At 40.0% G+C, this 72,089-nt stretch overlaps 2 protein-coding genes across 2 annotated transcripts in view; both read left to right on the forward strand.

Annotated features, from left to right (window-relative positions):
• The window catches only part of FLG2 (filaggrin 2), a 15,002-nt gene extending 10,942 nt beyond the window's left edge, over positions 1–4,060 (forward strand). Inside the window, exons 5-6 of the mRNA XM_077987341.1 lie at positions 1–444; positions 895–4,060. The exon at positions 1–444 is cut by the window's left edge and continues 107 nt beyond it. Of these exons, the coding sequence (XP_077843467.1) occupies positions 1–444; positions 895–1,339 (889 nt within the window). The 3' untranslated portion in view covers positions 1,340–4,060. The remainder of the gene's footprint in view (positions 445–894) is intronic.
• Positions 4,061–28,008: 23,948 nt separating this feature from the next.
• FLG (filaggrin) lies at positions 28,009–51,066 on the forward strand. Its single transcript, XM_015152382.3, has 3 exons — positions 28,009–28,053; positions 37,787–37,945; positions 38,521–51,066. Exons 2-3 carry the CDS (start codon positions 37,808–37,810, stop codon positions 50,926–50,928), a joined length of 12,546 nt encoding a protein of 4,181 aa, XP_015007868.3. The 5' UTR covers positions 28,009–28,053; positions 37,787–37,807; the 3' UTR covers positions 50,929–51,066.
• The last annotated feature ends 21,023 nt before the right edge of the window (positions 51,067–72,089 follow it).

Consider the following 72,089-nt stretch of genomic DNA (forward strand, 5'->3'; position numbering starts at 1 on the left):
GACAGCTGGAAGAAGGGGATCTGGCCACAGTGAGTACAGTGACAGTGAAGGGCACTCAGGGGGCTCCCACACACATTCAGGACACACTCATGGCCAAGCCGGATCCCAACATGGAGAGTCAGGATCTGCCGTTCATGGGAGACAGGGAACTATACATGGACAGACAGGCGATACCACTAGACATGGCCAGTCTGGTCATGGACAATCCACACAGAGAGGGTCCAGGACAACTGGAAGAAGGGGATCTGGCCACAGTGAGTACAGTGACAGTGAAGGGCACTCAGGGATCTCACACACACATTCAGGACACACTCACGGCCAAGCTGGATCTCAACATGGAGAGTCAGGATCCTCAGGTCATGGGAGACAGGGAACTACTCATGGACAGACAGGAGATACCACTAGACATGCCCACTATGGTCATGGACAATCCACACAGAGAGGGTCCAGGACAGCTGGAAGAAGGGGATCTGGCCACAGTGAGTACAGTGACAGTGAAGGGCACTCAGGGGTCTCACACACACATTCAGGACACACTCATGGCCAAGCCGGATCTCAACATGGAGAGTCAGAATCCACAGTTCACGAGAGACAACAAACTACTCATGGACAGACAGGAGATATCACTGAACATGGCCACTCTAGTCATGGACAAACCACACAGACAGGGTCCAGGACAATTGGAAGAAGGGGATCTGGCCACAGTGAGTACAGTGACAGTGAAGGGCACTCAGGGGGCTCCCACACACATTCAGGACACACTCATGGCCAAGCCGGATTCCAACATGGAGAGTCAGGATCTGCCGTTCATGGGAGACAAGGAACCATACATGGACAGACAGGAGATACCACTAGACATGGCCAGTCTAGTCATGGAGAGTCCATACAGACAAGTTCCAGGACAGCTGGAAGAAGGGAATCTGGCCACAGTGAGTACAGTGACAGTGAAGGGCACTCAGTGGGCTCACACACACATTCAGGACACACTCATGGCCAAGCCGGATCCCAACATGGAGAGTCAGGATCTGTCATTCATGGGAGACTGGAAACTACTCATGGACAGACAGGAGATACCACTAGACATGGCCATTCTGGTTATGGACAATCCACAGAGACAGGTTCCAGATCTACTAGAACAAGTCATTTTCAGTCACATAGTAGTGAAAGGCAAAGGCATGGATCAAGTCACGTTTGGAAACATGGCAGTTATGGACCTGCGGAATATGACTATGGACACACTGGGTATGGGCCTTCTGGTGGCCGCAGAAAAAGCATCTGTAATTCTCACCTTTCGTGGTCAATAGATAGCGCCACAAACGAGCAACTGTCTAGACATTGACAATCATTTTCTAGTTCTGACCTGATAGTATCCAAAGCAACTAAAGGAACAGGAAGACACGGTTTAAATCATGAACAGTCAATGATAAGTTATGAACATTCAATTGATTTTCAGTATCAGTCTAGACCCATTATAAGAAGTCAGGAATCTAGTCATGGACATTCTGTAGTAACTCATAAACAGTCAAACAACACCTATGTTCAACCTGGATATAACACAGCCAGAAGGGAGGGATGCACCTATAGCCAGTCAAATGACCATCTTGGATCTGACCAAGGACAATCCATATCAGTTTATGTCCATTCAAAATCTAGTTCAATCAGAAAACAGCAATCCCATACTGATAATAAAAGGCATTCGGAAGATTGGGAGAAAGACACTCATGAGCAATTAGGATCTAGGCATGGGAAGTTAGAGTTCAATACAATAGTTTTACACGGATCTAGCCAGCAACATTTGGGAGACACAACTTTTCATGGGCAGGTAAGATCCAGCACAGGTTTTGCCAGATAGGTATCGAGTCATGGGCCATCAAGAGATGTCCAGGGTCAATCTGGATTCAGTACCAATGAAAGACAAGTATATAGCAATGGCCAATCAAATGACAGTTATAAGCAGTCAAATGACAGCAAAAGTCAAAGATACATTTTCAGTCACTTTCTTGACAGCCTACAGGAATTGAAGAGTATAGGTATAGATATTCATCAAGCAGTACAACCACATGCAGTGGGGGAGACAAAGGCAAGAATCAGAATCAAGTCTGTCAGGAGGTATCAGAATATACAGTGAGGATGTGAGCAATAAACAGACAAGAGGCTCTGAGGCCAGTGGTTACCACAGAAAGGAAAGAACAGGCTCTGGTTCCTTCTGTGTAGATAGCAACACCCCACTTTATGAGTATGTCCAAGAACAAAGGAGTTATTACTTTGAATAAGAAGCCAACACAAACTAGCCCAAGATAAGAACTAACCCAGAGAAGAAATGAGACACATACATGAAATTAAGGTATTTAACATGATCTCTTGTTTTGGTAGTTGGGGTATATGTCTGTTCTTTCATTTTAACTATAGTTCTGTACTATATTACTTTTGTTTGGTGCCAGGTGTTTTTGTAAGGCTCCACATTCATTGAACTCCTTGGTTAAAAAACAGTGAATGGGGCCAGGCGCAGTGGCTCACGCCTGTAATCCCAGCACTTTGGGAGGCCGAGAAGGGTGGATCATGGGGTCAGGAGTTCGAGACCAGCCTGGCCAACATGGTGAAACCCTGTCTCTACTAAAAATAGAAAAATCAACCAGGTACAGTGGCAGGTGCCTGTAATCCTAGCTACTCAGGAGACTGAGGCAGGAGAATTGCTTGAATCCAGGAGGCAGAGGTTGCCGAAATCGCACCACTGCACTCCAGCCTGGGTGACTGAGCAAGACTCCACCTCAGAAAAAAAAAAAAAAAAAAAGAAAGAAAGAAAGAAAGAAAAAAGTGAATGGAAGAAAAAAATAAACATCATTTGGGGCTACTTTCAGAACTATATAATAAAGTGAGATTTGTGTGGTTGGGAATAAAATTAGGGTTTAAAAAAATTTCAGAGTTTCAAAATTTGGATTTTCCAGATTTTGTTTTAATTAATTATTGACAAACCTATCCAAGGAGCTAAATGACATGGTTTAGGAGCCAAAATGTCTCTAGAAACATTATAACACATCCCATCCTGAACAAAGAATATGTAGTAGTTTCCCACATGAATATTCAGAATATTTGCATCTTTTTGTGTCACTACTAGAACTCTGTACAACTATGTTTAAATTTATTGTCATGGCCTTCTGGATATAGGATCCAGAAAACTGTACTTCATAAAAATTGGCAATAAACGTTTCATCAAGTTATAGTTTCTCTCCTCTTCCATCTCCACAAACACAAACAGTTTCCTGCCGTGGGATCAGATGCAGTTTTCTTCTACCTCCACACAACTAGATGGCAGTGAAGCACTCGGGTACTAATAATAAGGACCCCAAAGAAGACAAAACTCAACTGTATCTGATATTTTCCTCAATCTAATTGCTGCCCAATGCTTCTGTAAAGCATTTACAGAAAGGCTTTATACTGATGAGTTGACCTCAGGTGTTCTAGTTTATCATGATCATCACAGCAATTGTTATCAAACATAATCCCAAGTAGCTACTTTCTAAGACAACCCAAGCTCTGGAAATAAGAGTTATACACCATGGGTTTTCTCTGTCAAAGATATTAATGGAAGAATCACTCTCAATAGAAGCTGATTGTCCTGAAGTTTCCAGTAGAAGAAAAACAATTTAAAATACATTATTCCTGCCTAAAAGGAGAAAATACATGAATTTATTATGAACAGTGAGGGAAGTAATGATTAGTAGAAGAATTATGTACAAAATATACTATCCTCAGTAGAAAGTTTACCACTATAAAACCCAAATAAGGCCGGGCGCGGTGGCTCAAGCCTGTAATCCCAGCACTTTGGGAGGCCGAGACGGGCGAATCACGAGGTCAGGAGATCGAGACCATCCTGGCTAACACGGTGAAACCCCGTCTCTACTAAAAAATACAAAAACTAGCCGGGCGAGGTGGCGGGCGCCTGTAGTCCCAGCTACTCGGGAGGCTGAGGCAGGAGAATGGCGTAAACCCGGGAGGCGGAGCTTGCAGTGAGCTGAGATCCGGCCACTGTACTCCAGCCTGGACGACAGAGCCAGACTCCGTCTCAAAAAAAAAAAAAAAAAAAAAAAAAAAACCCAAATAAAATGTCCAGAATGTCAGAACTAGTAAGAACTTTAAAGATTACTTCCTTAATTTGCAAGTAAAAATAAAAAAGCCAAGCACACCATACTTAATTAAAAGAGTGATAATTCTCTCCATTAAATTGGTGCTATCCAAATTTATCCTCTTTTCACTCAAAAATCAAGCTACTTTTCCTCCACCTTCACTTTTGGAATTCAAACTAAACTGAAATTCATCAGTGAGTGTTCAAAATCACAAGCCCCTATTGGAAGCAGAAGTTTTTTGAAACAACAACAACAACAAAAAAAAAACAGGCTCATTCTTCTGATTAGACTCATAATATATCTATCTAATCTGGGTTTTAAATTTTAATATTAAGAAGGACTTGTACTTTCTGAACTTTAAATCATGCTATGTAATCAACAAAATACTAGTCTGTTAGTTTACTAGTGAAAAAGCTACAGTTATACTATTAATGATAGCAAAATTACTGTGTATATAGAAGTTAACCCTAAATAGTAACCAATTCATACCAATCTATCAATCACCATTTATTCACTGAATAAATACTAATAAAGAACAATTAGAAATTTAAATTTGATATTTAATCTCTTTCTATTATAAAGTAAGTCTATACCTATAATAAAAAGAGAAATCCATAGATTTTCATTCTACCTCTGCACAGCTAGATGACAGTAAAGTAAATCTATGGATTTACTTTATTTACAATAGAAGAGATTAACTTGCTAATTAGAAGTGCTGCTATGACCAAGGTATAGGTTTCTGATTCTCAAGCCAAAGCTCGCTCTGTGTCAGGGCATCTGCACTCATTCCATACATCTGTAATTCCACATTCCACCGCTAGAAGGCAGTGAAGCACTCAGAGACTAATAATGAGTCCAAAGAAGGTAAAACTCAACATCTAATCTTTCCCTCGATCGAATCACTGTCCAAAGCGTTTACAAAAAAGAAAGCCTTTATTCTCTAAGAATATATTTACAAATGTCTAAAGTTTCACTGGTATCTTGAATAAACATTAATGTGCCTTTATTGTATGTGTGTGTAAATATGTATGTGTGTATATATAAATATATAGGTTATGTACATAAATGACCCCCATAATCCCTTGACCACACTCATTTGAAATTTAAATATAATATATTCCACACTGCTAAAACTCTCAATAATATGTTTTAATCAAACAGGGGGCAATTGTTCCTTATGAATTACACCAGAAGTATTAAATAACTCAAAGAGAGTTACACATCTCCTTTCTAAGATAAAAGATAAAAATGAAACATCAGGTATGGTCTACAAAGAAAAAGTTAAAAACTGTGGTGCCCCCCTGTGAAACCTCTGTGAACAGTTGAATTTCTTAGATGCTAGAAAGAAAGAAGTGTCATAGGTACACACACTTAGAGATTTCCCCTCTACTACTATCTGTGTGCTAGCAATCTATAGGTAAAGCATTTCTGTGCCAAGAAATACCCAGTGATGTCAAACTATGGCTGAGACTGTCATGGAGAGTACATGGCACTGAAGAGGAACTCTGGGTGGCCAAAATGGGAGGAACGAAAGATAAAATCCCTCTTCTTGCAAACTTTCTAGATAAAGATGACCTTTGAATGAGGGAAATTGAAGGTCAGTTTGTACCAGACACACTGCATGCACTGGCTGTTCTGTTGCAGTGTAATACACAGTCCCTGTGTTCCAAGAGTCCTTGATAACCAGAGAAGACTTTCTAATACTACATGCTGAGTGCAACCTTTGTGGAGCACTCTAACACAATCAAAGGTGAGTATGTAAACTGTAGGGAAATGAGCAAGAGAGTAGAAAATTTTTAAAAAGTAAAGATTGAGGCAATTCTGGATTTGGTTGGAAATTAATCAAGCCAGGAAACAGAGGGAAGCTTCCTCTCTAATAATGATTTGACACAATTAAAAGGCCACTAACTCAGATTTTGAAACTGGTTTTAAGCAACATATTACTGAATCTTTGCAAAACATGGTAAGTGGAAGTGAGTGAAGCTCTCCTTAGAAGTGCATAGAATTACCAGTAGAAGCTCACAAGTGTATTTTTTGCATTATAAAGTCATCCAACCCAAAGAAGTATGAAATTTGCAAGGAAAAATGTGTTCATTTTCTAAAGATTATTTAGATATGTTAAGTTGTCTCATTTTTTTTTCATTTCCCCACAGTGTACATTAATAAAAATCTTACATCCTCTTACTCTCTACAAATAAAGTGCAGTAATTAGGAAAAGGATGAAATGGAAGAACACCCTCTGGTTCCAAATCACTTAGATGTGTTTCTGGCTTTACCACTTTCTCTAGAATTAAAGTTTTAAGAATTGGCAGGTTATCCGTTCTTAATTAGAAGACAGAAATGAAGGGTGGGAGAGGCATTTTCGCATACTGAGGGTATTAGAGAAGAGGAAATATAGAAAGACCCTGAAATTCACAAATAGGATGATCTGTTTTGGCTACAAGAACAAGATCTAAGGAGCTCACGAACTTATGTACAATTACAGACAGATTATCCCTAGCTTAAAGTCATTACTTCAAGATTCCTCTGAGGCTGATTAAACAACAACAACAACAAACAAACAGAAAAACCTGTTTCCATCTACTGGTTGTTGTTTTCTAAAACTTGATACAAAATATTCAATATTTGTGTTATGTATTCCACTCTGGATTAAAGGAAGAAAATTAAAATTTACTGAATGCCCACTCATTCTGCTTCAGACACTTGCTCTAAAACAACCTTGCGAGTAAAAAATTAATTATACCTTACTGACAAATTGAAAGTCATGGAGGTTAAAAAAAAAAATCCTAACACTCAGAGAATACATATCAAATGTTGCTTTCCCTCACTTTCTTTCCTTTAAAAATCACTTTATGATTCCTCTTTTAGAACCAATAGACTAGGTAGGTAGATCAATGATAGGTGATAGAGATAGATAGATGGCAGATAGACTAATAGATAGATAATAGATTTTAAATCTATTTTAAAATTTTTTAAATGTTAAAATGTTTCCATACCTCACTCAGTAGTATCATTCTTTATCTTTTGTCAAGAGAGTTTTAATAGGACAGTAGTTCAACCCTCTGCTTCTTCCTTAAATTCTCAAGATGACATTTTGACAGCTCTGATGTTGTTTGTTGCCTTGCTAGGCTAGTTAAATGCCTTAAAAACCAATCAACCAGTAAACAAATAAAATCATGTCTCATCCAAACTAATTTTTTTCAAATAGCATTAAAAAAATGTATTAAAGCCTGCAATTGTTTCCATTTGGTGCAATTTCAGAGGCTGGACAAGGGTGATGTTGTCTCCCAAAGTGTACCACATAGGCTCTAGATTTGAATATTTGCAGATTAGGGGAATACTCAATAGGCTTCATTTTCCAGCAACATTACTAGTTCCTGCTGCTAGTTCCTAGTGCTCTTTTCTTTACAATAATTGCCCCATTCTTCCTAATATCTTTCCTGACTAGTTTTGTCAGGCCTGAAAGAATAGATGGTTGAGCTCCACCTATGTGTGACCAAACATTCATATTTCTACAGCTCTCCTGCAACATATAATCCAAGAATGTGGGCTAGGCTGATTAGCAATCTCTCTATGATTATTTTAATGACAGAATCCAGATGATCCAGATAATATGGGTGTTGTCAATGCAACATCAGGGTCACTCGTTCACTCATCTATTCATTGGAGGGAAGTTAATAACAACTTAAATGACAGATAATGTGCTTGATACTGAAATTAGAAATATAAGAAGACACTGTCCCTGTTCCTTTCTTTATATGTTCATCAAGGAGACCAACACATGAGAAAACAACCGATATGAATACTGTGGCAAGTGCTATAATAGACATGATCAAATAAGACATAATCAAGAAACTATTATTGATCATGTCAATTATAGCACTTGCCACAGTATGATCAGTATGCAAAACTGCCTCTCTCCCCCTTCATTTCTATGTTCTACTTAAGAACTGACAATCTGCCAATAATTAAAGCTTTAATTCTAGAAAAAGTTGGTAAAGCCAGAAACACATCTAAGTAATTTGGAACCACAGGATGATCCTCCATTTTCAGTAAAGTGATCAACTAACCCTGATTAAAAGTGAAGGAAGGATTCAGATAAATCTTAAGGAAAGAGGAGAATTTGCAGTGGGTCTCCAGAGATGGTCAGCAGTTATTCAGGTTTATCTGAGGAGCCTAACTACTCCAGGCATTTGTTAAGTGTACATAAAGTCTTAAAGTAAGAAAGACCATAGTGAGTTCAGGGAACCTAAAAATAATCCAGCATAGCTAAGACATAGGTTGTATGTGGAAGCATAGCAAGAAATGATGTTGGAGTAATAGGCATGGGAAGATTGTAAAATGAAAATAAAGATAAGTTTCTTTGGAATCTTTTATAGCATGTTAAATATGAATAAAAATTAAGATACTATGGAAAATTGTTAACTTTTTATTTAACATTGCATAAATGGTATGATTCCATTGTGTTAAATAAATTTTGTCTAACTCTCCATCCAGCTGCATACAAAGAAATCTGAAATAATGTTTTCCAGAAGTTGACACTGATTATTTCTATATGATGGAATTCGTGATGATTTGTTGCTATCTTCTATTACAATTTTCTATATCGCTAGACTATTTTATAATTAAGGAGCATTCATTCTTCCAAATTTAAAAAGTCACTAAAATAAAATATAAACCAACTCATATGTTTACACTCACACAGAGTATAGACAGAGAGACTTTGGAGCAAAAGAACATGATCCAGATAGACGAAGAATAACTCCTGCTCCAGGGAACTGGGAAAGCAAGGTCACTCAGGCAAACAAAGAGAGGTCATATCAAGAAGAAATGTGTCATCAAAGTCATACAATAGAGCGAGACTTAAGCTTAAGTTATTCTGCTGGAAGGAGGCAAAGTGTTAACATGATCAGAGAGTACAGAAAAAGAAAATCTAACTTGGGTGGTGATCCAAGCATTTTTATGAAAAACTCCCAAATGGAATTATTTTGTGTGGCATATCTCCAAGCTTTGGTCAGCATTTCTGGTGTACAGGATCAGTTTTCTATTATGAATTTGGCTCTTGTCAGCCTTCTAGCTAAAAAATGTGATTGCAAAAAGTCCATTTCACTTACAGAAAAAAGTTAAAAGTTATTCACAAAAACAAGAAATTGAGCATGATGACTATGTCCAGGATGAAGGTAAACCATAGTTTTCTCCAAATTTTTTATCCATTTAATGAACAATTATTTCTACAGAGAAGTAATTCTCAGTAGAATCAGCAGAAGTGATTCTTGAGGATTTCTGCCTCAAGTCCCCTTTTTGCTCTTAAAAAGTACTGAGAAACATGAAGAGCTTTTGTTTATGGGGATTATATCTATCAATATTTTCCATATTAGAAACTAAAACTGAGAAATTTTTAAAATATTTATTCATTTAACAAGTCCATTACATATTAACAGACCATATTTTTATTAAAATGTAATTATTTTTAGAAAACAAATAATTAATGAGAAGAGTGGCATTGTTTTACCCTTTTGAAAATCTCATTGATGCCTAGCTTAATAAAAGACAACTAGATTATAGTACCAAGTTCTGCTTTCAAGCTATTGTGACATCACACATCTAGAAAACTCTACTGGATACTTGTGAGAGATTGAAAATTAAAAAGACAAATAACATCTTAGTATTATAATGAAAGTAGTTTTGACTTCACATGTACCCCAAGACTACATATTGAGAACCACGGCTATAGAAAATTCTAGTAAGAACTTTAAAAAGTGTAACTCTATTATTTTTTGCAAGGTCTTTAATAAGCATTCTAGGTCTTCGACCCTCTAGGTGAGAAAAAAGATAAAAAGTGAGGAATATGAGGCCAAATTTTAGAAGAAACTAACATTAATTGAATGCCTATCATTTTCCAGGTTTTGGACAAAGCTAAAACTCTCAATTAATTGAGTTTCTACTGGTTTTCTCAGAACTCAAAGAATTTTCCAGCCTTAATCATTGACTATTTCAAAGTTTATCACCTTCCTCCGATGAGCTAAAAAAATCACAGGCCTAGCCTACTGGCTTAGGGATTTAAAATTGTTGTTGTAACACCAAAAATTCCACTACAGTTCTTTTTTTAAAAAATTATCTGTTGTTTGTTTACTATGTGCCAGACAGTGGTAAAGGGCTTTACATGAATTATTCCATTTAATAATCATATTAACTTTGGTAATCAAATATATATTTTATAGTTAATGAAACGTGATAACTGTTTTTGGTTTTGTGTTTAGGAGTTTGATAAATGGAAAGAGAAACAGATAGGACAGGGTGAAAAAAGAGCCTCAAGCCTCAAGGATTACTTTTAACAGAATTTCACAGCTGAAAGGTCACTGAAGATCATCTAGGTCAATGGCTCTTAACCTTTTGTTGTTTTCTTGTTTCAGAACTATTTGAGCATCTCTCTCCCAAATGCCCTTCCCCTCAAAAAAAAAAAAAATGCGGATACTCACTTACAAATGTTTCCTTATAATTTTGGGGACTTCACAGACTCTTCAAAGTACACTCATAGATATTGCCAGGTTAGGAACCCCATGATATTCCCATTATATTTCATTTGAAAAAAAGTGAATTCCAATGTCACACAACCAATAGATGTCAACTGTTTAATCAGAAAAACACTGCATACCATATCCCAGTCTAGGGCTTTTCCTACCATCTCATGTTGTCTTTTGGAAATAGAACCAAAGGGAAATGGGTTAGTGTAGGTATAGCTGAAGTTAAAGGAGGACTTAATATGATAGCCCATCTTTTTAAGTGTTATCAATGTTTTTTCTTATTTTTTAATATAGACGCATTACATAAACATGCACCAGGTATGGCGGCTCGGAGGCCATGGCAGCAAGATTGCTTGAGGGCAGGAGTTTGAGACCAGTCTGGGCAATGAAGTGAGAACCTATCTATACACACACAAAAAAAAAAATCAAAAAATTATCTGGGTTTGGTGTACTGCACCTGTTGTCCCAGCTACTTGGGAGGCTGAGGTGGGAGAATCACTGGAGCCCAGAAGTTGAAGGCTGCAGAGAGTTATGACTGTGCCACTGCACGCCAGCTTGGGCAACAGAGAAGCAGTCTCTAAATACAAAAAAACAGACATGGAAGCCTGCTAGTAAAATAAGCCAATATATTACTGTAAATAAATAAAATTGACATCAAAACTGTTCTCCTATTAATTATATGCATAAAAATTACTGAACACATCATTATTAGCTCATACCATGCATTCTTTCAACAAAAACATACAGCAAATTAAAAACATTTTAAAAATTGATTTTAATTATGAAATGATACAGAAATACATTCTTCCTTTGAAAAATTAGAATATTTGTAGATATATGCTACAGCCTCCTCTAACCTTCATCCCAAATCCAATAACTTATTTTCCCTACCCAGGAATAATCACTGAGGAATAGGGTTTGATTCTTTCCAGACAACTTAAAGATATTTTATAGACACGTATGTACACACAGAAAACACCTAACTTTTAGTGTACATTTTTAAGTGGTATGTCTAAGTGGGAATGCAGATATCTCTTCAATACCAATTTTAATTCCTTTGGCTATGCACCCAGATGTGAAGTTGATGGATCATATTGTAATTCCATTTTTTTTAAGACCCCCATAGTATTTTCCAAACTGGCTCAGACAACTGCTCATCTTAACATGCTGTATTTCACAATTTATTCAGATTTTCTTTTATATCCTTTTATACGTTTTCTTTTTCCTGTAAAGGTATTTCACTTTTTCATTAGGTTTATTTGGGGGTTTATTTTTGTTGTTAATAAAAATAGAATTTTTCTATCATATTTTTGAATTGGTGATTTCTATTGTATAGGAAGTTATGAACTTATTCATTCTGATTGTATATTTGACTATCTTGCTGCACTCTTATTATCTTCGAATGTTTGTCAATTAATTTTGGGGGGTCAATTTTGTCTGAAACTGATGAGCAAATTATCTTTCTTTCAACATTGATTCCACATTTCTTAATTATTTATTGCAGTAAGACACATATAAAATTTATCATTTTAATCATTTTTGGTGTACAATTAAGTAGCATTAGTATATACATATTGTTGTGTAACAATCATCACCTTCCATCTCCAGAAATTTTACATCTTTCCAAGCTGAAACTCTGTACCCATTCAACAATAATCCTCCATTATCCCTTTCCATCAGCAGCCATCATTCTCTTTCCTGTCTCAATGAATTTGACTACTCTAGGTTCCTTATCTAAGTGCAATAATACAAAATTTGTCCTTTTGTGTCTGGCTTCTTTTGCTCGGCATAATTTCTTCAAGACTCACCTGTGCTATAGCATGTATTGGAATGTCATTCCTTTTTAAGGTTGGATAATATTTCATTGTATGTAAATACCACATTTTGTTTATCCATTAACAAAATGAACATTTAGGTTATTTCCACCTTTTGGTTATTGTCGATAATGCTGCTATGAACGTGGGTCAAAAAATATCTGCCCAAGTCCCTGCTTTCAATCGTTTTGGATAACTACCCAGAAGTGGAATTGCTATCTCATTTCTTATTTATTAGGACTGTCTAAATATTAGTACTCATAGTAGGCATCCTTGTCTTCTTTCGGACTTCAGTGGCATTGTTCTAATGTTTCAGTATTTGAAGTACAGTATAATGTTTGCTACAGATTTCTGTTAGATAGCCAATATCAGATTAAGAAAGTTCCCTTCTATTCCTAGTTTACTGAAAACTTCTACTACAAATGAGTTTAAAATTTTATCAAATGTCTTGTTCAATCTACTGAAAGGATTATATATTTTTTCATTTATTTTTAAATTATGTTGTTTGATTTTCAAAGGCTAAACTGATCTTGCAATCTTTTGGTAAACTGTATTTGGGAAATAAATTTGGGACATTCCTGGAATTGATATGCTAATATTTTATTAAGATATTTGCATTCTGTGTTTATAAGTGAAATTAATCTATAGTTTTATGTTCTTGGGCTTTCACTATCTAATTTTTGTACCAGGTTATACTAGCCTGATAAAGTTGGTTGGAAAATTTTCATTCTTTTCTGCGCACTGGAATAGTTCGTGCAAAATGTGGATTTCTTAAAGGTTTGGTATATCTAGCTAAAACTAGTGGGCCTCCTGACTTTGGAGTTTGAAACAGTCTTTCATGGTTGAAAATAGAAAGTCAGATATAGATTCCTTGGCAACTGACATTTTCTTACTAACATCCATTTTGTGTTGATTTCAATCTTACTGATACTTAGTTGTTCATAACACTCAATTTTTTCAGCTTTTTGGAGGGATAATTGATGATAATATTCTATTTTTAAATCATTAGTTTATCTGTAGTTATTTTTATTACTTTTTACTGCTCTTTAACCCTTTACAAAAGGTTGCAAAATACGTTATGCCTTTAATTACCAAAATGCTTTACCTTTAATTCTATTTTAATCTGCCGTTAGCTGTATCAGTGTTTACCTACCATATCTTTTACATCCCTCTCTTTAAATCTTTACTTTGTCATTTGTTTTAGGTATGTTTTTAATAAACAATATACAGTCAAATATGGGTTGTTTGTTTGTTTATTCAATTGGAGTTTATCTGTTAATAGAAAAAATTAGCCAATCATTTTATCTTTAAGAAAACATTTAAACAACCTATAGAAAAGGCAAAGTATGAAATAAGATGGTAGAAATACTATGTTAGTTAAATGAACATAATTAAAATAACATAATTTCAAAAATGTAAATAGCCAAAACTAACTAATGAAATGACAGAGACATTTATAGTTGATAAAAACTACAAAAAAGATTCAACATGTTGTCTACAAAATAAATGTTTAATAATTATATACATATTATATATAATTACATTTATAATCATTATATATAATGATTATTCAGATTGATAACAGGATGCAAAAACTATTAAAAATCATATAATATATCTTTAAAATTTGTCACATTAATATACTAAAAAATTAAAATAACATGTTCATCTCAATTAATGCAGGAAATACATTTGACAAATCTCAATACATATCAAAGATAAAAACTCATACAAGAAATAAATGGATATTTATTAATTTGGTAAGTGTTACATATCAAAAAATACAGTATATCTCATAATAAATGAAGAAATCTTAGAGGCATTCCCTTCAGAAGCAAAATCAGGAGCAATACAATTATTAGTGTTTAACATAGTGGGGTGCCCTGCCCAAAGCTATAAGGAAAGAAAGAGAAATAAATACACTGGTTGAAAGAAAAAAGAAAACAAATGACATTATTTGCAAATAAGATAATATGAGTCTCTAGCTAGAAAAAAGCACCTAATCAACAAAGTATTACAACTAATAAGATAATTCAGCAAGTTTATCAGAAATGATCAAGTTACAAAAATTAAAAGAGCTCTTCTCTCCAACAATAACCAATTACAAAATGTATTTAAAAACAAGATATCATTCAGGACAGCAACAAAAAATGTAAAATAACTAGAAAATAATGACAACATATAATACTTCCATGGAGAAAATTTTTAAATCTAATAAATGACATAGAAGAGCATCTGAATAAATGGAGTGACATTCCATATCTTGGGTGGGATGACTTAATATTATAAACATGTTAATTCAAATTAATCTATAAATTCAATACAATCACAAATACTTCAAAATATTGGTGTTGAATTTCTTGAGAAGTTCAATAACCTCAAGTTTTTATGGAAGAATAAACATCCACGAACAGGTGAGTCAACATTTCAAGAAAAAGGCAAAGAGTGGGTACTTGCCCTTCCGAGTATTAAGGCATACTACATAGTCAAGTAATAATAACAATTCGATATTATTGCAATGACAAGCAGATCAATGAAACATGACAAGGAGCTTAGAAATTAAGTATGTTTATATGGGAACTTAACATATAGTAAAGTGGGTACCATATATCAACGGGAAAAGGACAGATTAATAGAAGAAGTTGCAAACCTGGCTCATGCCGTAGATAAAAACAAAATTGGATCTTCACCTAAAATCACATAGAAAGGTAGACTTCAAATGAAATAAATATCTGAATATGAAGCTTAAAACAACAAAGAGAAGAAAATATGCCAAAATATCCTAGTAATCTCAGCACAGGAAAGAACATTGTAGATAGAACTTTACATGCACACATAATACAAAAACAGTGATGACTTTTATTACATTATAATTAAAGATTTCTGTTCAGTGAAAGACATTATGAACAAAGTTAACAGACAGTTGACACATTGAAATTATTTGCAGTGTCTAAAAATAACAACGTACTAATATCTAGAACATACAATGAACTTCTTAAAGTAAAAAAAAATTAACAGAAAAATGGGCAAAGTATTTGAACAGGCAATGTATAGAATAGGGTAATCAAAATGACTTACAAATATACATAAAGATGTTCAAACTCATGAATAAGGGAAATCAAAGTAACAGTGAAATGGGCTGGAAAAAGTTAGGAAACTAGATATTGCTAGGTGTTGGCTGGGATGTGGGCTTAGGAAATCTCATGTACTACTGGTAAGAAAGTAAAGCTGTTCTGGAGAGTTATCTGACAGTATCTAGTCAATATCAAGTATACACATAGCCTATCACCCAGAAATTCTACTTCTGTGTTTATGATCCCCAAAAATATCTCCCAGAGATCCATAATGGACATATGCAAAAGGATGTTCATCACAACATTATTTTTAGTGCTGAGGAATTAATTAGAAGCAATTTGAGCGTTCATCACCAGGGAAGTGCAGAGGTATACTGAGTAGATGCAAAACAACAGCACAATTAGAAGCAATGGACTAGACATACATACTGCAACATGGATACTAAATGAAAAAAAGATGAGATCTAACAAAAAATAGCACTTACATAAAAGTAAAACTCTATGAACATAAAAGTAACAATACATACTTTATAAGCACCTGTACAAATTAAGAGATACACAGTAAACTCATCAGAATAATTATCTGGTGAGGGAGGAGGAGAGGACTGGGAATAAAGAATGGGGATGAAAGTTAACCAACTCTTCCACAGAAAAATCTGCATAGCTCAATAATTATAATGTGCCATGAAATAAGGAATATGATTAACTCAAATCTCTGTACTAAGGATTTTTAAAAAATTGATATCCTGAGTGCTGATGGTCTCAAGTCAGCAAAAAGTCTGGGGCCAAAGTCTATGAATGGTTAATTTTGCAAGCTCACATAACTGTCTGCAACAATAGAACATCCTTGGTGAAAGAATAGGAGAGAATAAAAGGGCTGAGACCTAAGAACAAACAGATTCTGGATTTCTGACTTCAGAAGACAAAAGAAAAGGAAGACAAGGAAAATTGAATCATTTTCTAGAGGGGTGTTAACTTAAAAATTACACAATTTATAAATTTCAAAAGGAGAGCTATATTTCTTATAAAGGGTTACAGTCGCAAAGGTGACAGGCAAATTCTGACAAGCCTCTGACATGGACTCTGGCTGATGCCAGAAAGGCAGGTATTTTGAAGGAGGAGGGATTGGGATAGGAGTTTTATGCTGAACGGGTTGACTAACATATTCAATGGGTTGCAGAAGGAGCCATGAATATTCATGGTCCTGCTAATGCACACATACTGAATAAATGTACATGTTACATCTGACCAATGTTCACCTTGGGGTGGAGACTTAACATTTAAATATATTATAATTAGGCTTTATAAGGTCTTTTCAGGACATAAAGGCACTCACATATGCAGCCTTTGAAAACTGGCCAGAATCCGTCCATGGTCTGTCGTCTTCTTATCAGGAGAAAGTTATTGAAATAGCTTCTTGTCTAATCAAAGCTGTAGCTATAGTTTGTGGAACAGGGGGATGGAGTCAGTGTCTGGCAGTGAATACGCTACAAATTGTTTTCATATTGCTTACCTGGAGGCCAGTGCTTGTTTAGCTGCTGAAGAAAAATAGAAACCTGATGGCATTTAGAACATAGTTTATTCTTTAAGTGCAGAAGTGTGTGACTTAACTTTTGCCTGGCATGGTCTTAGCTCCTGTTTACAATTTGGTATCTTACTGCCACAAAGACTCTGTTCTATCAGCCTTACGTTCTCTGTTTTCACATCAATGCTGGACAGTTGTGTCTAAACCCTGCAAAAGGGAGGAGATATAAGAAGATATGTCTGACTTCCTGTCCCATCAAGGCTGGGAACTCAGTTTTTAAGATTTATCTAGGGTCCACTTGGCCAAGATTGGGGTGGGGAGGGTTTGTTCAGTCAGTTGAGGACTTTAGGATTTATTTTTAGTTTACAGGAGGAGCCATGCTCAGACTGCCAAGCAGTTTCCAATGCTGAGCTGGCCTAGGGCCACAGACACACACTCCTGTTTCCATAGAAATTCCTCAGGCAGGCCTCATGTACTTTTTTTCTTTTTTTTTTTTTTTGAGACGGAGTCTCGCTCTGTCACCCCCGCTGGAGAACAGTGGCCCAATCTCGGCTCACTGCAAGCTCCACTTCCCAGGTTCACGCCATTCTCCTGCCTCAGCCTCCTGAGTAGCTGGGACTACAGGTGCCTGCCACCACGCCCGGCTAATTTTTTGTATTTTTAGTAGAGACAGGGTTTCACTGTGTTAGGCAGGATGGTCTCGATCTCCTGACCTCGTGATCTGCCCGCCTCGGCCTCCCAAAGTGCTGGGATTACAGGCGTGAGCCACCGCACCCAACCAGGCCTCGTGTGCTTAACCAGGACCCTGCTCTTGCCCCCAAAAGAATTTATCCTTTTAAAAGTGTAATGTTCCTCTTATCTGGCTGTTCTACTACACAGTGGGGTAACTATAGTTAACAATATCGTATACTATATTTCAAAATAGCTATTTATAGAAGAGAGAATTTTGAATATTCTCACCATAAAGAAATGACAAATGTTTGAAGTGATTGATATGCTAATTACCCTGATATGATCATTACATAATGTAAATGTGTATAGAAACATCACTTAGGCCGGGCGCGGTGGCTCAAGCCTGTAATCCCAGCACTTTGGGAGGCCGAGGCGGGCGGATCACGAGGTCAGGAGATCGAGACCATCCTGGCTAACACAATGAAACCCCGTCTCCACTAAAAATACAAAAAAAATTAGCCGGGCGTGGTGGCGGCGCCTGTAGTCCCAGCTACTCGGGAGGCTGAGGCAGGAGAATGGCGGGAACCCGGGAGGAGGAGCTTGCAGTGAGCCGAGATCGCGCCACTGCACTCCAGCCTGGGCCACAGAGCGAGACTCCGCCTCAAAAAAAAAAAAAAAAAAAAAGAAACATCACTTAAATATAAACATGCACAATTATTAGATGTTAATTAAAAACATAGAAAGTATAATGTGATAATACTGGTTAAGGGATCTGATCTTTGATCTGAAGGAAAAGAGGAGACATGAAAGGACCAAGGGGAGGGCTTGTTATTCCTCTTCCTCCCCTTTCTCTATTACCACCCTTTCATTAATATACCCCTGGTTATCTTGCTATGTTTTTTATATTTATTATGAATGCAGAACACAGCAAAAAGTAAATAGCAATTATATCAGTTCTAATTCTGCTTGAAGTAATAGAACAACTCAAACCTTATTAAATGAAAGGGAGAATGTATTGGTTCATGTAACTGAAAAGTCTTGAAATGGGGATAGCAGGCTGTCCTCACTCCGAGGCTCAAAGGATATCATCAAGATTGGGTGAGTCTCTCAATCTCTCAGCTCTGCTTTTCTCTCTGTTTACTCCAATTTTGACACATAGTCGTGAGCTGGCTGTAGCAGCTCGGCCTACATTCTCCCCTGTTCAAATCTCAAGGTGCAGGGGCCACGGGGTTGGGGGAAGAAGTGGAGGAGGAATGCTATCTCTTTACTGGTAGTTCCCACAATAGTCCTGAGATTCACCCTGCCTTAGACATCCCAGGTCACATGCTCACCCATCCCTGTCCACTAATATCCAAGCAACATTCTTTACCCTCCTAAGTCAGAGATAAACTCCTCCCTTCACCCTGACCACAAGGAGTAAGAATGGGCAATGGTTGGATTCCTAAATGAAAATCAGGGACTGTTGCCACAAAAAAAAAAAAAAAAAAAGTGGAATGTATACAATGGAAGAAAACAATAAATGTACCTAGAGCAATTTTTGCTACTTTTTAGTAGTACTTGTATTCAACATTCAACATTCTCCTAAGGTTACTCTCCTAAAACAGATGAAAATCTGCCTCTGATCTTCTAGAGTGAGTAAAGGAATCCAGATGATCACACTGAACCCTAAAGGACATTTTAAAACCTCCATAATCTCAGGGAGAGGTACTCAATTTTTAAAAAATCTTGGAAAAGAAAAAGGAAAAGTTGTATGTTTCTTGCTCTTCTCTCTTGATGGAAACAAACACATATGCAAAAATTCAATCACAATAAGTGTGTCACATATTTAGTTCACCAATTCTGTAAGACTTCATAGTTATATAAAACTAATAATTAGCATATACTGAATACCTTGCTATCATGCTAGGCAAAGTGATAGACCATTGACATTTAATCCACTGAAGAACTATGAAAATGAGGTATTATTATCTCCACTCTGTAAATGAGGAAACAGACCCAGAAAGGTTAAGAAATTTGCTCAAAGTCACAGAGCTGGCAACTGGAGGAGCCAGTAGTCAAAGGCAAGTCTGTGAGGTATGTGAGATTGTGCTCTCAACACTGTATCATGGATTTTGTGATCTTGGCTCTAATTAGGGAACCAATATGGTGGACATGGTGTTATTTGAATTTAACCATTTTTTGTATCTCATATGAAAAGTTCCTAGAATTAAAAATTTCATGAAGAAAACAAAAAAATAGCTGAGGATTTCTAGATGCATACCGTGAAAAGAAATGCAAATATTAATAGTAATAGTGTTCTATGAATTAGTTTAAGTATATACATGAAATGGTGCTGGAGTACACGTTGCAAGAGTAAGTAACTGATGGCCTGATTAGAAAAATGATAGAATGAGGTAAAGAAAGAGGTAGATTCTAGGAAACATGGATTAAAATGATGAAACAAAAAATGAGAACAAAAACTACCTTACCCTCTCAAGTATTGCCATAGAAGAGCAGAAGTCATCCCGAGCAAAGTTAAAGGCAAAAAAAACTAGCCTTCAGACTAATACACTGGCTTGATAATCCACACTGTGAGATGTCACCAAAAGTTGTCTGATCCAGCTGTGAGGACTTGGCTCCAAGTTGTCTGGATATCCTAAAATAACATAAATCACTCGAAACAAATGCTCTAAGAAATGGAGGAAGCCATACTTTAAGGAATGCTGATAAAATGAGTGGAAATGTTGGTGGTGTGAGTCCACCTCTACCTCAACAAGGTCACCACTGATGTGAGAATCCATTAGGTTAACAAAAAAGAGCATCATTAGTCTCAAAAATTAACATTTGAGGGACTTTGGAGCCTTAGGTCTCAGTGATTCTTCTGGAAATATGGTAGTTTAGGGTCTTGAATAATTTTTTTAACTTCTGTTATGAGCAGAAATTGTAAATAACATGTAAATACAACTCCAGAGTGGTTCTGATGTTCACCTTCTGAACTCATCTAGTTTTCAAACTACTTGATTATGCAACCCTTCTGCTCCTACAGCTAAACCACATATACTATTCTGAGCCCTCCCCTAACTACACCTGGGTAAGAGGAGTGTGGTGCAGTCTGGTGTTGTGCTTTACCAATAGTCATGGAGATTATCAATCAAACATCTGCCTAATCTACAGGGTGTAGGTGGTGAATTATGAAGAATGAGTAACCAGGAGACTTACAATGAGAGAATAAAGTCCAAGTTGATAAAAAGTTAGTGCTGGTAGACAGAGGGGTCTTCAGGTACTTGGTGAGGGTCCCCATCATCCACAATAAGTACTGATCTTCAGCAGGAGGAATTTAAGAATAGAAGTTACCTAAAGCTCACAAATTAGCATCAGTTCAACTATGCTGCTAGTATGATTTTGATCTTTCTCAGTTATGATAAAAGTCTCTGCCTGGTCATGATAGAAACCTTCTTTGTTCTTTAGTCTTCCTTACTTCCAAGTTTAAAGTCCTGGCCTAAAATATGAGCCCTAAGGTCCTGCTACCTAGTGACATGATATTGTTGATACCACTCCCCATTACGCACTGCCCACTGAAATCTCCTATTCCTGCCTTCTCTATCATTGAGTTCAGTCCACCTGTCAGGCCCACTTCATTGGGTTGCCCTCCCTAACCTGCCCAACATCAGCTGCTTGCCAGGATGCTAACCTATTACCTCTTGTTCTTCACCTTCTCTCATCTTCCGCCTCCAATGCATCACCAAGATTTGCTTCTAAAACGTATCTTCTCTTCAATCCCACTGCCAACGCCTTAGTTTGAGACTTTACTATCTCTTTCTTCTTTTATATAAATTGCCTGTATCCAGCTTAATCCACCATCCATACTTCTAGTAGTTACATTTACTGAATGAAAATCTGCTCCTGTCAATTTTCCACTTAAAAACCCTTCCGTTGCCATCCAATATAAATAATATCTACATCACTTAGAAGCTTCCAAGCCTTCCAAGGCCTTTCCATATGACCTTTCAGGCCTGCCTCTCCCTGTTCTTTCCCATACAATCCAATAAATGCATCGTTTAAAGTTCAGCTCAAATAATACCTCCCCTTGACCTCTCTAAAAGAAAATAACTCGCTTCCTCAAGAAAAGCTATTTACTAATACCTAAGGTATTTCTAAAGGTATTTACAAATACCTTTATTATAACACATATCATATTGTTTATATGTATGCTTTCTTCATTAGATTATAAACTCTTGGATGACAAGGAGCATGCCTTCTTCACTTACAGTTCTGTGACAAGCATGGTGACTGGCAAGTAGTCACTGGCAAGAAATGTTTCTTGAATGAATAAATGATCCCTAAATACTGTGACCTATCTCTTAGTCTGAATTTCCCTCAGTTACCTGCAGAAATTTTCCTTCTGTAATATTCTTGTCTATCTCTCTGTCTGTCTATCTATTCTATATATCTCTAATATCCCTATATACAAAGGAAACAGGTGAGAAAGAAGAGTAGAAGCTTATTCCCAGTTCCAGTCCCTCCTGATCTACATTCTCCTGTAATTACTGGCCTATGTTAGACCATGTCTGAACAGAAAATACTGGTGAAGCTCTTGGCACGAATAGCTATCATGTCTCTGTTCTGGCTTGCTCCTGGATTTTTTTTTCCAGTTTCATGATGCTGCATCACTCTGTCACCAGTCCTCACTGTTCATTTCTATGGAACATGAATGGTGAATGGTCCATCCTTTACTGCTGATGCTAGTCGTTGTTGAAATAGCCACCCTAAAGATCTCACAATCTCTGTTTATAACCATTTAAGCATCAAGTCATGAAGGCTTTCTCCCTTAACTACATGGGATGATCAGTTGTTTTATCTATTATTTTTTGTTATTACTTTTGTCCTTAATTGTTAGAGAATACTTTCATACCACACAGTTACTACATAAACGCCCCTCCCTTCACACCTTAGAATGCCTCTGGCCATCTCTGTAGTTGTACTTGAGAGGTTTAATAAAGCATTATAAGTTTGGGGAAAATTAGCTTTGATATAAGCATTTCCTGGAGAATATTTCTTCACTATTTGATCGTTGTTTTCTCTATATCTGTCTATCTCTTCTCACATACATTCTGAGTCTGTGTGTGTGTGTGACCAGTGACTTCTGCATCTGTAGTAGCTGGAATAACATGTGTGTCACATATACCTCCCCACCACACACACATACCTTTGTCACAGGCTTCTTTCAATCCTATTCTCAATTTCCAACATTGCCAGTCATCCTGATTTCCTCTTCTCCAAATCTCAAAGAAACTGTTAATGAGTACCTGAGAATGAAAATGCTGGGCATATAAAAAAACAGAAAGACAATCCACATTGGCATAAAGTGGCTTGCTTTTATCTGGAAAAGCCTTATTATCGCTCACACTCATTCCTTCTACACCCTTTACCTCCTTCTCTCTGTATTTCTGTCTCTCTCTCATTCTGTCTCTATCACACACACACACACACACACAACATACACACACACAGAGAGACAGAGAGAAAGAGAGGGAGAGACGGAAAGAGAGAGAGAGAGAGAGAGAGAGAGAGAGAGAGACTGGCTATAAAGAAACCAGCATCTGAGGGCATCAATGGTAATTTGAACATTTTGTTTGCTTGGGATCAAGATTCCTTTTCATCACCATTGTCCTGGCAAAAATAAGCTGCAAGTGGAAGTGTTTTAGCCAGATACTGCTCCACCACTGTATGGCTAATGAAGCAGGAATATCAGCTTCAAGTATGCCACGGAATTCAAGAGAATATTCAACCTGGAAAAATTCTAACCCCAAACAGCACCTCCCAAAAGATGACTACAGCTCCTGTAGGAAATCATTTAACCACAAATTCCAACTCCCCTTCACTCCTACAGCCTCAGTCACACATCTCAAAGGGCTGATCCTTGAATCGTGACAATCTGACCCACATCAGCAGCCCAGAGGCCAGATGGCAACACAATGCCTTTCCAGCCTACTGGGTAGGAAAAGGGAGGGACAACCAATTGAATGATTATAATTGAAATCCTGTAATTTATTATTTGTTAATAACTCCTGCCATGGGGGAGTTCTCTTCACTCCTTAGCAAATGCTGGCAGCCACAATATGTAACCACAGACACCTAAAACACCTCTGAAAGCATTTATGTGGCAACAATGATACGGATAATAAGATCTCTCTGGAGATACAGAAGACATGCCACATCACAGAGTTCACTATTCAACAACCAAGAATTTTAAAGACTTAGGGGGGAAAATTCCTGTGAGATTCTGAGGGTAAAAAGCTAGCATGCAAGTGGAATCAGCCAGACTGGCAGGAAGTGGGGCATGAAAACCCAAGAACTATCCTCCTGTTTGCAGCATAATGTGAAGTTCAAAATTCTGTTACCCCTGCAGTTATTAAACTGCCCAGATCAAATAACTATCTGAACTGAGCTGAACTGAGTCAAGCAAAGAAATTTACTTCAATCATAGAATAGTAGCTCTCAGGTTGAAAGGGGCATCTATCAGACATCTATCCAATGTTCCTCTACCTAACTCCATCCCAATTATCCCTTTCTCATATTCATCTCCCTGTAATTGATGCAAACTGATGCAACCTGATGCAACATAAAGAGATTTTGGAGTGAAAAGCCCTGAGTTGGAGGCCTGGGCCTTGACTTTTTAATTTACCAGCTGTGCAACATTGGACCTTCTAGTCTTCAGCTACAATGTGAGCAGATTAAACTAGTTGATGCCAAGATTCCATCCACTTCAAAATTCTCTAGGCAATAATAGGGAACTCACTATCTCCAAAAATAATTATTTGCATGTTTGAACAATTCTATTAAAAAGTCCTTACTTTATATAAAGCCAAAACATGGTTTCTTATAGTTTCTAAATATTTATCTGAGTTCTACCTGCCTTGAGATTATATAGTCAAGTGTAACCCCTCTTCTGTATAACAGCCACTCATATAGTCAGATATTGCATTCCCAGCCAGCCAGCCATCCATCCATCCATCCATCCATCCATCCATCCATCCATCCATCCCACTGAGTTGTTTGCCACTCATCTAGACAATCATTCTATCTACTTTACTCAGAACACATAGCAATTTGTCCATATCCTTATTGAAAAATGGTCATCAGGCCGGGCGCGGTGGCTCAAGCCTGTAATCCCAGCACTTTGGGAGGCCGAGACGGGCGGATCACGAGGTCAGGAGATCGAGACCATCCTGGCGAACACAGTGAAACCCCGTCTCTACTAAAAAATACAAAAAACTAGCCGGGCGAGATGGCGGGCGCCTGTAGTCCCGGCTACTCGGGAGGCTGAGGCAGGAGAATGGCGTAAACCCCGGAGGCGGAGCTTGCAGTGAGCTGAGATCCGGCCACTGCACTCCAGCCCGGGCGACAGGGCGAGACTCCGTCTCAAAAAAAAAAAAAAAAAAAAAAACGAAAAATGGTCATCAGAACTGAACAAAGAGCTACAGAAATAGTCTGATAAATGCTGAGCGAAGTACATCACCAACTATTTTGTTCCAGCTAATGTGTTTCTTTTAATGCAGTCTAATATCGCATTACCTTTTTGGCTATGGCATCACTCTGCCACTGCCACAATACTGCTTCTTTTATTCATGTCTTCTACCCTAGCCTTGTAAAGTGTAATTTGGAACTGGAGTCAGAATTTTACTTTTTCAATAATATTCATTTATCAGATTTCAGCCATTGATGCAACATGGTAAAATATTCTTGAATCCTCAGTCTATCCTAAAAATATTTGCCACCCATCCAAATTTTCACCCAAGTTATTGATAAAATACAATGAGCATAACATGGTCAGGAAAAAAGTCCTAGAGAAGACCACTAAACACTGCCCTCCATATTGACATAATTCTGCAAGATTTGGGGTCTTCTGGCCATTAAAAGGTCATATCCAAGATTGCCTCATTCTTGACGCTCTCTCGATTCTACCTTCTTCACTCACTCATAGTCCGTGGTCTAGTCTTTCTGCTGTCATGCAATGATTTCCACAGTTAAGTTTATCCAAGACATGGGTACTTTGAAAGAAATCACTGTTTAAAACATTAAAAATATAAATAAGGCTAACAAAAAAGGATAAAATTCACACCCAGAACAATATGCCATGGTGGAAATAATGTGGGAGTTGGAGTCTGAATAACCTCAGATTAAATCCTAGTTCTGTAACTTATTTGCTTAGTGACCTTGGGTGCCTTATCAGTATCAATTCCCTCATCTCTAAAATAGAGGAATAATAATGACCTCAAAGTGTTGTCCTGATGATTAAAATTAATACATGCAAAATCTTAGCACATTCCTAGCACATAATGAGTATACAATATAGATTACTATCATTATTACATCACGGTAGAGACAAAAGTGCAATAACTACTGGTAAAAAAAAAAAATTAAACCCAAGAAGAAAAAAGGAGAAAATGAATATCTGTGTTCTATAGGTGTTAACTGATACTCCACAAAAGAAAGAATCAATGGTCTAATAAGGTTAAGAATGAGGACATTAAACACAGTTTTAAAAACTCGGGCGTATTTTTATCTCTTTGACTCTGAACAAGATTGGCACACCCTTGCATCTCTTATTTGATCATGTTCCAGGCATTGCTATAGGGCCCAAGGACACAAAGGATAACTCAGACCCAGTCAATGCTAGGGTGAGAAGAAACACAGGATTCAAGGCACCAGGGGGCAGGGGGCACACATATTAATAAGTAATTAATTTAAAATATCACCAGTGCTATCGAGAGGTAAATACAGAGTATGTGAGGGAACAGTGATAAATCTGGAGATGTCAGGTAAGACTTTATGCAGGAGTTGGTAATTTTGAAGAATCTTAAAAGATAAAGAGAAGTTAAGGTTGAGGGTCTCTCAAGTTAAGGTAGTGGAGGATAGCACGCAAAGATTTGAAACAGTAGTGGACAAATACAGGCTCATCCAAGAAATATTGCTCACTCTAGAGTGACTTTTCCATGAGACACAGGTAATAAGGGGACAACTGAAAGGAGAAAGATCCATGCCTATTGTAAAGGGGCATGTGTGTCAAGTAAAGAAATTTGGAATTCTGCAGGCAGGAAGAAACCAGCACAGCAAATGACATAAGATGGTAAGATGAATTAGCCAGCTTAATAGTAGAAAGAGAGGCTAGTTACGACACTTTTTTTTTTCTTTACCAATACCCAGTTGAAAGATGGTTAGGTCCAGAACTAAAATTATAGCACTGGAGGTAAAGAATAGGCCTACATAACAAAATATAAGTCTGAATAGAATTGATATGATGTGACATGAGCATGAGGGATTAAGGAAAAGGAAAAATGAAAATGACTGTGTCTAGCTTGAGACAAGCAGTGTGTGGGGGCATCATTACCAATATATGGACTTCTGGAGGATAGTATATTTTGGTAGGAGGCAAAATGTAAGTTTTCAACACTGGATTGAGATAACCATGGGACATCCACATGGAGATGCAATCTGCTCAACATAACAGTGTGTATATCATAAGACAGACCAGGGATAGGAGTTCCCTGTATATTTGTGGCAGTAAATGAGAAAATTCATGGTTTAAGTAGGAAGAGTATGTGGAACATGTCTCTGATGCCTCGATGTAATAACCTTGAAAACAAAGTAAAATTACACTAATGAGTCTTGCCTAATAAACTCATGCTCCTAGTGATCACCACTTCTAACTCAATTGTTCACATTCTTGCTCTGCTTTGAAAAATTAAAATTAAATTTGCCTATCCTCTACTGACCATAATTTCTAGAAGATAGCATTCATCTCATGGCAAGTTCTTTCAGTACCCAAAGATGGAATTCATAGATTAAAAAGGAACATATATATAGATGCTTGTGATGTTTTCCTATCATAAATTGAATTTCAAGTTCTTACAAATGTATTAATATGTCCTACTCTTCTAGAGACAAGGATCAGGAAGTGTATTTATCAATAGATATTTATCAAGCACCTGCCAAGCCAAAGTGGGGTTACAAAAAAGTAGGTGTGTGCCCTGCATACAAAAAACCTGTTTTGGCCAAAGGGACCCTTCCATAAAATTTCCAATACATAAACCTAAATTTGGAACTTGCTAAAACAAGTACAGATGAGTACGTGAGGAAGCTGGGAAGTAAACACATGGTGCTGGAGAAATAGAGGTGGAGATATGGGTGGATCTAGGTTTGGTTAGGAATGAATCAGACCATCCCACAGAGGGTGACTCCTCCCTGCATGCAGCCTGCTATAAAAGGGCCATTATCTCAGCCTTCAATACCCAGCAGGTTCCTTCAGGCTACATTCTATTTGCTCTTTTGGTGAACAAGGTAAGAAGGAATACATTTAATTTTGCCTACTTACTATTAACCAAGGTGGAAATCTGAATGTATGTGTACTGTAAGGCAAAAGGTTCTGAAAGTTTAGGGTTTTTCTCTTTCTTTTTAGTGGCACTGTCACTAAAAGCTTTATTTCTATGTAGAAGGAAAACGAGGGCATAAATTTGCTTTCCGTGGAGCTATTCAATACTCTGTATTGTTAGTCTATTTATTCATTTATTTAACAAATATGTATTAACTACCTTCTATTTGGTCTTGGCTCTGACTATGCAGCAGTGAGCTACATAAACTTCCTAGCAGCTTACCTTTAGTAGGGGGAAACATTCAGTAAACAATAAATGAATAAGATAATTTCAAATAGTGATAAGAACAATGAAGAAAATAAAAGAGTGATGTAGTAGAGCAGGGGTGTCCCATCTTTTGGCTTCCCTGGGTCACATTGGAAGAAGAATTGTCTTGGGCCACACATAAAACACACTAACACTAATAATAGCTGAGGAGCTTAAAAAAAAAACTCATAATGTTTTAAGAAGGTTTACAAATTTGTGTTGGGCCACATTCAAAGCTGTCCTGGGCCACAGATTGGACAAGCTTGTAGTAAAGTGATGGGTGGGAGGAGGAGAGTGCTTTAAATTAGATGGCCAGGGGAAGACTCTCCAGGAAATTATCTTTGAGTTGAAATCTTAAACACAAAAGAAACTAGCCAAGGCAAAGGGCAAGATTCTAAGCAAGAGTAAACTTCTTCCAAGGAGCACAAAGAAGGTAGTGTACCTTAGAGCATACATAATTAAAAAGAGGACCAGTGGTATATGGTGATGTCAGAGAGCTAGACAGGGGTAGGCCATGTAAAGAGGGGCACAGTAGAATTAAAACAGTACATATTAGATTTTAACGTGTGCTTAAAGGGGTATTAAGCAGGAGGAGTAAGATAATCTATGTTTTTAAAAGACCATTCTGGGCTGCTATGTGGAAAACAGGATTATAGGAAGGCAAGAGCAGGAACAGGGAGAGACTGCTGTCTTTTATGTGAAAGATGATGGAAATAATAGAAACAATGAGAAATAACTGTTTGCTCATACCAAAATCTAGAAGTTATCCACAATTCCTGTTTTCTCATCACACTGATTCATCACCACATCCAGTCAACTCTGCCTACAAACATGCCAAATCTATCCATTTATCCCCCTCTCTGCCATTATCATCCTAGTCCAGGCTACTTTTATCTCCCAACACTGCCTATTATGTTATCTGAAAATACAACAATTTATTTATCCATTTTTCTATGGATAGATATTTGGGTCTCTTCCATTTTAAGGGGTATTATAAATAATAGGGCTATGCACTTTTGTGTATATTACTTTTGGTTACACATATATACATATTTCAGTTGGGAATATTCCTAAGAGTAAATCACTAGGACTTAGATACTGTCAAACAATTTTCCAAAGTGCTTCTGTCAGCTTATGCTGCCTTTAGCAGTATATTAAAAAAACCTCAATTCTTCACATTCTCACCAATATTTGGTATGTCAAGGATTTTTTTTCTGTCTTATCTTTTTAGTCACTTTGGTGGGTGTATTGTGGTCTCACACATTATTTCAATTTGCATTTCCCTGGTGCATAACAAGGTTGAGAACTTTTGATATGCTTATTGGCCATTTGGATATCCTTTTCTGTAAAGTTCCTAAGGCAGAGATTCATTTTTCTATTGGCTTAACTATATTTTTTTCTATTGATTTATAGGAGCTATTTTTATATTCAGGACAGATTCCTTTATTGGTTAAATGTGTTTTGTGTATCCTCCCACTGTGTGGCTTGTCCTTCTCTCTTTTAATGGTATCTTTAAAAGAATAAACATTCCTACTTTTAATGCAGTACAATTTATCAGTCTTTTTCTTAGTAATTAGTACTTTTTGAATTTTATTTGAGTATTTCCCCACCCCAAGGTCCTGAAAATATTCTCCAATGTTATCTTCCTTTATCTCTCACATGTAAAATCTACCTGCAAACTATTTTTTTTTCCCATTTGAAAATTCAATTAACACAGCACCATTTATTCAAAAGACTATTCTTTCTCTACTGACCTACACTACCATCTTTGCCATTAACCAAATGTCCAGAGTGATATAAGACTGACTTTGTACTATTATCTTTTATCATTACATTTGTTTAGCCTTGCACCATGCCATATTGTCTTCCTTTATAACACACCTTGCTATCTGGTATGTCTTCCAACTTAGTCTTCTTCAAGACGGTCTTACCTAATCTTGGTCCTCTACATTTTCATATAAATTTTAGAAATCACCTTATTAATCTTTATTTTTAAAAAAACTTCAGATATTCAGAATGGGATTTCATTGCATCTATAAATGAATTTGAGGAGATATGATATCTTAATGCTATTGAGACTTTCAATTCATAAACAAGCTATATATTCTTCCATTTATTTAAATCTTTAGTTTATCTCAACATTTATAATTTTCTGAGTTTAGCTCTTTCATGTTTTCATTAGATTTATTCCTAAAAATTTCCTGATTTTTTATGCTTTTCTGAATAGCATCTTTTCTTATTTCATTTTCTCAGCACTTATAATCTCAGCATTTATAATATTCTGAGTACAGTCATTTCATATCTTTAGATTTATTCCTAAAATTTTCCTGATTTTTTATGCTTTTGTAAATAGCATCCTTTCTTATTTCATTTTCTAAGTGTTTATTGCAGTTATATAGAAATACAATTGATTTTTATATACTTATAACCAGAAGCATGTTTAGTTTATTACTCTAATAGTTTAGCTATACATTCTTTTGGATTTTCCACATACAAAAGTTACATCATTCTGTGAGTAATAACAGCTTTATTACTTTTCCAATTACTCAGCTTTTAATTCCTTTTCCTAATGTATTGCTCTAGCTAGGACTTTTAGTACAACGTCAAATAGGATGGTACTATACATAGTATATATCAATAGGATGATACAGGCATACTAGTCTCTTTCCCAAACTTGGAGATGAAAGCTTTCATTTCACCATTAAATATAATTTTTGCTATTACATTTTTCAAAGACAATCAATCTTTTATTTATTAATCAGAATTAATGTTGGATTTTATCAATTTTTCATCTATTGAGAGGTTCATATAATTTTCCCCATTATTCTATTTCAGTACTTAATTGGTTGGTTTTCAAATGTTAATCCAAACATGAATTTTGGAATAAAATGTAGTTAGGAATAGCGTATATTCTTTTTATATACCACTGAATTCAGTCTACTATTATTTTCTTTCAGAGTTTTGCATCTATATGAAAGGAATTGTCCTGAAAATTTTGATTCTTATATTGTTGTCAGGTTATGGTACTGAGGCCAGTTTGGATTAATAAAACGGGTGTTCCCTCTTTTTCATTTCTCTGAAATAATCTACATGATGTTACAGTTATTTCTTTCTTTCACATTGAATAGAATTCAGTAAAGCCATCTGACCTGCGGTTTCTCCCCTACTGGAAATGAATGCATTTAAGATTCAATTTCTTTAATAAACATAGGACTATTTAGGTTTTCTATTTATTGTTGGTTCAGTTTTGTTAACAAGTGTTTTTCTGGAAACACTTCTTCTATGTCGTCTAAATTTTCAAATTAACTGGTATGTTTATATAATATGCTTTTGTCATCTATCTAATGTCCAAAACCTCGAGAGCAATGTCCCCTTTTACATTCCTGACACTGGTACTTATGCCTGTATTCTTCTTTTCTTGATTAATCTTGCTGGGGTTATCAGTTTTACTATATTTTTCAAAGGCTGAATCTTGGCACTGTTGATTCTCTAAATTTTCTATTTTATTAATTTTTAGTTATCTTTATTATTTCCTTCATTATACTTTCTTAGGGCTTAATTTGTTCTTTTTAAAACTTCTTGAGATACATGCTTAGGTAATTAATTTTTCAGTCTTTTTTATATATATATATACACACAACTGTATGCTGCTTATAAGATTCACACATAAAAAATGATAACAGTGATTGAAAATGAAAGGATGGAAAGATATCATTCATATATATGTATGTGTATATATATATGTGAGTGTATATGTGTATATATCTGTGTGTGTGTGTATATATATAGGCTATAAATATCCATTAGGCATAGAATTAATGTATTCCACAAGTTATGCTATTTCATATTTTTCTCATTTTCATTTAGTTCAAAATATTTTCTAATTTTGCATTGTAATTTATTCAATGACTCATTGATTACTTAGAAGTTATTGCTTAATTTTCAAACACTTTAAGATTTTTCTAGTTATCTTCCTATTATTTAATTCTTGCTTAATTATTTAATTACTATTATTTAATTCATCCCACTGTCTTACAGAACAAACTATGTGATTTCACCCCTTTAAAATTTATTGAAACTTGCTTTACGGCGCAGTATATGGTCAATTTCAAAAGAATAGGTATTCTGCAGTTGTTAGGTATAGTGTTTAATGTATGTTGATGTTTTATTAATATTTTATAGAAATATTCTACATTCTTACATATTTTTTACTTGTTCTATCAGTTGCTGAGAGAGGTGTATTTAAAAAGCCCACTATGATTGTAGATCGCCTATTTCTCCTTATACTTCTGTCAATTTTTATTTATATATTTTGAGGCTTCCTGGAGAATTGATCTTTTATTATTATAAAATTTCCTTCTAGCAATATTTTTTGCCTAAATTCTACTTGACAGATATTATTATAATAACAACAGCTTTCTTTTAGAGTTTGAATGGTATCTCTTTCTTCCATCCTTTCATTTACAATCACTTTAATCACATTTTATGTGTGTCTCTTATAAGCAGCATACAGTTGTTGTTTTTTTTTAATCCACTCTGACAGTCTTGTCTCTTAATTAGCATATTTACTCTATTTATATTCAGTGTTATTATGAAACTATTTGATTTACATCTCTACCATATTACTACTTGGTTTCTACTGTCTCACCTGTTTTATATTTCTTTTTCTATTCTTGACTTTTTTGGATTAAGTAAATATTTACCAGTTAATTATCTTTACACAAAAGTTTATTAATTATATACTCTTTTATTATCTGCATGCTTGCCCTAAAAATTATAGCATGCATCCTTGATTTGTTAGAGTATATTATTAAGAAAAACATACTTTAATCCCTACCCAAATAATACAAGTATCCTACGATACTTAACTCCATTTTCTCACTGCCTTATCTGGGATTGTTATGTATTTAATTCTATTCATCTTAAATCCTGAAAGCTTACTATTATTATTTTATGCAATCAATATCTAGCTATATTTTTCCACACATACGCTCTTTCCATTGTTCTTATTCTTTCTTGCTCCTCTGTGCTTCCAACTAGAATTATCCTTTAATATTTCCTTTACAGCAGGTGTCTGGTGATTAGCTCTGTTTTTCTTTGCTTGAAAATATCTTTATATGTTTCTTTTTTGGTGGACATTTTCACTGTTAACATATAACTTATTTTTCTTCAGAAAGATGAATATAACATTTCATTGTCTTTTAGCTCCCATTGTTTCTTTTGAAAAGATAGATATCAATCTTATTGTTGCTCCTTTGAAGGTAATACAATTCCTCATTGCCTCAAATGTTCAGCAGTTTTATTATTATATGTCTTGCTTTGGTTTTCTTTTATATCTCCTGCTTGGAGTTTATAATATCCTTTTGAACCTGTACCTTGATATTTTTCATCAGTTTTAGAAAATTTTGTCTCTTAATTCCCAAAATACTGTATTTCCCTCTAAATCCAAATGTAAGCCCCAATAAATTATCACAATCTTGATAGCTGTGTGATACCTTCAAACACATACACCACACACACACACACACACACACACACACACACACATTTTCTAGTTGTATTCAGAGTTAGTCTGAAACAAACTAATAAACAATTGCACAAAGCAATCTTTAAAAATCAAACCATATTAGATCACTGTCTTACCAAAAGATATCATCTAGTCTCATCACACCTAAAATAAAATGCACAAATGTCACCTTATTTAGAAAAGCATCATTATCTGACCCCTGTCTGTATCTCTGACTTTATGTTGTATTATTCCTGATTTGTCCGCAATTTTCTGAGTTGGTCTTTTTCTATATCTCTAACATGCCAAGTTGATTTTCATCTTGGAATCTTTGCACCGTTCCCTTTGCTAAAATTCTTCAATTAATTAACAAGGCTACTTCCTTCTTATTTTTCCATTTTAAGCTCAAATGTCCCCTCTACCACAAAACCTCCTTTCCTTAAAGTACCCCCAAATATTCTGTATAATATCACTCTTATTTTAACTATGTACATATCACTTATCAATATCTAATTATTGAATTCATTTATTGTTTATTGTCTTCACAAAAGTAGGCGGGCATCTCAGCTATCTTGTAAACTACTATATCTCCAAAGCATGAAACAGTGCCTAACTCTTTAGTAGCTGTTCAGTATTTGTTAAATAAATGAAGGAATGAATGAATGAATGTAAGCTCAGAGAAAAGTATGCCTAGAGGTATCAATTTTGAAGTCATCAGATAGGCGGTATCTGAAATCATGGGATCCAATGAGATTGCCTCAGAAAGGTGTGTAGATTTTTTTTTTTTTTAAAGAAGGTCTAAGACGCAGCCACAGATATTTCCAACCTTTTGAGATTGAGCAGAAGAGAGGTTAGTAAAGAATACTGAGAGACAGCAGCATTCAATGGGTAAGGGGAATATCAGAAGAATATGGTGTCATGAGATCCAAGAAACAAAAAGACTCCATTAAGAAAGAAATGGTTAATTCTATTTCACCTACCAAGATATTAAGTAAGATGATGATGATGAGGTGATGATGGAGAAAGTCCACTGTATTCAACAACTTGGAGATCACAGATGATTTGACACGAAGCAGTTTCAGTAGAGCTTTGGTGATAGAAAATTGAGAGAAGCAGGTTAAAAAGAAAGTGGGTGGTAAACATTTTAAGAGAGAAAGCAGAGAAAACTTCTCCAAGACTCCTGTGAAATGAAGCAGTTAATTAGGCTAGTAAGATGTTAGGAGAAATGTTGGGGGAGGGGGTAACAATGGTTCAAGGGAAGGGTTTTAAGATGGAAGATACTCCAGTATATTTCTGTGGTGATAAAAATAAACTACTAGAGAAGGCAACAGAGTGAAGGTAGGGAAAAGTGACTAATTTTACGGATATTTTGAAAGCAGAATCAATAAAACATGTTGACAGAATAGACATTGGATGTAAGAAAAGGAGAATCAGAAATAATTTTCAGGTTTGTGACTTGGGCCTTCAGGAAGACAGGAATCACTGATGAGGATAAAAGGTGTGGGACATTTGTTAGGGTAAAGCAGTTGAAAATCAAGACTTCTGTTTTGAACATGAAAAATTTAAGATCTCTACAAGACTCAAGTAAGAATATCAGATAGGCATTTAGACATACACATCTCAAGTTTAGGGGATAGTCAGTGACTGGGGGCATAAACTTGTGAGTTGTCAACTTATTTAAAAAGTTATATAGAAGTAGATGAGATGACCCAAGGGAGTATAATAGAGAAAAGAAGCTAAGGAGTGAATCATTGGGCATAGCAACATTAGGAGCTGAACGAGGAGGCTAAGAAAAAAGTGGCCACTGATGTTGGAGGAGAAACTTGAGAATGCGGGGTCTCTAAAGAAGGATGCAGCCAGTTGCATCAAATGCTGCTGATATGTCAAGTAATATGTAAAATAAACATGGATACGTGGATTTGGAAATATGAAGGATATTTTTACTTGGTGAGAGTTTTCATACTTTTTTTTAGAAAGAAAAATACTTTGAGTAAAGGAAAACAAGAATGAGGAAGTAAAGACAGAATGTATAGGCATATGTTTTGAGGAATTTTGCTATAAAAGGGAACAGATAAATCAGATGGTACCTAAAGGCAGATGTGAGATTGGGGGTGGGGTGGAGATGGGAAGGTAAGTATTAGATAGATATTTCAGCATGAATATATACTGAAGGGAATGATCCAGTAGACAAAGAAGAATTAATGTTGCATATGAGAAAGTAGGCAACTGCAAAAGCAAAGTGTCTGGGTAGGCAAGAGAGAATGGGGCTTAGTGCCAAAGTAAAGGACAGGAGGAGCGCAGACAGTTTATTCACCCTGAATTCAGTGAAGGCAAGGTACATGGATAAAAATGCAGCAGGTTTGGAGATCAGATATTAGGAGAATGAGGAAACTCTTTTCCAATGGCTTCCAAGTTCTCAGGAATCAAAATCAAGGACATCAGAGATAAAGGAAAGGAACAAGTTGTTGAAGCTTTGGCCAGTGGGTATAAGAAAGAGTGGGACAAGTGGATGTATCCAAGGATTAATCGGGGAGATTAACCATAATGTCTAACCAAGGTAAAAAGGGAAGTGAGTACATAAAGCAGTAAATAGAGAGGTTAAAGAATTATTGACATCAGGGTGGAAGAGGAGGTCAAAGAGTGAGATCCTTGAGACAGAGATTTTGCATATGTTGCAAGTAAAGATAAGTTCAGGAAATAGAATATCATCATAAATAAGACTGGCTGAAAATAATCATAAATTTTAAAAGGGTTTATAAGAAGCATATAACTGTCATTTTTTAAATTCAGTCTTTACAATCTATATTTTAACTGGCAAGATCTGGTCTATTTTACATGTGTTATAATTAATAATAATAAAATTACTTATAATTCTACTGATTTATTTTACACTTTCTGTTTACCTTTCTTTTTCTGTGCTTCTTATTTTCTTCTTTCCTGGCTTCTGTTGAATTATTAAAGTTTCTTAATTCCCCTTTTTCATCTCTAATAGTTTAGAAATTATGAATTCTGTTCTTTTAGTAACTACCCATAAACTTACCAAAATACATATATGACTTAACCACAGCAAAATTCATTAATATCTAATTCCTCTTACCAAACAACCCAAGGTCCAAAAATGTTTTAGTTCTGACTGCTACAGTAATCTCCTTCACATTGTTTTCTACAGTATTTTAGTTTCACCTGGTTTTGTAAGTCCTAATAAAGTTATAATTCTTTATAATACACGCTTAGATTTATTGACATGCTTACTAATTTCTTCACCAATGAGATAAAGTGAACATTCCTTAAATGGCAAAATGAAACCCAGTCAGAAAAACCTTTCTCTTTAAATATTGAAGAGCTATTAAATCCATCCTATACAATTAAATATTACAAACTTCATGAAATGTTCAAAAAAAATGAAAATTTGAATGAATGTTCATTGAGTATCTTGTCATATGGCTAACTGGCTTTCAGAGAATTGTATCTTAGCAAATTAATCATTTATTAAGATAGCTTTTGGGGAAGTAATTTTCAGTAAATTTATATGAGTAAATTTTACTGCTTAAAACCAGTCAGCATTTCTAAATTCTTGTTATTAGCAATGGCAAGATCAGCAAGAGGAATGATCTTACCTAGAGCACACTAAGGTCTGTGAGACTGCTAAGTCCAGCTGTAAGTGGGCACAAGGCAAAAAAAATGGGCAATTTTATTTAAGTAAGTAAAACTCTATTCATTTTCTTTACGTAGATGGTAGAGAAAAGTTTCTCATGGCCATCTTCCATTCTTAAAGATGGATTACTTAGAGGAAAATGTAGGTTTAAAATGTGGAAAATGATTGTAATAATTAATATAACCTAGAAAAAAAGACGTACAAAAAAAGTACATTTTCATTTCTTCTTTCTAGGTTCACATTTATTGCCAAAAGATGTCTACTCTCCTGGAAAACATCTTTGCCATAATTAATCTTTTCAAGCAATATTCAAAAAAAGATAAAAACACTGACACATTGAGCAAAAAAGAGCTGAAGGAACTTCTGGAAAAGGAGTTTCGGCCAATCCTGAAGGTAAGAGTCTCTGACAAGACCGAATGATACAGCATTTGTGTTTCTCATCAATAATCTAACCAAGGGTTATTTTGAGCTCTTTGTAAACTATTTCATTTAAAATAGGAACAGAGTTAATCTTGTCTCAAAAGAGATAGATTTTATTTTCTTCCCCTATACCTGGATGTACATTATAAACACACAGACACACTCAGAGAAAAAAATATATAAATATTTAAAAATTAATGTAAATTAGTTCTTAGTATTTGGTATTTATAACATTCTGCCAAACATCAACATTATAAGGGGGTATTTATTAAATAAAATTAAGCAATGAATTATATATACTTCTGACTTTTAAAATAAGAAAAAGGGTCACCTACCCCATCATATGTTGACACCTTACTAGTCTTTACATCTTTGTTCACATATAACACCTGAGCGAGGATGAGATGAAAAAGTCTTAAAAAAACAAAAAGATTTTGTCCCACTATTTGATACTCAAAGATCATAGTGCCTAAATTAACTTTGAATTAATTGGCTGATAATGTGATTCTCTCTGATGCAGTCTCCCTCTGTGACTTCCCTCTGTACAGAATCCAGATGACCCAGATACGGTTGAGGTATTCATGGATCACCTGGATATAGACCACAATAAGAAAATTGACTTCACTGAGTTTCTTCTGATGGTATTCAAGTTGGCACAAGCATACTATGAGTCTACGAGAAAACAGAATTTACCAATAGCAGGACACAAGCACAGAAAGCACAGTCATCATGATAAACATGAAGATAATAAAGAGGAAGAAAACAAAGAAAAGAGAAAGAGACCGTTAAGTCTGGAAAGAAGAAACAATAGAAAAGGGAATACGGGAAGGTCCAAGAGCCCAAGAGAAAGAGGGGGAAAGAGGCATGAATCTAGTTTCGAAAAAAAGGAAAGAAAAGGATATTCACCTACATATGAAGAAGAAGAAGATGGACAAAACCATCATAAGTCAAGTAAAAAAGAGAAAAACAAGACTGAAATAACTAGATTACAACACGAGGGGAAGAGAATAAGTGAAAGACCAGAAAAGAAAGAAGAAAAAGAGGACGGACAATTTGATTATGAAAATGCAGGAAGAATGGATGAAAAATGGACAGAATCAGGCCATACTGCCATATATCACGCCATCCAGGATGAAGTTGATGACACCACTGAAAATATATTGGAAGAAAACAGAAGATATGAGACATCAAGGTCACCTCATGACAAATCCTCACTTCGAGTGAACAGGTCACCAAATGCAAATACAAGCCAGATACCACTGGTAGAGCCCAGAAGAAGAACGCGCCGCGGATCCAGTGTTAGCCAGGACAGTGACAGTGAGGGACACTCAGAAGACTCTGAGAGGCAGTCTGAGTCTGCTTCCAGAAACCATCATGGATCTGTTCGGGAGCAGTCAAGACATGGGTCCAGACACCCCGGATCCCATCACGAAGACAGAGCCGGTCACGGGCACTCTGCAGACAGCTCCAGACAATCAGGCACTCGTCACACAGAGACTTCCTCTCGTGGACAGGCTGTGTCATCCCATGAACAGGCACGATCCAGTCCAGGAGAAAGACACGGATCCCGCCACCAGCAGTCAGCGGAGAGCTCCAGACACTCAGGCATTGGGCGTGGACAAGCTTCATCTGCAGTCAGCGACCGTGGACACCAGGGACCAAGCGGTAGTCAGTTCAGTGACAGTGAGGGACATTCAGAACACTCAGACACACAGTCAGTGTCAGGCCACGGACGGGCTGGACCCCATCCGCACAGCCACCAAGAGTCTGCACGTGGCCGGTCAGGGGAAAGGTCTGGACGTTCAGGGTCTTTCCTCTACCAGGTGAGCACTCACGAACAGTCTGAGTCCACCCATGGACGGACTGGACCCAGCAGTGCAGGAAGACAAGGATCCCGCAATGAGCAGGCACGAGACAGCTCCAGGCACTCAGCATCCCATGAGGTTCAGGACACCATTCATGGACACCACGGGTCAAGCAGAGGAGGAAGACAGGGATCCCACCATGAGCAATCGGTAGACAGCTCTGGACACTCAGGGTCCCATCACAGCCACACCACCTCCCAGGGAAGGTCTGATGCCTCCCGTGGGGAGTCAGGAGCCAGAAGTGCAAGCAGACAAACACGTCACGAGGAACAATCAGGAGATGGATCCAGGCACTCAGGGTCACGTCACCATGAGGCTTCCAATCGGGCCGACAGCTCCAGACACGCACAGTCTGGCAAGGGACAATCAGCGGGGTTCAGGACAAGCACGCGCCGCGGATCCAGTGTTAGCCAGGACAGTGACAGTGAGGGACACTCAGAAGACTCTGAGAGGCAGTCTGAGTCTGCTTCCAGAAACCATCATGGATCTGTTCGGGAGCAGTCAAGACATGGGTCCAGACACCCCGGATCCCATCACGAAGACAGAGCCGGTCACGGGCACTCTGCAGACAGCTCCAGACAATCAGGCACTCGTCACACAGAGACTTCCTCTCGTGGACAGGCTGTGTCATCCCATGAACAGGCACGATCCAGTCCAGGAGAAAGACACGGATCCCGCCACCAGCAGTCAGCGGAGAGCTCCAGACACTCAGGCATTGGGCGTGGACAAGCTTCATCTGCAGTCAGTGAACGTGGACACCAGGGACCAAGCGGTAGTCAGTTCAGTGACAGTGAGGGACATTCAGAACACTCAGACACACAGTCAGTGTCAGGCCACGGACAGGCTGGACCCCATCCGCACAGCCACCAAGAGTCTGCACGTGGCCGGTCAGGGGAAAGGTCTGGACGTTCAGGGTCTTTTCTCTACCAGGTGAGCACTCACGAACAGTCTGAGTCCACCCATGGACGGACTGGACCCAGCAGTACAGGAACACAAGGATCCCGCAATGAGCAGGCACGAGACAGCTCCAGGCACTCAGCATCCCATGAGGTTCAGGACACTGTTCATGGACACCACGGGTCAAGCAGAGGAAGAAGACAAGGATCCCATCATGAGCAACTGGTAGACAGCTCTGGACACTCAGGGTCCCATCACAGCCACACCACCTCCCAGGGAAGGTCTGATGCCTCCCGTGGGGAGTCAGGAGCCAGAAGTGCAAGCAGACAAACACGTCACGAGGAACAATCAGGAGATGGATCCAGGCACTCAGGGTCACGTCACCACGAGTCTTCCAATCGAGCCGACAGCTCTAGACATGCACAGTCCAGCCAGGGACAATCAGCAGGTTTCAGGACAAGCACACGCCGGGGATCCAGTGTTAGCCAGGACAGTGACAGTGAGGGACACTCAGAAGACTCTGAGAGGCAGTCTGAGTCTGCTTCCAGAAACCATCATGGATCTGTTCGGGAGCAGTCAAGACATGGCTCTGGACACTCCGGGTCCCATCACCAAGACAAAGTCGGTCACAGGTACTCTGGAGACAGCTCCAGACAATCAGGAACTCATCACGTGGAGACTTCCTCTCATGGACAGGCTGCATCATCCCATGAGCAGACGAGATCAAGTCCAGGAGAAAGACATGGATCCCACCACCAGCAGTCAGCAGACAGCTCCAGACACTCAGGAACTGGACGTGGACAAGCTTCTTCTGCAGTCAGTGACCGTGGACACCAGGGACCAAGCGGTAGTCACTTCAGTGACAGTGAGGGACATTCAGAAGACTCAGACACACAGTCAGTGTCAGGCCAGGGACAGGCTGGGCGCCATCCGCACAGCCACCAAGAGTCTGCACGTGGCCGGTCAGGGGAAAGGTCTGGACGTTCAGGGTCTTTCGTCTACCAGGTGAGCACTCATGAACAGTCTGAGTCCACCCATGGACGGACTGGGCCCAGCACTGGTGGAAGACAAGGGTCCCGCAATGAGCAGGCACGAGACAGCTCCAGGCACTCAGCATCCCATGAGGTTCAGGACACCATTCATGGACACCACGGGTCAAGCAGAGGAGGAAGACAGGGATCCCACCATGAGCAATCGGTAGACAGCTCTGGACACTCAGGGTCCCATCACAGCCACACCACCTCCCAGGGAAGGTCTGATGCCTCCCGTGGGGAGTCAGGAGCCAGAAGTGCAAGCAGACAAACACGTCACGAGGAACAATCAGGAGATGGATCCAGGCACTCAGGGTCACGTCACCATGAGGCTTCCAATCGGGCCGACAGCTCCAGACACGCACAGTCCGGCCAGGGACAATCAGCGGGGTTCAGGACAAGCACGCGCCGCGGATCCAGTGTTAGCCAGGACAGTGACAGTGAGGGACACTCAGAAGACTCTGAGAGGCAGTCTGAGTCTGCTTCCAGAAACCATCATGGATCTGTTCGGGAGCAGTCAAGACATGGGTCCAGACACCCCGGATCCCATCACGAAGACAGAGCCGGTCATGGGCACTCTACAGACAGCTCCAGACAATCAGGCACTCGTCACACAGAGACTTCCTCTCGTGGACAGGCTGTGTCATCCCATGAACAGGCACGATCCAGTCCAGGAGAAAGACACGGATCCCGCCACCAGCAGTCAGCGGAGAGCTCCAGACACTCAGGCATTGGGCGTGGACAAGCTTCATCTGCAGTCAGCGACCGTGGACACCAGGGACCAAGCGGTAGTCAGTTCAGTGACAGTGAGGGACATTCAGAACACTCAGACACACAGTCAGTGTCAGGCCACGGACAGGCTGGACCCCATCCGCACAGCCACCAAGAGTCTGCACGTGGCCGGTCAGGGGAAAGGTCTGGACGTTCAGGGTCTTTCCTCTACCAGGTGAGCACTCACGAACAGTCTGAGTCCACCCATGGACGGACTGGACCCAGCAGAGCAGGAAGACAAGGATCCCGCAATGAGCAGGCACGAGACAGCTCCAGGCACTCAGCATCCCATGAGGTTCAGGACACCATTCATGGACACCACGGGTCAAGCAGAGGAGGAAGACAGGGATCCCACCATGAGCAATCGGTAGACAGCTCTGGACACTCAGGGTCCCATCACAGCCACACCACCTCCCAGGGAAGGTCTGATGCCTCCCGTGGGGAGTCAGGAGCCAGAAGTGCAAGCAGACAAACACGTCACGAGGAACAATCAGGAGATGGATCCAGGCACTCAGGGTCACGTCACCATGAGGCTTCCAATCGGGCCGACAGCTCCAGACACGCACAGTCCGGCCAGGGACAATCAGCGGGGTTCAGGACAAGCACGCGCCGCGGATCCAGTGTTAGCCAGGACAGTGACAGTGAGGGACACTCAGAAGACTCTGAGAGGCAGTCTGAGTCTGCTTCCAGAAACCATCATGGATCTGTTCGGGAGCAGTCAAGACATGGGTCCAGACACCCCGGATCCCATCACGAAGACAGAGCCGGTCACGGGCACTCTGCAGACAGCTCCAGACAATCAGGCACTCGTCACACAGAGACTTCCTCTCGTGGACAGGCTGTGTCATCCCATGAACAGGCACGATCCAGTCCAGGAGAAAGACACGGATCCCGCCACCAGCAGTCAGCGGAGAGCTCCAGACACTCAGGCATTGGGCGTGGACAAGCTTCATCTGCAGTCAGCGACCGTGGACACCAGGGACCAAGCGGTAGTCAGTTCAGTGACAGTGAGGGACATTCAGAACACTCAGACACACAGTCAGTGTCAGGCCACGGACAGGCTGGACCCCATCCGCACAGCCACCAAGAGTCTGCACGTGGCCGGTCAGGGGAAAGGTCTGGACGTTCAGGGTCTTTCCTCTACCAGGTGAGCACTCACGAACAGTCTGAGTCCACCCATGGACGGACTGGACCCAGCAGTGCAGGAAGACAAGGATCCCGCAATGAGCAGGCACGAGACAGCTCCAGGCACTCAGCATCCCATGAGGTTCAGGACACCATTCATGGACACCACGGGTCAAGCAGAGGAGGAAGACAGGGATCCCACCATGAGCAATCGGTAGACAGCTCTGGACACTCAGGGTCCCATCACAGCCACACCACCTCCCAGGGAAGGTCTGATGCCTCCCGTGGGGAGTCAGGAGCCAGAAGTGCAAGCAGACAAACACGTCACGAGGAACAATCAGGAGATGGATCCAGGCACTCAGGGTCACGTCACCATGAGGCTTCCAATCGGGCCGACAGCTCCAGACACGCACAGTCTGGCAAGGGACAATCAGCGGGGTTCAGGACAAGCACGCGCCGCGGATCCAGTGTTAGCCAGGACAGTGACAGTGAGGGACACTCAGAAGACTCTGAGAGGCAGTCTGAGTCTGCTTCCAGAAACCATCATGGATCTGTTCGGGAGCAGTCAAGACATGGGTCCAGACACCCCGGATCCCATCACGAAGACAGAGCCGGTCACGGGCACTCTGCAGACAGCTCCAGACAATCAGGCACTCGTCACACAGAGACTTCCTCTCGTGGACAGGCTGTGTCATCCCATGAACAGGCACGATCCAGTCCAGGAGAAAGACACAGATCCCGCCACCAGCAGTCAGCGGAGAGCTCCAGACACTCAGGCATTGGGCGTGGACAAGATTCATCTGCAGTCAGTGAACGTGGACACCAGGGACCAAGCGGTAGTCAGTTCAGTGACAGTGAGGGACATTCAGAACACTCAGACACACAGTCAGTGTCAGGCCACGGACAGGCTGGACCCCATCCGCACAGCCACCAAGAGTCTGCACGTGGCCGGTCAGGGGAAAGGTCTGGACGTTCAGGGTCTTTTCTCTACCAGGTGAGCACTCACGAACAGTCTGAGTCCACCCATGGACGGACTGGACCCAGCAGTGCAGGAACACAAGGATCCCGCAATGAGCAGGCACGAGACAGCTCCAGGCACTCAGCATCCCATGAGGTTCAGGACACTGTTCATGGACACCACGGGTCAAGCAGAGGAAGAAGACAAGGATCCCATCATGAGCAACTGGTAGACAGCTCTGGACACTCAGGGTCCCATCACAGCCACACCACCTCCCAGGGAAGGTCTGATGCCTCCCGTGGGGAGTCAGGAGCCAGAAGTGCAAGCAGACAAACACGTCACGAGGAACAATCAGGAGATGGATCCAGGCACTCAGGGTCACGTCACCACGAGTCTTCCAATCGAGCCGACAGCTCTAGACATGCACAGTCCAGCCAGGGACAATCAGCAGGTTTCAGGACAAGCACACGCCGGGGATCCAGTGTTAGCCAGGACAGTGACAGTGAGGGACACTCAGAAGACTCTGAGAGGCAGTCTGAGTCTGCTTCCAGAAACCATCATGGATCTGTTCGGGAGCAGTCAAGACATGGCTCTGGACACTCCGGGTCCCATCACCAAGACAAAGTCGGTCACAGGTACTCTGGAGACAGCTCCAGACAATCAGGAACTCATCACGTGGAGACTTCCTCTCATGGACAGGCTGCATCATCCCATGAGCAGACGAGATCAAGTCCAGGAGAAAGACATGGATCCCACCACCAGCAGTCAGCAGACAGCTCCAGACACTCAGGAACTGGACGTGGACAAGCTTCTTCTGCAGTCAGTGACCGTGGACACCAGGGACCAAGTGGTAGTCACTTCAGTGACAGTGAGGGACATTCAGAAGACTCAGACACACAGTCAGTGTCAGGCCAGGGACAGGCTGGGCGCCATCCGCACAGCCACCAAGAGTCTGCACGTGGCCGGTCAGGGGAAAGGTCTGGACGTTCAGGGTCTTTCCTCTACCAGGTGAGCACTCACGAACAGTCTGAGTCCACCCATGGACGGACTGGACCCAGCAGAGCAGGAAGACAAGGATCCCGCAATGAGCAGGCACGAGACAGCTCCAGGCACTCAGCATCCCATGAGGTTCAGGACACCATTCATGGACACCACGGGTCAAGCAGAGGAGGAAGACAGGGATCCCACCATGAGCAATCGGTAGACAGCTCTGGACACTCAGGGTCCCATCACAGCCACACCACCTCCCAGGGAAGGTCTGATGCCTCCCGTGGGGAGTCAGGAGCCAGAAGTGCAAGCAGACAAACACGTCACGAGGAACAATCAGGAGATGGATCCAGGCACTCAGGGTCACGTCACCATGAGGCTTCCAATCGGGCCGACAGCTCCAGACACGCACAGTCCGGCCAGGGACAATCAGCGGGGTTCAGGACAAGCACGCGCCGCGGATCCAGTGTTAGCCAGGACAGTGACAGTGAGGGACACTCAGAAGACTCTGAGAGGCAGTCTGAGTCTGCTTCCAGAAACCATCATGGATCTGTTCGGGAGCAGTCAAGACATGGGTCCAGACACCCCGGATCCCATCACGAAGACAGAGCCGGTCATGGGCACTCTGCAGACAGCTCCAGACAATCAGGCACTCGTCACACAGAGACTTCCTCTCGTGGACAGGCTGTGTCATCCCATGAACAGGCACGATCCAGTCCAGGAGAAAGACACGGATCCCGCCACCAGCAGTCAGCGGAGAGCTCCAGACACTCAGGCATTGGGCGTGGACAAGCTTCATCTGCAGTCAGCGACCGTGGACACCAGGGACCAAGCGGTAGTCAGTTCAGTGACAGTGAGGGACATTCAGAACACTCAGACACACAGTCAGTGTCAGGCCACGGACAGGCTGGACCCCATCCGCACAGCCACCAAGAGTCTGCACGTGGCCGGTCAGGGGAAAGGTCTGGACGTTCAGGGTCTTTCCTCTACCAGGTGAGCACTCACGAACAGTCTGAGTCCACCCATGGACGGACTGGACCCAGCAGTGCAGGAAGACAAGGATCCCGCAATGAGCAGGCACGAGACAGCTCCAGGCACTCAGCATCCCATGAGGTTCAGGACACCATTCATGGACACCACGGGTCAAGCAGAGGAGGAAGACAGGGATCCCACCATGAGCAATCGGTAGACAGCTCTGGACACTCAGGGTCCCATCACAGCCACACCACCTCCCAGGGAAGGTCTGATGCCTCCCGTGGGGAGTCAGGAGCCAGAAGTGCAAGCAGACAAACACGTCACGAGGAACAATCAGGAGATGGATCCAGGCACTCAGGGTCACGTCACCATGAGGCTTCCAATCGGGCCGACAGCTCCAGACACGCACAGTCTGGCAAGGGACAATCAGCGGGGTTCAGGACAAGCACGCGCCGCGGATCCAGTGTTAGCCAGGACAGTGACAGTGAGGGACACTCAGAAGACTCTGAGAGGCAGTCTGAGTCTGCTTCCAGAAACCATCATGGATCTGTTCGGGAGCAGTCAAGACATGGGTCCAGACACCCCGGATCCCATCACGAAGACAGAGCCGGTCACGGGCACTCTGCAGACAGCTCCAGACAATCAGGCACTCGTCACACAGAGACTTCCTCTCGTGGACAGGCTGTGTCATCCCATGAACAGGCACGATCCAGTCCAGGAGAAAGACACGGATCCCGCCACCAGCAGTCAGCGGAGAGCTCCAGACACTCAGGCATTGGGCGTGGACAAGATTCATCTGCAGTCAGTGAACGTGGACACCAGGGACCAAGCGGTAGTCAGTTCAGTGACAGTGAGGGACATTCAGAACACTCAGACACACAGTCAGTGTCAGGCCACGGACAGGCTGGACCCCATCCGCACAGCCACCAAGAGTCTGCACGTGGCCGGTCAGGGGAAAGGTCTGGACGTTCAGGGTCTTTTCTCTACCAGGTGAGCACTCACGAACAGTCTGAGTCCACCCATGGACGGACTGGACCCAGCAGTGCAGGAACACAAGGATCCCGCAATGAGCAGGCACGAGACAGCTCCAGGCACTCAGCATCCCATGAGGTTCAGGACACTGTTCATGGACACCACGGGTCAAGCAGAGGAAGAAGACAAGGATCCCATCATGAGCAACTGGTAGACAGCTCTGGACACTCAGGGTCCCATCACAGCCACACCACCTCCCAGGGAAGGTCTGATGCCTCCCGTGGGGAGTCAGGAGCCAGAAGTGCAAGCAGACAAACACGTCACGAGGAACAATCAGGAGATGGATCCAGGCACTCAGGGTCACGTCACCACGAGTCTTCCAATCGAGCCGACAGCTCTAGACATGCACAGTCCAGCCAGGGACAATCAGCAGGTTTCAGGACAAGCACACGCCGGGGATCCAGTGTTAGCCAGGACAGTGACAGTGAGGGACACTCAGAAGACTCTGAGAGGCAGTCTGAGTCTGCTTCCAGAAACCATCATGGATCTGTTCGGGAGCAGTCAAGACATGGCTCTGGACACTCCGGGTCCCATCACCAAGACAAAGTCGGTCACAGGTACTCTGGAGACAGCTCCAGACAATCAGGAACTCATCACGTGGAGACTTCCTCTCATGGACAGGCTGCATCATCCCATGAGCAGACGAGATCAAGTCCAGGAGAAAGACATGGATCCCACCACCAGCAGTCAGCAGACAGCTCCAGACACTCAGGAACTGGACGTGGACAAGCTTCTTCTGCAGTCAGTGACCGTGGACACCAGGGACCAAGCGGTAGTCACTTCAGTGACAGTGAGGGACATTCAGAAGACTCAGACACACAGTCAGTGTCAGGCCACGGACGGGCTGGACCCCATCCGCACAGCCACCAAGAGTCTGCACGTGGCCGGTCAGGGGAAAGGTCTGGACGTTCAGGGTCTTTCGTCTACCAGGTGAGCACTCACGAACAGTCTGAGTCCACCCATGGACGGACTGGGCCCAGCACTGGTGGAAGACAAGGGTCCCGCAATGAGCAGGCACGAGACAGCTCCAGGCACTCAGCATCCCATGAGGTTCAGGACACCATTCATGGACACCACGGGTCAAGCAGAGGAGGAAGACAGGGATCCCACCATGAGCAATCGGTAGACAGCTCTGGACACTCAGGGTCCCATCACAGCCACACCACCTCCCAGGGAAGGTCTGATGCCTCCCGTGGGGAGTCAGGAGCCAGAAGTGCAAGCAGACAAACACGTCACGAGGAACAATCAGGAGATGGATCCAGGCACTCAGGGTCACGTCACCATGAGGCTTCCAATCGGGCCGACAGCTCCAGACACGCACAGTCCGGCCAGGGACAATCAGCGGGGTTCAGGACAAGCACGCGCCGCGGATCCAGTGTTAGCCAGGACAGTGACAGTGAGGGACACTCAGAAGACTCTGAGAGGCAGTCTGAGTCTGCTTCCAGAAACCATCATGGATCTGTTCGGGAGCAGTCAAGACATGGGTCCAGACACCCCGGATCCCATCACGAAGACAGAGCCGGTCACGGGCACTCTGCAGACAGCTCCAGACAATCAGGCACTCGTCACACAGAGACTTCCTCTCGTGGACAGGCTGTGTCATCCCATGAACAGGCACGATCCAGTCCAGGAGAAAGACACGGATCCCGCCACCAGCAGTCAGCGGAGAGCTCCAGACACTCAGGCATTGGGCGTGGACAAGCTTCATCTGCAGTCAGCGACCGTGGACACCAGGGACCAAGCGGTAGTCAGTTCAGTGACAGTGAGGGACACTCAGAAGACTCTGAGAGGCAGTCTGAGTCTGCTTCCAGAAACCATCATGGATCTGTTCGGGAGCAGTCAAGACATGGGTCCAGATACCCCGGATCCCATCACGAAGATGGAGCCGGTCACGGGCACACTGCAGACAGCCCCAGACAATCAGGAACTCATAACGTGGAGACTTCCTCTCATGGACAGGCTGCATCATCCCATGAGCAGACGAGATCAAGTCCAGGAGAAAGACACGGATCCCGCCACCAGCAGTCAGCGGAGAGCTCAAGACACTCAGGCATTGGGCGTGGACAAGCTTCATCTGCAGTCAGTGAACGTGGACACCAGGGACCAAGCGGTAGTCAGTTCAGTGACAGTGAGGGACATTCAGAACACTCAGACACACAGTCAGTGTCAGGCCACGGACAGGCTGGACCCCATCCGCACAGCCACCAAGAGTCTGCACGTGGCCGGTCAGGGGAAAGGTCTGGACGTTCAGGGTCTTTCGTCTACCAGGTGAGCACTCATGAACAGTCTGAGTCCACCCATGGACAGACTGGGCCCAGCACTGGTGGAAGACAAGGGTTCCGCAATGAGCAGGCACGAGACAGCTCCAGGCACTCAGTGTCCCATGAGGGTCAGGACACAATTCATGGACACTCAGGGTCAAGCATAGGAGGAAGGCAGGGATCCCACCATGAGCAATCGGTAGACAGCTCTGGACACTCAGGGTCCCATCACAGCCACACCACCTCCCAGGGAAGGTCTGATGCCTCCCGTGGGCAGTCAGGATCAAGAAGTGCAAGCAGACAAACACGTCACGAGGAACAATCAGGAGATGGATACAGGCACTCAGGGTCACGTCTCCACGAGGCTTCCACTCAGGCCGACAGCTTTAGACACTCACATTCCGGCCAGGGACAATCAGCGGGGTCCAGGAGAAGCACACTTCGGGGATCCAGTGTTAACCAGGACAGTGCCAGTGAGGGACACTCAGAAGACTCTGAGAGGCAGTCTGAGTCCGCTTCCAGAAATCCTCATGGAGCTGTTCGGGAGCAGTCAAGAGATGTATCCAGACACCCCCGATCCTATCATCACGATACAGGCAATCATGTTCAATCTTCCTCTGTATATTCAGACACTACTACCAGTAAAGAACATGGTCACTTTGGTAGTCTTTCACAAGATTCTGCATATCATTCCGGAATACAGTCACGTGGCAGTCCTCACAGTTCTAGTTCTTATAATTATCACTCTGAGGGCACTGAAAGGGAAAGAGGTCAATCAGGTTTAGTTTGGAGACATGGCAGCTATGGTAGTGCAGATTATGATTATGGTGAATCCAGGTTTAGACACTCTCAGCATGGAAGTGTTAGTTACAATTCCAATCCTGTTGTTTTCAAGGAAAGATCTGATATCCGAAAAGCAAGTGCATTTGGTGAAGATCATCCAAGGTATTATGCAAGATATGTTAATAGGCAACCAGGTTTATATAGGCATTCTAGTGATATATCAAAACAACTGGGATTTAGTCAGTCACAGAGATACTATTACTATGAGTAAGAAATTAATGGCAAAGGAATTAATCCACGAATAGAAGAATGAAACAAGATCACTTTCAATCAAGAAACTTCGTAATACTTTCAGGGAAGTTATCTTTTCCTGTCAATCTGTTTAAAATATGCTACAGTATTTCATTAGTTTGGTGGTAGTTTATTTTTATTGTGTAGTGATCTTTAAGCTCTATATTTCAGAAATATTAAATAGAAGAAATCAATATCATGGAGAGCTATCTTTACAAAACTAGGAGTATTTGGCCGGGTGCCGAGGCTCACACCTGTAATCCCAGCACTTTGGGAGGCCGAGGCAGGCAGATCACGAGGTCAGATCAAGACCATCCTGGCCAGCACAGTGAAACCCCATCTCTACTAAAAATACAAAAAATTAGCCAGGCATGGTGGCAGGTGCCTGTAGTCCCAGCTACTCGGGAGGCTGAGGCAGGAGAATGGCATGAACTCGGGTGGCGGAGCTTGCAGTGAGTGGAGATCACGCCACTGCACTCCAGCCTGGGCTTCAGAGCAAGACTCCATCTCAAAAAAAAAAAAAAAAAAGAAGAAGAAGAAGAAGAAAAAGAAAGAAAACTAGGAGTATTTCAGGAGATTGGGGTTCAAGTAATGTTTTATGTTTTTGAAAGTTTAAGTTTTAGATACTCTCTGAATTTCTGAATTAATCTTTTCCAGAAATATCGAAGGAGCCAAAAATATAAAACAATTCTGTATACCAAAGTGGCTGTATCAACATCAGGGCTAGCACATCTTTCTCTATTATCCTTCTATTGGAATTCTATTACTCTGTATTCAAATAAATAATCTTGGACATAATTAGTATTTTAGTAAACTGCATTTAAATTAAAAATAAACTATTGATCATTTAATACTGTTTGTCTCTTGTATGCTTATTTGTCATAAACCCAAATTACATACTTCCCCATGGCCAGAATTAGATGTCTTCTATATCGCTGGAAAGCTATATGAACATAGAGCAGATACAGTACATTCAAAATAACAAGTAATAAATAATGAAAGACAAAATTTAACCAAGGCCTATATTTTTCTCCAACATAATCACTGTCCCACAATCACATTCAGGAAAAAAAAAAAAAAACACACTTTGTTCAATCATGAGAATCACTATTATTAATATGGAATTATCAACTTAGGTGGTGATCAAGCCATGTCAAAGGAAGATCAGGAAACAGAAATTATTGACCACAGATCCTTCTTCCAAAGACATTAGAAGATGCTTTGCAATGGAGACTAGTTGGAGCAGAGAAGTTGTGCTGATATATCCTGACAAAGGAAAAAGAATTAAAAAGAAGTGCCCTCCTGGCCTGGAAGGAAAATATTTGTATCTTTATAATTTAAGCAAGTAGATGAAAAGGCTGAAAAAAGAATAGTAAAAATATGAATGAAGTTCTACCATTAGAAGGAATATGCTTCTGTAAGAATCATACCCAAATTTTCATTCCCATAATATCACACTAGAAGTGATATGTAGGGCAGTGGTCACATTTTGCAGATGAATCTATTACGCAAATAATCCACACCAAAGTAGCACTTAGATCTCAAGTCTCCAAATCTACATTTCGTGGTTTTATAAAAGCACTTCCAAAAAGCTGCCTTTATTGAACTTACACTTCAGTAAACCAAGATAAAGTAAAATTGTCAGAGTTACAATAATACCCAATAGGTGCAGGGACTGAATGAAAAGCAACAAACAAACTCATTTTTCTAGTTAGCCTCAAACAATATGTGTATATTTGTTCTCCACAAGCCACTTGAAGATGGTATTTCCTTCCCACCAGTGTCATGCTTTCCTGCTTGAAGTGCTTCCCCAAATGCCCCTAAAAAGCTGCAAACTCCATAAGATTCCATACCTTCAGGCCTCATTGAACTTCCACAGACATACACAGAGAGAATGCCTTTGTCCATTTCTCTGATACACTTTGCCACCTTGCCCCCAGTCTCACAACCAGCTTATGCGGCTACCTCCTGTAGCTCCTGTCTAAAGGAGCCAGGCATAACTAACAGGCTAAGAAAAAAATATATAATAAGAAAACAGTGCAGACCTAGTCTAACTATGGGAGAGGTACTGATAGAAGGACACACAGACCTTAAAATAGTTTTAGCCAGACGTTTAGACACCTAAATTCTCAAGTTTTCTGAAGAACCCATAAACAACTGAAACTTTTCTTTCATATCCCTGCCCACTCAAGGATAAAATTACCAGACACTCCTTTTTGTTCTTTGAGAGAAAATCAGTTTACACAAAAAGATGCCAACAAGATTCACTTGGAACATCAAGTTTTCTCTGTCCTCTCTCCTTCCTTTATAAAATTTGTTTTTTTACCTTTTTCCTTAACTTGGTCGACCAATTCTCTCACATATAAATCAACAATTTTTCTGCAAGATAACTATGTTTCTAAGTTTTTCTTTGGGAAAATTTTTTTAAAAATTTTGTGGGTACGGCCGGGCGCGGTGGCTCACGCCTGTAATCCCAGCACTTTGGGAGGCCGAGACGGGCGGATCACGAGGTCAGGAGATCGAGACCATCCTGGCTAGCACGGTGAAACCCCATCTCTACTAAAAAATACAAAAAAAAAAAAACTAGCCGGGCGAGGTGGCGGGCGCCTGTAGTCCCAGCTACTCGGGAGGCTGAGGCAGGAGAATGGCATAAACCTGGGAGGCGGAGCTTGCAGTGAGCTGAGATCCGGCCACTGCACTCCAGCCTGGGCGACAGAGCGAGACTCCGTCTCGAAAAAAAAAAAAAAAAAAATTTTGTGGGTACATAGTAGGTATACATATATTTATGGGATACATGAGATATTTTGATATAGGCATACAATGTATGATAATCATATCAAAATAATCAGGTATCCATCACCTCAAGCATTCATCATTTGTGTTACATGCAATCCAATTATACTATTTTACTTATTTTCAAATGCACAATAAATTACTGTTGACTGCAGTTGCCCTATTGTGCTACCAAATACTAAATCTTATTCACTGTATTTAACTATATTTTTGTGCCCATTAACCATCTCCACTTACCCTCTACCTTCCATTACCCTTCCCAGCCTCTGGTAACCATCATTCTACTTTCTATCTCCATGAGTTCAATTGTTTTAATTTTTAGATCTCACAAATGAATGAGAACACGTGAAGATTATCTTTCTCTGCCTGACTTACTTTACTTAATATGATGTCCTCCAGTTCCATCCATGTTGCTGCAAATGACAGGATCTCATTCTTTTCTATAACTCCATTGTGTGTAGGTACATTTTCTTTATCCATTCATCTCTTAATGGACACTTAGGTTGCTTCCAAATTTGGCTACTGTGAATACTGCTGCAATAAACATTGGAGTGCAGATATCTCTTCAATATACTGACTTACTTTATTTTGGGTATCTACCTAGAAGTGGATTGCTGGATCATGTAGTAGCTCTATTTTTAGTTTTTTGAAAAACTTTCATGCTGTTCTCCACAGTAGCTGTAATTTACAATCCCACCAAGAGTGTACTACTGTTCCCTTTTCTCTATATCCTTGCCTTTTGTTTGTTATTTCCTGCTTTTGGATAAAAGCTATTTTAACTCAGTGAGATGATATCTCCTTATATTTTTGATTTGCATTTCTAAGATGAACAATGATAGTAAGCACCTTTTCATATACTTGTTTGCCATTTGTATGTCTTCTTTTGACAAACGCCTATTCAGATCTCTTGCCCTTACACACCCACCAACAGCATACTACTGTTCCCTTTTCTCTACATCCTTGCCTTTTGTTATTTCCTGCTTTAGGATAAAAGCTATTTTAACTCAGATGATTTCTTGTTGTATTTTTGATTTGCATTTCATTTGCATCTGATGATCAATGATGGTAAGCACCTTTTCATATACCTGTTTGTCATTTGTATGTCTTCTTTTGAGAAATGCCTGTTCAGATCTTTTGCCCATATTTTAATTGGATTATTAGATTTTTTTTCTATTGAGTTGTCTAACCTACTTACATAGTTTAGTTATTAATCCCTTATCAGATGGAGAGTTTGCAAATATTTTCTCTCATTCTGTGGTTTGTCTCTTCACTTTGTTGATTGTTTCCTTTGTGGTGCAGAAGCTTTTTAACTAGATGTGGATCCCATTTGTCCACTTTTGCTTTGGTTGCTTGTGCTTAGGGTATTACTTGAGAAATCTTTGCCCAGAAATCTTTCAAAATGTCCTAGATGGTTTCCCCAATTTTTTTTTAGTAGTTTCATAATTGTAGGTCTTAGATTTAAGTATTTAATACATTTTTTATTTTTGCATATGGTGAGAGATGAGGGTCTAATTTTATTATTCTCCATATGGGTATCCAATTTCCTCAGCACCATTTATTGAAGACACTCTCCTTTCCCCAGTGTATGTTCTTGGCACCTTTGTTAAAAGTGAGTTCACTGTGCATATATAACTTTATTTCTGAATTCTCTCTTCTGTTCTATTGATCTATGTTGTTGCTTTTATGCCAGTAGCATACTGAGTCAGGTAATGCGACTCTTCCAGTTTTGTTCTTTCTGTTCAGGATAACTTTGTCTATTCTGGGTCTCGTGTGGTTCCACATAAATTTTAGAATTATTTTTCCTATTTCCGTGAAGAACGTCATTGGTATTTTGATAGAGATTACACTGAATTTCTAGATTGCTTTGGGTGGTATGGACATTTTAACAATATTTATTCTTCCAATCTATAAATGTAAAGTATATTTCCATTTGTGTCCTCTTCCATTCTTGCACTAATGTTTTATAGTTTCATTGTAGGGATCTTTCACTTCTTTGATTAAGTTTATTTCTAGGTATTTTATTTTATTTGCAACTCTGTGTGTGTGTGTGTGTGTGTGTGTGTGTGTGTGTGTGTGTGTGACAAAGTCTCTGTCCCTAAGGCTGGAGTGCTGTGGTGCAATCTCGGCTCACTGCAACCTCCGCCTCCCGAGTTCAAGTAGTTCTCTTACCTCAGCCTCCAAAGTAGCTGGGAATACAGGCACATGCCACTACACCCAGCTAATTTTTGTATTTTTAGTAGAGATGGGGTTTTGTCATTTTGGCCAGGCTAGTCTTGAACTCCTGACCTCAGGTGATCTGCCCAACTCAGCCTCCCAAAGTGCTGGGATTACAGGAATGAGCCACCATGCCTGGCCTTATTTGCAACTATTATAAATAAAATTACTTTTTTATTATACTTTAAGTTCCGAGGTACATGTGCAGAACGTGGGGGTTTGTTATATAGGTATAAATGTGCCATGGTGGTTTGCTGCACCCATTAACCTGTCATCTATGTTTTAAGCCTCGCATGCATTAGGTATTTCTCCTAATGCTCTCTCTCCTTGCCCCCCCCCCGCCCCCACTCCCTGACAGGTCCCAGTGTGTGATGTTCCCCTCCCTGTGTTCATGTGTTCTCATTGTTCAACTCCCACTTATGAGTGAGAAAATGTGGTGTTTGGTTTTCTGTGTTAGTTTGCTGAAAATGATGGTTTCCAACTCCATCCATGTCCCTACAAAGGACATAAACTCATTCTTTTTTATGGCTGCATAGTATTCCATGGTATATATGTGCCACATTTTCTTTTTCCAGTCTATCATTGATGGGCATTTGGGTGGGTCCCAAGTCTTTGCTATTGTAAATAGTGCTGCAATAAACATACATGTGCATGTGTCTTTATAGTAGAATAATTTATAATCTTTTGGGTGTATACCCAGTAACGGGATTGCTGGATCAAATGACATTTGGGCCTGTCGGGGGATGGTGGGGTAGGGAGGGATAGCATTAGGAGAAATACCTAATGCATGCAGGGCTTAAAACATAGATGACAGGTTGATGGGTGCAGCAAAACACCATGGCACATGTATACCTATGTAACAAACCCCCACATTCTGCACATGTACCCCAAAACTTAAAGTATAATAAAAAATATCTCCAGTTCTAGATCCTTGAGGAATCGCCACACTGTCTTTCACAATTAATTACACTGAATTAATTGTAATTAATTGTGAATTAATTTACACTCCCACCAAGAGTGTAAAAGTGTTCCTATTTCTCCACATCCTCTCCAGCATCTGTTGTTTCCTGACTTTTCAATGATCGCCATTCTAACTGGCATGAGATGGTATCTCATTGTGGTTTTGATTTGCATTTCTCTAATGACCAGTGATAATGAGCTTTTTTTCATGTTTGTTGGCTGCATAAATGTCTTCTTTTGAGAAGTGTCTGTTCATATCCTTTGCCCACTTTTTGATGAGGTTGTTCATTTTTTTCCTGTAAATTTCTTTAAGTTTCTTGTAGATTCTGGATATTAGACCTTTGTCAGATGGGTAGGTTGCAAAATTTTTCTCTGATTCTGTAAGTTGCCTGTTCACTCTGACGATAGTTTCTTTTGCTGTGAAGAAGTGCCTTAGTTTAATTAGATCTTATTTGTCAATTTCGGCTTTTGTTGCAATTGCTTTTGGTGTTTTTGTCATGAAGTCTTTGCCCATGCCTATGTCCTGAATAGTATTGCCTAGGTTTTCTTCTAGGGTTTTTACGGTTTTAGGTCTAACATTTAAGTCTTTAATCCTTCTTGAGCTAATTTTTGTATACAGTGTAAGGAAGGGGTCCAGTTTCAGTTTTCTGCATATGGCTAGCCAGTTTTCCCAACACCACTTATTAAAGAGGGAGTCCTTTTGCCATTACTTGTTTTTGTCAGGTTTGTTGAAGATCAGATGGTTGCAGGTGTGTGGTGTTATTTCTGAGGCCTCTGTTCTGTTCTATTGGTCTGTAGATCTGTTTTGGTACCAGTACCATGCTGTTTTGGTTACTGTAGCATTGTAGTATAGTTTGAAGTCAGGTAGTGTGATGCTTCCAGCTTTCTTCTTTTTGCTTAGGATTGTCTTGGCTATATGGTCTCTTTTTGGTTCCATATGAAATTTAAAGTCGTTTTTTCTAATTCTGTGAAGAAAGTCAATGGTAGCTTGATAGGGATGGCATTAAATCTATAAATTACTTTGGGCAATATGGCCATTTTCACAAAATTGATTCTTCCTATCCAAGACCATGGAATGTTTTTCCATTTGTTTGTGTCCTCTCTTATTTCCTTGAGCAGTGGTTTGTAGTTCTCCTTGAAGAGGTCCTTAACATCCTTTGTAAGTTGGATTCCAACGTATTTTATTCCCTTTGTAGCAATTGTGAATTGCAGTTCACTCGTGACTTGACTTTCTGTTTGTCTGCAATGGGTGTGTAGGAATCCTTGTGATTTTCTGCACATTGATTTTGTAACCTGAGACTTTGCTGAAGTTGCTTATCAGCTTATGGAGTCTTTTGGGCTGAAACGATGGGGTTTTCTAAATATACAATCATGTCATCAGAAAACAGAGACAATTTGACTTCCTCTCTTTCTATTTGCATACCCTTTATTTCTTACTCTTGCCCGATTTCTCTGGCCAGAACTTCCAATACTATGTTGAATAGGAATGGTGAGAGAGGGCATCCTTGTCTTGTGTGGGTTTTCAAAGGGAATGCTTCCAGCTTTTGTCCATTCAGTATGATATTGGTTACAGGCTTGTCATAAATAGCTCTTTTTTTTTGAGACATGTTCCATCAATACCTAGTTTATTGAGTGTTTTATAACATGAGGGGGTGTTGAATTTTATCCAAGGCCTTTTCTACATCTATTGAGATAATCGTGTGGTTTTCTTCATTGGTTTTGTTTATGTGACAGATTACGTTTATTGATCTGTGTATGTTGAACCAGCCTTGTATCCCAGGGATGAAGTGGACATGATTGTGGTAGATAAGCTTTTTGATGTGCTGCTGGATTCAATTTACCAGTATTTTATTGAGGGTTTTTGCAACAATATTCATCAGGGATATTGCTGAAATTTTCTTTTCTTTTTTTTGTCTTGCTTCTTTATCCAACTTGCCATCCTGTGCTTTTTAATTGGAACATTTAGCCATTTACACTGAAGGTTAATACTGATACGTGCGGATTTGATCCTATTATCATATTAGCTGGTTATTACACAGACTTGATTGTGCGGTTGCTTCATAGTGTCAGTGGTCTATGTAGTTAAGCATATTTTTGTGGTAGCCAGTAATGGTCTTTCCTTTCCATATTTAGCACTCCCTTAAGGACCTCTTTTAAGACAGATCTGGTGGTTACAAATTTCTATGGTATTTGCTTGCCTGAAAGGGATCTTATTTCTCCTACACTTCTAAGGCTTACTTTGGCTGGATATTAAAATCTTGATTGGAATTTGCTTTCTTTAATAATGCTGAAAATAGGTCATCAATATATTCTGATGTAGAGTTTCTGCTGAAACATACACCTTAGGCTGATGGGGTTCCCTTTGTGGGTTGCCTGCCCATTCTCTTAGCTGCCTTTGACACTTTTTCTTTCATTTGTATCTAGGAGAATCTAATGACTGTTTATTTTGAGGATGATCATCTTGTGTAGTATCTCACAGAGGTTCTCTGCATTTCCCAAATTTGAATGTCAGTTTCTCTAGAGAGGTTGGAGAAATTCTTGTCAATGACATCCTCAATATGTTTTCCAAGTTGCTTGCTTTCTCTCCCTCTCTTTCAGGCTTGCCAATGAATCATACACTTGGTCTCTTTACATCATTCCATATTTCTCAGATGTTTGGTTCATTTGTCTTTATTCTTTTTTCTTTACTTTTGTCTGACTCAATTATTTTGGAGAACCAGTATTTCACCTCTGAAATTCTTTCCTCAGCTTGGTTGATTCTGCTGATAATACTTGTGACTGCATTATAATTTTTTTTCCATAAGTTATTGGGGTATAGGTGGTATTTGGTTATACGAGTAAGTCTTTAGTGGTGATTTGTGAGATTTTGGTGCACCCAAAGCAGTAAACACTGCACCATATTTGTAGTCTTTTATCCCTTGCCCCCCTCACATTCTTCCCTGCAAGTCCCCAAAATCCGTTGTATCATTCTTATGTCTTTGCATCCTCATAGCTTAGCTCCCAAATATCAGTGAGAACATACAATGTTTGGTTTTCCATTCCTGCATTGTTTCACTTACAGTAATAGTCTCAGTCTCAACCAGGTCACTGCAAATGCTGTTAATTCATTCGTTTTTGTGGCTGAGTAGTATTCCATCATATATATACCTACCACAGTTTCTTTATCCACTCATTTGGGCATTTGGATTGGCTCCACGATTTTACAATTGCGAATTGTGCTGCTACAAATACGCATGTGCAAGTGTCTTTTTCAAATGACTTCTTTTCCTCTGGGTAGATACCCAGTGGTGGGATTGCTGGATCAAATAGTAGTTCTACTTTTAGTTCTTTAAGGTATCTCCACACTCTTTTTCATAGTGGCTGCTCTAGTTTACATTCCCACCAGCAGTGTAGAAGTGTTCCCTGTTCACCACGTCTATTATTCACGCCAACATCTACTGTTTGTTTGTTTTTTTTAATTTTTTGATTACGGCCATTCTTGCAGGAGTAAGGTGGTATCACATTGTGGTTTTGATTTGCATTTCCCTGATCATTAGTGATGTTGAGTTTTTTTAAATATGTTTATTGGCAATTCGTATATCTTCTTTTGATAATTTTCCATTCATGTCCTTAGTCCACTTTTTGATGAGATTTTTTTTCTTACTGATTTATTTGAGTTCATTGCAGATTCTGGATATTAGTCCTTTGTCAGATGTATAGATTGTGAAGATTTTCTCCCACACTGTGGATTGTCTTTTTACTCTGCTGACGTTCCTTTTATCATGCAAAAGTTCTTTAGTTTAATTAGGTACCAACTATTTATCTTTGTTTTTATTGCATTTATTTTTGGGTTCTTGGTCATGAAATCCTTGTCTAAGACAATGTCTAGTAGGGTTTTTCCAATGTTATCTTCTAGAATGTTTATAGTTTCAGGTCTTAGGTTTAAGTCTTTAATCCATCTTGAGTTGAGTTTTGTATAAAGTGAGAGATGAGGATCCAGTTTCATTCTCCTATATATGGCTAGCCAATTATGCCAGCACCATTCATTGAAAAGGATGTCCTTTTCCCACTTTATGTTTTTATTTGTTTTGTCGAAGATCAGTTGGCTGTAAGTATTTGGGTTTATTTCTGGGTTCTCTATTCTGTTCCATTGGTCTATATACCTATTTTTATACCAGTACCATGCTATTTCAGTGACCATGGCCTTACAGTATAGTTTGAAATCAGATAGTGTGATGCCTCCAGATTGGTTCTTTTTGCTTAGTCTTGCTTTAGCTATGTGGGCTCTTTTTTGGTTCCATATGAATTTTAGATTTGTTTTTCCTAATTATATGAAGAATGATGGTGATATTTGATGGGGATTGCATTGAATTTGTAGACTGCTTTTGGCAGTATGGTCATTTTCACAATATTGATTCTACCCATCCATGAGCATGGGATGTGTTTCCATTTGTTTGTGTCATCTATGATTTCCTTTAGCGGTGTTTTGTAGTTTTCCTTGTAGAGCTCTTTTGACTCCTTGGTTGGGTATATTCCTAAGTATTATATTTTTCTGAAGCTATTGTAAAATGAGTTGAGTTCATGATTTTGTTCTCCACCTGGCCACGGTTGGTGTATAGAAGAGCTACTGATTTGCATACATTATTCTTGTATCTGGAAACTTTGCTGAATTATTTTATCAGTTCTAGGAGTATTCTGGAGGAGTCTTTAGGGTTTTCAAGGTAAATGATCATATCATCAGCAAACAGTGACAGTTTGTCTTCTTCTTTGTTGATTTGGATGCCCTTTATTTCTTTCTTTTGTCTGATTGCTCTGGCTAGGACTTCCAGTACTATGTTGAAGAGGAGTGGTGAGAGTGGGCATACTTGTCTTGTTCCAGTTCTCAGCAGGAATGCTTTCAACTTTTCCCCATTCAGTATTATGTTGGCTGTGGGTCTGTCATAGATGGTTTTTACTACATTAAGGTATATCCCTTGTATGTCTATTGTGCTGGGAGCTTTAATCATAAAACGATGTTGGATTTTGTTGAATGTTTTTTCTCCATCTATTGAGATGATCATGTGATTTTTTTTTAATCTGTTTATGTGGTGTATCACATTTATTGACTTGTGTAGGCTAAACCACCCCTGAATCCCTGGTATGAAACCCACTTATCATGGTGGATTACCTTTTCTATATGTTGTTGGATTCAGTTAACCAGTATTTTGTTAAGGATTTTAGCATCTATGTTCATCAAGGATATCAGTCTATAGTTTTTTGTTTTTTTTTTTTTTTTGGTTGTGTCCTTTCCTGTTATTGGCATTAGGGTGATGCTGGCTTCTTAGAATGATTTAGGGAGGGTTCCTTCTTTCTTGTCTATTTCTTTAAGCTATCTATTTCTCTATCTTGTGGAATAGTGTCAAAAGGATTGGTAGCAATTATTCTTTGAATGTCAGGTAGAATTCTGCTGTGAATCCATCCGGTCCTGGACTTTTTTTTGTTGGTAATTTTTAAATTACCATTTCAATCTCACTGCTTGTTATTGGTCTGCTCAGGTATCTAATTATTCCAGATTCAAGTTAGGAGGGTTGTGTTTTTCCAGGAATTTACCCATCTCTTCTAGGTTTTCTAGTTTATGTGCATAAAGATGTTCATAATAGCCTTGAATGATCTTTTGTATTTCAGTGGTGTCAGTTGTAATATCTCCTGTTTTGTTTGTTAGTGATGTTATTTGGATTTTCTCTCTTCTTTTCTTGGTTAATCTTGCTAATGGTCTATCAATTTTATTTATCTTTCAAAGAGACAGCTTTTTGTTTCATTTACCTTTTGCATTTTTTTTTGTTGTTGTTCGTTTGTGTCAATTTCATTTAGTTCTACTTTGATCTTTGTTATTTCCTTTCTTCTTCTGGGTTTGGGTTTGGTTTGGTCTTGTTTCTCTAGTTCTTTGAGGTGTAAACTTAGGTTGTCTGTGCTCTTTCAGACTTTTTGATGTAGGCATTTAGGGCTGTGAACTTTCCTCTTAGGACCACCTTTGCTGTGTCCCAGAGGTTTTGATAGGTTGTGTCATTATTGTCATTCAGTTTGAAAAATTTTTTAATTTCCATTTCAATTTTGTTTTTGACCCATTGCTCATTCAGAAGCAGGTTATTTAATTTCCATGTATTTGCATAGTTTTGAAGGTTCCTTTTGGAGATGACTTTCAGTTTTATTCCACTGTGGTCTGAGAGCATACTTGATATAATTTCAATTTTTTTAAATTTATTGAGGCTCATGTTATGGCCTGTCATATGGTCTATCTTGGAGAAAGTTCCATGCACTGTTGAATAGAAGGTGTATTCTGTGGTTGTTGGATGAAATGTTCTGTATGTATCTGTTAATTCCATTTTTTCCAAGGTATAGTTGAAATCCAATGTTTCTTTGTTGACTTTCTGTTTTAATGACCTCTGTAGTGCTGTCAGTGGAATATTGAAATCCCTCACTATTATTGTGTTACTGTCTCTCAGTTCTTAGGCCCATTAGTAATAGTTTTACAAATTTGGGAGCTCCAGTGTTAGGTGTATATATGTTTAGTACTGTGATATTTTCCTGTTGGACAAGGCCTTTTGCCATATACTGTCCCTCTTTGTGTCTTTTAACTGCTGTTGCTTTAAAGTTTGTTTTGTCTGATACAAGAATAGAGACCCTTGCTCTCTTTTGGTCTCCATTTGCATGAAATGCCTTTTTCTACCCCTTTACTTTAGGTTCATGTGAGTCCTTATGTGTTAGCTGTGTCTCCTGAAGGCTGCAGATAGTTGGTTGGTGAGTTCTTATCCATTCTGCAGTTCTGTATCTTTTAAGTGGAGCATTTAGGCCATTTACATTCTACGTTATTATTGAAATGTGAGGTACCATTGCATTCATAAAGCTCTTTGTTGCCTGTGTACTTTGGGGTTTTTTTGTTTGCTTTTTTGCTTTTCCTTTTTATCTTGTATATTTGTTTTACAGGTCCTGTGTGATTTATGGTTTAAAGAGGTTCTATTTTGATGGGTTTCCAGGATTCATTTCAAGATTTAGAGCTCCTTTCAGCAGTTCTTGTGGTGGTGGCTTGGCAATGGCGAATTCTCTGAAAACGACTGTATCTTCCCTTCATATATGAGGTTTAGTTTCACTGGATACACAATTCTTGACTGATAATTGTTTTGTTTGAGGAGGTTGAAGATAGGGCCCCAATCCCTTCTAGCTTGTAGGGTTTCTTCTGAGAAATCTGCTATTAATCTGATAGGTTTTCTTTATAGGTTACCTGGTGCTTTTGTCTTACAGATCCTGATTCTTCCATTTGTCTTAACTTTGGATAATCTGACGACAATCTGTCTAGGTGAAGATCTTTTTGTAATGAATTTCCCAGGTGTTCTTTGTGCTTCTTGTATTTGGATGTCTACCTCTGTAGCTAGGCCAGGGAATTTTTCCTCGATTAGTCCCCCAAATATGTTTTCCAAGCTTTTAGAATTCTCTTCTTCCTCAGGAACACCAATTATTCTTAGGTTTGGTCATTTAACATAATCCCAGACTTCTTGGAGGTTTTGTTCATACTTTCTTATTCTTTTTTCTTTGTCTTTGTTGGACTGGGTTAATTTGAAGATCTTGTCTTCAAGCTCTGAATTTCTTTCTTCTATTTGTTAAATTCTATTGCTGAGACTTCCCAAAGTATTTCACATTTTTAAAAGTTTGTCCAATGTTTCCTGGATATTGGATTGTTTTTTATTTAAGCTATCTAATTAAATGAGCATTTCTCCTTTCACTTCTTGTATCATTTTTTGGATTTCCTTGCATTGCACTTCACCTTTCTCTGGTCCCTCCCTGATTAGCTTAATAACTAATCTCCTGAATTCTTTTTCAGGTAAATCAGGAATTTCTTCTTAGTTTAGATCTATTACTGGTGAACTACTGTGATTTTGGGCGAGCGGGGTGTTGAAGAGACTTGTTTTGTTATATTACCAGAATTGGTTTTCTGGTTCCTTCTCATCTGGGTAGGCTCTGTCAGAGGAAAGGTCTAAGGCTAAAGGCTGTTGTTCAGACTATTTTGTCCCATGGGGTGTTCCCTCAATATACTACTCTCCCCCTTTTCCTATGGATATGGCTTCCTGTGAGCCAAACTGCAGTGATATTGTCTCTCTTCTGGGTCTAGCCACCCAGTGAGTCTACCCAGCTCCTGGCTGCTATTGGTGGTTGTCTGCACAGAGTCCTGTGATGTGAAGTGTCTACGGGTCTCTCAGCATGGTTACCAGCAACTGTTCCTTTGGAGGTGGCGGAGAGTGCAATGGACTCTGTGGCGGTCCTTAGCATTGGTGTTTTAATGCTCTATTTTTGTGCTGGTTGGCCTCCTTCCAGGAGGTGGTGCTTTCCAGAAAGCATCAGCTGCAGTAGCGTGAAAAGGAATGGGCGGTGGGCAGGGCCCTAGAACTCCCAAGATTATATACCTTTTGTCTTCTGCTACCAGGGTGGATAGGGAAGAACCATCAGGTTGGGGGCAGGGCTAGGCATGCCTGAGCTCAGAATCTCCTTGGGTGGGCCTTGCTGTGGCTCCTGTCAAGGGTTGGGGTGAGATTCCCAGGTCACTAGAGTTGTGTACCTAGGAGGATTATGGCTGCCTCTGCTGAGTCATGCAGGTTGTCAGCGAAGTTGGGGAAGGCCGGCAGTCACAAGCCTCACCCAGCTCCCACACAATCTAAAAGGCTGGTCTCACTCCCACTGTGCCCTCCCCAACAGCCCCGAGTCTGTTTCCAGGTGGAGGGCAAGAGGGGCTTGAAAACTTGCCCAAGGCTATCTGCTTCACAGGTGCAAAAGAAAGGGGCTTTAATTCTTCCCCAACTGGTGAAGTCTGCATAACAGATTTGTGCCCTTACCTGAATTCTGGCCAGAATTCTTGACGCGTTCAAATTGTTACAAAGTTTGGCTAGCGAATTCCGTCTCCCTGTGGAGTTTTACCCCCTGCTCCTCTGGCCACCCTCCCAATGGATCCTGGTGATGCCAAGCAGAAATGGGTTGCTTGGGGACCCAGTGAGCTCCCAGGGCCTTCCTAATGCTTCCTCTACCCCTGTATTTTGCTCAGCTCTCTTAACTTGACTCAGCTTCAGGTAAAGTCAGAAACTTCTCCCACAAACAGATTTTCAGTTTCTCTAGTTGGGGTGTGGGTTTGGGAGAGGAGGGTCTCCTTTTCCCACTTCCACAGTTGGGGCACTCACAATATTTGGGGTATCTTCCAGGTTCCTCAGGAACAGTCCACTTCCTTCAGAGGGTCTGTGGGTCCTCTCAGGATTGGTGGTTTGTTATTTCAGTCGATCTGGAGCTAAAATTCACAGTGCAAGCCTCCAGGTGCTGCTCTGTCTGGAGCTACAATCTAGTCCTGCCTCCCATCCACCATGATCCTCCACACTCCTGTATTATGATATTCTTTTTTTTTTTTTTTTTTTTTTTTTTTGAGACGGAGTCTCGCTCTGTCGCCCAGGCTGGAGTGCAGTGGCCGGATCTCAGCTCACTGCAAGCTCCGCCTCCCAGGTTTACGCCATTCTCCCGCCTCAGCCTCCCGAGTAGCTGGGACTACAGGCGCCCGCCACCTCGCCCGGCTAGCTTTTTTTTTGTATTTTTTAAGTAGAGACGGGGTTTCACCGTGTTAGCCAGGATGGTCTCGATCTCCTGACCTCGTGATCCGCCCGTCTCGGCCTCCCAAAGTGCTAGGATTACAGGCTTGAGCCACCGCGCCCGGCTATGATATTCTTAAAGTGAGTTTTCCAGCTCCACCAGATCAGTTTGATTCTTTTTTAAAATGGCCAGTTTGTCTTTTATATGCTGTATTATTTTATTGCATTCCTTAGATTCCTTAGATTGTGTTTCCATTTTTTCCTGAATATTGATGATCTTCATTCCTATGAATATTCTGAATTGTATTTCTGTCACTTCAGTCATTTCAGCCTGGGCTAAGAACAATTGCTGGGGAACTAGTGCAGTCATCTGGAGGTAGAAAGACACTCTGACTTTCTGAGTTGCCAGAGTTATTGCACTGTTTCTTTCTCATCTGTGTGTGCTGATGTTCCTTCAATCTTTGAAGCTGTCCTTCAGATTTTTGGGGGGGAGGTATCGTCTTTGATACCCCTGTGGGTTTAATTGTAGTATAACATGAGTTCAATTGACTGGGTTCATTTCTGGAAAATTTTAGAAAGCTGAGGCTCAGCTCAGCACTCCTAGTCTATGTGCTGTCACTCTGGTGTGGTGGTGCCAGGCCCCCAACTTTGTAAAATTCAGTAATGAAGCCATCTCAGCCTGGGCTTTTCATTGCTGGAAGGCTTTTTATTACAGCTTCAATCTTATTACTTGTTATTTATTCATTCAGGTTTTTTATTTATTCATGGGTCAATTTTGACAGGTTGTATACATCTAGGAATTTATCCATTTCTCATACCTTTTCTGATTTATTGGCACATAGTTGTTCATAGTAGTCTTTCATGTTCCTTGAATTTCCACAGTATCAGTTGCAATATCTTCTTTTCCATCTCTGATTTTATTTATTTAGGTCATCTTTCTTTTTTCTTATTTATTCTAGCTATGTCAACTTTGTCGATCTTTTCAAAAAAATCCACTTTTCATTGTGTCGATCTTTCATACTTTTTTTTTTTTTGCATCAACTGCATTCATTTTTGCTCTAATCTTTATTATCTCTTTTCTTGCTACTACCATAGCTAGCACCTATGAGCCTGGACACTGGCCCACTTAGCCCACTGCAGTTAATGCTAACACCAGCATGGATTACTTGGGTTCTAGAGGGCTATCCCACCAATGCTACTGCTATTACCCATGCTATGCTTGCTGCTTAGGGGCTAGAGAACCTGCCTATCCCCCAGGCCACTGTTGCCATTTCCAGAACCCAAGAAAGCCACTTGGAGGCCCAGGAATCAGCCTAATCTAATCCACTAACTGATGCCAGCATAGGTCATTCTGAGGCCCAAAGATAGGCAGATTCATCCCAATAATGAGCTCCAAACACTGGCTTCACTAGTATCCCAGTCTCCAGCAAAACTACATCACAGCCTCCAGTAACAACCACACTCTAAGCTACTGAGGATATCACAGATACCACTGATTCTGTTTACAGCCAAATAAATTAGAAAGAGACTACACTACTACATGCACCCAGAATGAAAACCAAAGTGCCCTACATAGCCAACACCACAGATATATCTTCAGGAAAACATCTTCCCCTACAAAAGCAAATTTAAAAATTAAAAGAAGTGACTGTTATACCAAACGTACAGGTATCAATGTAAGGACACAGGAAACATGACACCTCAAAAGGATCACAATAATTCTCCAGCAGCAGATCTCAATTTAAAAAGAAATTCATAAAATCTCAGAAGAATAATTCAAAATATCAATACTAAAGAAGCTCAATGAGATACAAGAGAATACAGAAAAATAATACAAGGAAATAAGAAAAAATAACTCAGGATATGAATGGGAAATTTCCCAAAGAGATAGGTAACATGAAAAGAACCAAATACAAATTCTGGAACAGAAGAATTCATTGACTGAAGTATAAAATGCATTCAAGTGCTTTAACAATAAACTATATAAAGCAGAATAATCTCAGAATCTGAAGATGATCTTTTGAAATAAGTAGGTCAGATAAAAATGAAGAAAAAAGAATAAGAAAGAATGAGCAGGGCCGGGCGTGGTGGCTCATACCTGTAATCCCAGCACTTTGGGAGGCTGAGGTGGGCGGATCACAAGGTCAGGAATTTGAGACCAGCCTGATCAATATGGTGAAACCCCATCTCTACTAAAAATACAAAAACTAGCCAGGCACAGTGGTGGGTGCCTGTAGTCCCAGCTACTTGGGAGGCTGAGACAGAAGAATCACTTGAACACAGGAGGTAGAGGTTTCAATGAGCTGAGATCATGCCACTCCACTCCAGCCTGGGTGACACAGTGAGACTCCATCTCAAAAAAAAAAAAACAAAAAAAAACACCAAATCTGTAAATTTCAGGTTTCCTAAAAGGCAAAATGAAAACAAAAGGGTTGGAAAATCTACCTAATGCAATAATAGCTGAAAACTTCCCAAGTCTAACAAGAGATTTAGACAGCCAGATACAGGATTTGCAATGATCCCGAAATAGATACATTTTTTTTTATACTTTAAGTTCTAGGGTACAAGTGCACAACATGCAGGTTTGTTACATATGTATACATGTGCCATGTTGGTGTGCTGCACCCATTAACTCATCATTTACATTAAGTATATCTCCTAATGCTAACCCTCCCCCCACCACCAAAATAGGACCCGGTGTGTGATGTTCCCCTTCCTGTGTCAAAGTGATCTCATTGTTCAATTCCCACCTACGAGTGAGAACATGCGGTATTTGGTTTTCTATTCTTGTGATAGTTTGCTGAGAATGATGGTTTCCAGCTGTGTCCATGTCCCTACAAAGGACACGAACTCATACTTCTTTATGGCTGCATAGTATTCTGTGGTGTATATGTGCCACATTTTCTTAATCAAATCTGTCATTGATAGATATTTGGGTTGATTCCAAGTCTTTGCTATTGTGAATAGTGCCATAATAAACATGCGTGTGCATGTGTCTTTATAGGAGCATGACTTATAATCCTTTCGGTATATCTCCAGTAATGGGAAGGCTGGGTCAAATGGTATTTCTAGTTCTGGATCTTTGAGGAATCACCACATTGTTTTCTGCAATCGTTGAACTAGTTTGCAGTCCCACCAACAGTGTAAAAGTGTTCCTATTTCTCCACGTCCTCTCCAGCACCTGTTGTTTCCTGATTTTTTTAATGATTGCCATTCTAACTGGTGTGAGATGGTATCTCATTGTGGTTTTGATTTGCATTTCTCTGATGGCGAGTGATGATGAGCATTTTTTCATCTGCTGTTGGCTGTATGAATGTCTTCTTTTGAGAAGTGTCTGTTCACATCCTTTGCCCACTTTTTGATGGGGTTGTTTGGTTTTTTTTCTTGTAAATTTGATTGAGTTCTTTATAGGTTCTGGATATTAGCCCTTTGTCAGATGAGTAGACTGCAAAAATTTTCTCCCATTCTGTAGGTTGCCTGTTCACTCTGATGGTAGTTTCTTTTGCTGTGCAGAAGCTCTTTAGTTTAATTAGATCCCATTTGTCAATTTTGGCTTTGTTACTATTGCTTTTGGTGTTTTAGATATGAAGTCCTTGCCCATGCCTATGTCCTTAATGGTATTCCCTAGGTTTTCTTCTAGGGTTTTCATGGTTTTAGGTCTAACATTCTAATCCATCTTGAATTAATTTTCATATAAGGAGTAAGGAAAGGATCCAGTTTTAGCTACCTACTTATGGCTAGCCAATTTTCACAGCACCATTTATTAAATAAGGAATCCTTTCCCCATTTCTTGTTTTTGTCAGATTTCTCAAAGATCAGATGGCTGTAGATGTGTGGTATTATTTCTGAGGGCTCTGTTCTGTTCCATTGGTTTATATCTCTGTTTTGGTACCAGTACCATGCTGTTTTGGTTACTGTAGCCTTATAGTATAGTTTGAAATCAGGTAGTTTGATGCCTCCAGCTTTGTTCTTTTGGCATAGGATTGACTTGGCAATGTGGGGTCTTTTTTTGTTCCATATGAACTTTAAAGCAGTTTTTTCCAATTCTATGAAGAAAGTCATTGGTAGCTTAATAGGGATGGCATTGAATCTATAAATTACCTTGGGCAGTATGGCCATTTTCACAATATTGATTCTTCCTATCCATGAGCATGATATGCTCTTCCATTTGTTTGTGTCCTCTTTTATTTCACTGAGCAGTGGTTTGTCGTTCTCCTTGAAGAGGTCCTTTATGTACCTTGTAAGTTGGATTCCTAGCTATTTTATTCTCTTTGAAGAAATTGTGAATGGAAGTTCACTCATGATTTGGCTTTCTATCTGTTATTGGTATGTAGGAATGCTTGTGATTTTTGCACATTGATTTTCTATCCTGAGACCTTGCTGAAGTTGCTTATCAGCTTAAGATTTTGGGCTGATTTTTTTCCAGTTTTTGCCCATTCAGTATGATATTGGCTGTGGGTTTGTCATAAATAGCTCTTATTATTTTGAGGTACGTTCCATCAATACCGAATTTATTGAGTGTTTTTAGCATGAAGGGCTGTTGAATTTTGTCAAAAGCCTTTTCCGCATCTATTGAGATAATCATGTGGTTCTTGTCTTTGGTTCTGTTTATATGCTGGATTATGTTTATTGATTTGCGAATGTTGAACCAGCCTTGCATCCCAGGGATGAAGCCCACTTGATCATGGTGGATAAGCTTTTTCATGTGTTGCTGAATCTGGTTTGCCAGTATTTTATTGAGGATTTTTGCATCAATGTTCATCAGGGATATTGGTCTAAAATTCTCTTTTTTTGTTGTGTCTCTGCCAGGCTTTGGTATCAGGATGATGTTGGCCTCATAAAATGAGTTAGGGAGGATTCCCTCTTTTTCTATTGATTGGAATAGTTTCAGAAGGAATGGTACCAACTCCTCCTTGTACCTCTGGTAGAATTCAGCTGTGAATCCATCTGGTCCTGGACTTTTTTTGGTTGGTAGGCTATTAATTATTGCCTCAATTTCAGAGCCTGCTATTGGTCTATTCAGGGATTCAACTTCTTCCTGGTTTAGTCTTGGAAGAGTGTAAGTGTCCAGGAAATTATCCATTTCTTCTAGATTTTCCAGTTTATTTGCGTAGAGGTGTTTATAGTATTCTCTGATGGTAGTTTGTATTTCTGTGGGGTCGGTGGTGATATCCCCTTTATCATTTTTAATTGCGTCGATTTGATTCTTCTCTCTTTTCTTCTTTATTAGTCTTGCTAGCAGTCTGTCAATTTTGTTGATCTTTTCAAAAAACCAACTCCTGGATTCATTGATTTTTTGGAGAGTTTTTTGTGTCTCTATCTCCTTCAGTTCTGCTCTGATCTTAGTTATTTCTTGCCTTCTGCTAGCTTTTGAATGTGTTTGCTCTTGCTTCTCTAGTTCTTTTAATTGTGATGTTAGGGTGTCAATTTCAGATCTTTTCTGCTTTCTCTTGTGGGCATTTAGTGCTATAAATTTCCCTCTACACACTGCTTTAAATGTGTCCCAGAGATTCTGGTATGTTGTATCTTTGTTCTCACTGGTTTCAAAGAACATCTTTATTTCTGTCTTCATCTCATGCACCCAGTAGTCATTCAGGAG

This window comes from Macaca mulatta, chromosome 1 (assembly GCF_049350105.2).
Source record: "Macaca mulatta isolate MMU2019108-1 chromosome 1, T2T-MMU8v2.0, whole genome shotgun sequence".
Lineage (NCBI taxonomy): Eukaryota > Metazoa > Chordata > Mammalia > Primates > Cercopithecidae > Macaca > Macaca mulatta.

Bases quoted from the DNA above. Each gene is read 5' to 3' on its own strand.
- FLG (XM_015152382.3), top strand. From the start codon at position 37,808: ATGTCTACTCTCCTGGAAAACATCTTTGCCATAATTAATCTTTTCAAG. The intron at 37,946-38,520 runs GTAAGAGTCTCT...CCCTCTGTACAG, and splicing joins AGTTTCGGCCAATCCTGAAG to AATCCAGATGACCCAGATAC.